Genomic DNA, 56,486 nt, shown 5'->3' with positions numbered 1-56,486 from the left:
ATATATATATATATATATATCCCAGAGAAAATATATTCAGAAAAAAAAGGAAAGTGTAAATGTTGGGTTACCATGATGCTATCTATCTATTAGAAACTCAAATGCATATTTTCGTAGCTCCTTCAGATGGCGGTGAAGTTGAGTATGGCTTCCATATCAGTTACTATGTTCATAGCTATGACAAAATGCCTGACACAGAAAGGTAATCTGGCTCAGAGTTTGAAGGTTCAGACCATTTTATCTGGGATAGCATAGTGGAGGGAAATAATTCCAGGTTGTTGTGAGGCAGGGGCATGATTCAACCTGTGCACATCAGGGAAGATTAAGAATCAGAATGCATAGGAACAGAGCCAGACCCTAAACTTAAGGGTTTCTTCTCTGTCCCCACTGGACCTTCCCAAACAGCTACTAGCTGGTAAGTGTTTACTACATGAGCCAGTAGGGGACATTTTATATCCAATCATAACATCTTCCTTTAGGATCATCTGTCAGGGGGAATTATTAAGAGGCAAGTTTCCTTTTTATAGTTACTTTCAGTTCTGAATAGCTCCTCCCCAACCAGTCTCCATGATGAACTGCTGTCATCTACCAATCATTCTTGCTAACTGCCAGTCGTTCCATGATTATGTTCCACTTCTTGTTTAGGTTGAAGTACCAATGATAAAATCCCCTTTTATTTCTAGTAGACACAATCCCACAGACTATTTCCTGTGTCTCTAGCCTTAAAATTCTTTCTGGCCCCTCTTCTTCAGTGTTCTCTGAAAATTAGGAGCAGGAATTGTATTTTATATCCACTGGTACTGTGTATCTCAAAATCAGTTGATCTCTGCATTGTGACTAGTCCTGACTTTCTGTATTGGTCTTTTTCTGTTGTGAAGAGAAGGTTTTCCAGTAAGGATTGGGAGCTAAGCTTCTCTGTAAGTATTAGAAGAAATGTTTAGAATGAAGTGAGGAATTTTGCTTGTTTATTAATGATGGTGATGGATTCTCCTCTGAGATCTGTGATGTCCCAAGTCCTTTACTTATGTGTACTTGATTGGGTTTCCAGTGTTCATCTGGATTCCATCCTGTGATGTGTTTCTTAACTCCAATCAGATGTTGGTTACCTCTAAGATATGAATACAAGCATTGTACTTTCAGGGATATCTTGGAATCCTGGTTGTTGTTGTTTTGTTAATGGATTGCACAGCTGGGTAGGACTTTTGATTATTTCCTTCCCCTGGGAGCTTCCAAAGTTTCCTGTAGGACTATGAAAGTTAGTATTCAGGAAGCAGGCATTGAGGTCTCATACAGCTCTGGGCCTCCAAGTCTTGTGCCTGAATATATGGAGTTTTCAACATTAAGGGTCTACTTTTGAAGTCTGAGAGGCATCTGAGGGCAAGGAATTGTTTTGGGAGACTCACATATTCTCTCCTGACCAACAACTTTAAGGGGTTTCTTAAGCCTGGTACTCAGATTTATATTAGATTATGGCTCCAGAGGAGAGCATTAAGGAGAGAAAAAAGGGAGGACCCTACAAGACATAAGAATAGGAAAGAGTATCTGGATAGCACTCCATTTGACTAGGAATTCAGGCTAACAATTGACAAGTAGGACCGCATAAAATTAAATGGGTGTTACAGGGCTACAGAAATATCAGTTGAGTGAAGAGAAAGCCCTCAAATCCAGGAAAGTCAAAGGAGACCATGGCAAGCATGGGGAGGAGCACTTGAAAGGGCCTAACTGGACACAAATGAATTGAGGGGAAAAATTGAAAAATTGGAGGGGGCATGGTCATCAGGGAGAGATAGGAATACAGAAGTGGAGGAAGGAAAGAGAGAAAATAACCCTCAAGATGTCTGAAAGAACTAAAGAGAGTCATCATGTTTTTGTTGTTTGTTTGTTTGGATGAGGAAGCTGTTAAGTTTCGACCTGAGCTTCCTTCTGTGAAAGCTGGTTTTCCTAGCCTTCACACAACAAAGATTTGGAAATGACTTGTAAGAGTTAGAAAGAACTCACAATTTCTTCTCGACACTCTGAAATAATATGTTTGTCTGTTCAGAGAAGGGAAAATAGCAGGAGGAGTTTATATTTTGCATCCACAAGAGAAGCCAGCCTGGGGTTGAAAGGAAGGAGCAGAATGCACTGCAGTTAGTGCTAAAGGAGCAGGCAGAGAAAGCTGGGGATATCTCTGTGTGACCTGAACCTGAAGGCTCATCCCAAACAATGGGCACACCACTTTTGGTTAAAGCCATGGTTCAATTCTCTGTCTCATGATGGCTGACCAGAATGCATCCAGCACTGCAGCAGAAACAGGCTGTTCACACATATTTTCTCACTAAATATGGCACACACATTGCAAGTCATAAATCTTCTTAGCTCTGCTGCCCTTGAAATCCAACTCAATTTTTTTTCCCCAAAAGCCAGTGGCTAACTAATGGAAACATCTATTCCTAATATTTCATTCAATACAGAAATAATGTCTAGATAAGCAGGCTGATTGTATGTATAGTAGTTTTAAAGTTGACTTCATATTAATTAATTAGAATATGAATTCTTTATACTAATAAGAAAGAATCTGCTTTATAGTTTATAAGCCTAATAGTGGATGTAGATAATATCCATTGTCATTCTCAAATGTAAATAAAAATAGTAGAAGTAATGCTAAGGATTTGGAAAATAGATACTATTACTGTCAACTGTCCAGAAATTTCAAAAATATTTAGAATTAAACATTTACAAAATATCTTTTGAATGCATTTTTAAAATTTTATTTTTTTCAATATGACAGTGAAAATTTTACATAGCCCATATTGAACTTACATATTCAAATAAGGCTTCACCAATAATAAAGGAGATTAATACATTGCTAGAGTTCGGCATTTGACTTTATGTCAAAAGAGTTAATTTAGCTCTATGAATTACAGAAGACTTTGTATTCTGTTCCCTTTAAAGCTTTACTAAGTGGTTGACATTCATGATTACATCAGACTTTGATACCTCAGTTCACAACTACAGACAACTTTAAAAGTGATTCTGAATACTACAAGTAAAATATTTTTATTGTAGGCAATGATTCAATCTGTATATTCAGAATGCATAATAAGTCATGTGGAAAAGGCATGCACAGTGTGCTTGAATTTCCAGAATCTAGCATTCTTTCTTTTTTAGTATTTTTTCTTTTTAGCAATGATATTGACATATTGGGGTGTTTTTCCAGATTATAAGAATTAGGCCGTCTGAGGGTTACTTGTAGTTTCCAAGTTGAATGGCAGAACGCACATAGACACATCTGAAGGTGTTTGGAAAGATTTCCCAGTACCGGACAGGGTTGCCGTAAAGACTCACGGCCGAGTAGGAAGCCTTTCTAGAGGGGTGTCCAGCTCGGCAGAAGTCATTTTGCCCAACTGCGGAGATGTTGTTGTTATGAAGGTAGACGACCTGCAACATGAAGTAGTGTGGAATGATTATTCTCCATTTGGGGGTTGAGGTTCTTCATATAAGTACTATTTTTAATTTGGGCATTTTAGTATGAAGACATAACAATTCCTCAAGCCAAATTTAATTTTGGGCCTTCATTTCAAAATTTGCTTTTCCTTCCTCCATATGCCCTGTCTCTGTATGTTGAACATCAGGCACTCTAGATGTTCAGGCTAGAGACATGACACTTCCACACCATCCAGTTCTACCACCTTATCTTCAAAGTGCACACATAATGCAGATCCCTTCACGTCTGCTCCCTGAACCCTGCCTAAGCCTCTGGAGCCTCATCGTCAACTATTCACATGGCTGCCAGCTCTTCCTACTTTCTCCTTTGCTTTTCAAAAACCCATTGTATCCTTTTCCATTCCAGAGGAAGTCTGAGACAAAAACAGTAAAAACGGCCATGCCAAAAAGTACATTGTGAAGAAGACAAACTAAAATGATTCCGAGAGAAATTTGGGGGAAGACAACCCTTTCTAAATCTGTGTAGTGGCAGGATGAATATGTAAGTTTATGTTGTCTCAGTCTCCGTCAGAGAAGCTTCTCTGTGCCGTAGATGGCATGAATATAGAGATCCAGAAATATAAATAATGAAATACAGAAAGTCACAAAGGGTCGCAGTGCAGAGAATCACACTATTTGAAGTGCTCTGGCATAAACACTATCTACATAGCACTCCACCCACTCCCAAGAAGGCTCAAGACACATTACAGAAGAGGGGGCGGAAAGATTATAAGAACCAGAGGTCTTGGCAGAATGAGGTAAAACAGGGTTTTCTGGACATCACAGGGTTGTGGCGCTAGTGAGTCACAGCAGCTATGGTTGCCTGCTCAGGATGGAGCCAGGGAAGTCTTCAACATGGAGGAGGGGGTACCTCACATGCTTCAACATAGCTATTAACAACGGATGGAAAGCCAACCTTACTTTTCTGTTTTTAAATTTACCTTACATTTTTTTTTCAGGCAATATATCTTGTTTACATTCTTTTCTCTCCCACAACTTTTAGATTCTAGTTTTCTATAAGGATATATAACCTCACTCCAACCAACAGTGGATGGTTCCCAGTAAATCTTCCTGTAGATATCAGCACAAATTGGACTCTGTGTTTTTCACACACACACACACACACACACACACACACACACACAGGAGAGACAGAGAGACAGAGAGACAGAGACAGAGAGACAGAGACAGAGAGACAGAGAGAGACAGAGAGAAAGACAGAGAGAGAGAGAAAGAGAGAGAGAGAGACAGAGAGAGTCAGAGCCCAAAGAGCATATGATGTTTAAGGGTTTGAGGACTGGGTTGAGACTTGGATACAAGGAAGTTAGAGGGAGGAGGGACAACATACAAATATAATATATTATAATACATTTAGGCAAAATAGTTTGTCTAATTGCATAAAATTCTTTTTTTGTTTTGTTTTTTTGTTTTTGTTTTTTTGGGGTTTTTTGTTTTTTTGTTTTTTTGTTTTTTTTTTTTTTGAGACAGGGTTTCTCTGTATAGCCCTGGCTGTCCTGGAACTCACTTTGTAGACCAGGCTGGCCTTGAACTCAGAAATCTGCCTGCCTCTGCCTCCCGAGTGCTGGGAATAAAATTCTTATAGGATTCAAAGTATATAATAAAAATAAAAATAAGTGTTTATAAGTTTTACAAAATAATCAAAAAAGAAGTAATACATATGAAATCATTAGGATCATGAAGGAAAGATGTAAATAGGATGCAGATTCTAAAAATTAGGGAAACAGAGCGCAGTGTGATTATTTTCGAATAAGTGTTACTATGGAAAAGATTTGCTTAAATAAAACAGACTTCAGAGCTTCACACTTCATTGTCTTCCTCCGTGACTGACAAGATAAAGTGTGTTACCACATGGAGCTTAGAGGCAAAATATATGAAATAAAATTGTATGAAGTGGCATCAAGATGGACAGTTGTTTTCTACTGTGTTTCCTTCTTTAATGTGCCTGGGGTAAAGCAATCCCATGGTCTCTGTAGCGTGTGCTAAGCTGATGAGAAAAAACACAAGTAAAAAAATGGTAAGAGTGGAACCAAAACACAAAACTAAACTCAATGGAAACCTTAACAGTTCAAAAGGATAACTAATTTTGTCAAGTCTTCTAAGTCATTCATTTAGAGAACCAACAGCAACAAATTCTATCCATCCACTAACACTGCTAAGCACTCCCAGTGAAAATAATCATCACACAAGAAAACATGTGAAGTGTTTTGATCACTTTCATGTCAAACGCTAATTAATCTCAGTTAATGTCAAATTTGTTATCAGTTGAACTTGGAAACTATGTCATAACTAAACCACAAAGAAAGGGAGATCCTTTGCTTTTAACATTACTGACAGCAGAACAAAAGATCAGCCTATCTTGTGTCACCAGCAACACATGGATATTATATTATTTTACCTATGAAATGGATCAAAATGTTGTTTCAGGGACACAGTGATTGAACTTAACAGCTATTTAAATGAAAAGAATGTCTTAATAATGTAATGTCACATGCCTTTAAATCCCAGAACTTGGGATGTAGGGGCAGGAGGATCTCTGTGCATTTGAGCTCCAGGAAAGCCAGAACTACAAAGTGAGATTTATCTCAAACAAATGATCAAAACTAAAAAAAATCAAAATAGAAAAAAAAAATCTTAACACACAAACGCACACACACATAAACACACACAAAACATCCCTGAAAATAATTGCGTAAACCCATTTAAAATACTGGGTTTTCATTTTGGTTTTATTTTTTTCTTAAGGGAGTAACTTGAATAAACAATTTTTCAATTTTAGTTTCTCAAAGTAGCACTGAATTCTGTTATTATACATAATTATTTTTGTCACTACTTAATAAGTACGACTTTTATTTGTAGATTTATGGACACAAAGACTATCAATCCAACAGACTACTGGTTCCAGTATTTCTATCTTTATCAAGCTATGTTATTTGATAACTTGAATAAAATTAACTCAGTGCATTGATTTTTCAGCCATGAATCTACTTTTAGCTTACAGTTAAACCTTGTTTATTTTGCATCACTGATCATACCGTCACTGGTCACTGCCTTTTACAACAGCTACTTATTTGTTACACTGATCGATGACCTCGGATCAGGCTAATCAATAAGAAATATCTATTTTAGCGGTGAGTTTTATAAATTATCCAAGGTGTGTTTATTTTAAAAATTAAAAAATTAAACATGTTTTCTGCAAAAGAATGTTTATGTGACAATATTTAAAGTTCCTTTCTATGCAATGGTTTGGGCGTTGTATCCTCCCAAGTTCATGTTTTAAAACTTTCAATAACCTGGGGTGCAGGATGGACCTATGGAAAGTGACCAGTCACAAAAGGGATTGCTGCCCTACAGGAAGGCACTTTTTACCATGTGACATCAAATGGTGATATCAGAAGCTCAGGATTTGGGTGAGGCTCTCACCAGAACCTAGCCATACCGTTACTCTGATCTCAGGCCATGAATGCTTTCCAAGCTCCCAGCTCATAGGATGTTGTTAAAGTAGAGAGAGCCATGAAGTGAATAACTTTCTGTCCAGAGTTCCCTTCCTCCCAGAATCACACTGGGAGGATTCCTTTCCAGATAATCCTCCTAAGAAGGAATTGATTTGCTTTACCTGGATATACTTATGCTGTGCCAGCCCAGCAGGCACCCTGAGGAGTTTGTTGTTGTCCAAGTGGAGTTCCCTCAGATGAGGAACGTTGGCCAGACTGCCATTCTCCATAACAGTGATGCTGTTGAAGCTCAATCCCAGTCTGCAGAGGAGAACAGAAATTGATGTGCACAGTAGTCAGGAATCCCTTCTTGTAGTCAGTACCTAATTGAGCAACTAATAACACATTTATTGGTTTTGCATCAACTGTTGCTGTCAGAGTGTTTCTCTTTCAACCTTTCTGAGACTAAGCAAAACCTTTGCTCCCTGTGTGTGCATGTGAGCACCTGTGTGTGTGCTCATAGGTGTGTGTGTGTGTGTGTGTGTGTGTGTGTGTGTGTGTGTACATGTTGAAGTGCAGGTCTGGTTGAGTGTGCATGGTATGGTAGATATATTGTGTGTGCATATGTTCAGGGGACTGAGTCAACATTGGATACACTCCTTCATGATTTTACACTTTAGGTTTTGAGACGATCTTTACTGAACCCTGAGCCCATTAATTTCTCAAAACTAGCCAGTCAGTAAGCTTTAGGGGTTTTCTTGTCTCTTTCTTCCAGAGTAAGTGCTGCCATGCCTAGGTTTTTACATAGGGAATCTGAATTCAGGCATAACTGCACAGCAATCACTTTGCCAACACAAACATCTCCACCATCCCACATCCCAAAGCCTATTCTTAACTCTCAGTAAATGCTCTACTGTTGCATCCTGAGAAGACGTTGTAAAATATAAAAGGTAGTGTTATGACTTGGCCACTTGGATACCTTTCCTTTGAAATAGCAATTTTCTTGTAGGTTATCCAGTCCTTTCATAGACTCAACATAGAATCTAACATATTAAAAAATAGCCACAAATTGATTTCTACATGTAATAAACATGCAGATTTACTTGGTAAAGGTCACAAAGAAATAAAATTCTCTTTAGTCATTTTGGAACTGAAGCAACTGCCCAATTATCATACACATTATTCATAGAAAATTAAGGAATAACATTCTAAAATATTAATAAACCTGCTTTCTAGAACAAGTAGTGGGATCTGTGTTGTATTAGATAAAACTTCTCCAGTGACCCTTTAATTGCACTCTGGAGCAGCATGGTGTGAGTTTTGCTCTCTCCCACTCAGATATCTGACTCATTTCTCTGTGTTACATAAGTTTAATTTGGTTGAGCTCATGGTTTGTATTTTTAAAATCAAAAGCATAATGAATGGGGATTCTGTGATATTAATGGGATTCCGAGCCAGAAGAAATTGGCTTGAAGGCAAGACTTGTCCATTAAACATTCTAGGGTTAAAATCACCCAAACCAGAGAGATGTTAATCCATAGGGTAGAGAGCAGGAGGCCACAGAGTAGTGAAAGAGATCAAACAGGTACAAAGAGACAGAATGTCTATCAAGCATCTTCACATAAAACAGAGTGGTCTGGAGATTGCAGAGCAGTTTGCCTACCCTTCAGGTAGGTCCAGGCTTGAGTCCTTTAGAATTTAAATATTGGCCTTACATAAGTAAAGCACCTTATATGGGGTCTTGCCTTTATTTTGAAATAATGTTTAAAAGGTGCAGATTTAGGGGCAAAGGTAGAATCACCAGTTATTTTCACTATTGATTATTAATTTGACATTTTGCTGAGAACGCTACATTTTCCCTTCCTCTTAGATGCTCATCTATTATTTATGGCCCTTCCTTTTCTACTTCAGAATTATGTCTCCTATACCCTGTGACATTCCAAGTCCTGTTTTTCAATTTAGCATTGGACTTTTTTTTTTAAATTATAGAACCCCAAATGACTTTTTCGAGATTAATGTTATTTTAAATTATTTATTCATATATTCAATCACCCAGCGTTTTTGAGGTTCTATATGCCTCCATGGATTAAAAGAAACAGTGACAAAACTTGAAAACCATGTCTACTATTGCCAAATACTTCACCTTATAAAGGACATGATGACACGCATGTATGTGCATGCCATTTATGTATGTATAAATGACTATATGGACATGTTTGTTTCTGGATCTCTGTGTATAACAATCATTTGTATTTTACTTCAGAAAAGGAATGAGTGGTATCTGAGTGTGGCCCTGATAATAAACTGAAACTTTGCCACGAAAAATATGTTCTTGTTTTCTTTTCACAGGTTTGGATTTTTTTTTTTAATTTTCAACACCAATATATTTGTTGTGTACAAACCACTGAATAATAAGAAACACAATGGTTTGATGGCTTAATGAAAAGTTTTTTTTTCCTAGATTTGATTATCAAAAAATATATTTGATAAACTCAACTATTTAGTAATTTGACCATACAGATACAGCAATTATACGGAATTTAAAACATATTCATCAAGAATCTGACTTTTTATTACCCTTTCCATAATTTTTTTTAAAGATTTATTTATTTATTTATTTTATATATAACACCACCATTGCTCTCTTTACACACACCAGAAGAGGGCATCAGACCCCATTACAGATGGTTGTGAGCCACCATGTGGTTGCTGGGAATTGAACTCAGGACCTCTGGAAGAGCAGTCAGTGCTCTTAACCGCTGAGCCATCTCTCCAGCCCCCCTTTCCATAATTTATTAGAACTTTAAGCTCCTGTTAACAAGCACATGCCATCGGTATGAGAGTTTGGAATGCCACAATCTATTTACTGCTTTTCATATGCGGCAAACTTCTTTTCTAAAGAAACATATATATTATGAATATTGCCATTCTTTGAACTTTAAAATATTCTCTTCTTATACTCCTGCTATTAATCATCATCATCATAATAACCTGAAAATAAGATCCTGATGGCAGATGTGTGTAACACGTAGTGCAACTCATCTGCCTCCTCTCGCCTGCAGCTAGGGGGAATTATTTAATAATGAAAATTAGGTGGTGTATGATGTAATACTAATGTGAAGATTTTTCTTTCAGAGACTCTGGTTAAATTTTTCTACATGGAACCTTTCTTATTATTTGTGGTACTGGGGGAGCAATTTGTAGCTATAATCACAACTGAATGTTTATATTTTCTCTTCATCATCTCCTGTGTCATTGGGGATTGCACACAGACTCAGGGAATGGTACCTTGTGTATTAACTTGGTTACTGATATTTCTCTAAGATAAAGAGATGTGCTTTGTGTATTCATTCATCGGCCATGTTGACTTTGCATAACGCTACGGCAGAAATATTTCCTCTAAGAATATCCAGCTATATGCTCGTCAAGGACAGAGTATTCCTTGAAGACTACTAAACAAGATCACCTTATTGGCCTACTTTTTCTTACATAATAATCAAGTTTTAAACACTGAGAGATTGAAACCAAGTTAGAAAGCAGACACATGGTGATATACAAAGTAAATATACAGTTAAGCAGGGCCACAGTTTTTTTCTTTCTTTTGTGAGACTGAAGTAAATGTGAAATGACATTTTCCTTTAAGCCATTAAGAGAATATGGGTTAGATAATTTTGTTGCAGCTATTCTCAAAGTAATATTTCAGTGCCCATATAATTCCTGTTTGAATACATTCTCAAACTTGGGTCAAACTGTTTACAGTCTTTCTTAGGTTTCTTTTTTATCACATTGAACTAGAATATATTAAATAGACATCTAAAACATGTTTTAACTGAGCACCTATATAAAAGAATTATAAGCCATACAATATTCACAAAATATTTAAAACGTGACAAATTTTGTTGTCTACAGTAATTATAATAGTTCATTGATTTTATCAAGAATTCATCCGATAAGCTGGAGTTTTACTTAAAAACAACAATAAAGTGTGATAGTTTTTAAAAATTGATAGAGCATTGTGTTTCTAAAGTTGAATAACACCCTTCCCTTGGCATCCTTTGATAGAAAGTGATGGATTTCTTACTTAGACAAATTAATCAGTCCTTTCAGGCTGGGTGCGTCAACCTTGGTGATCTTGTTGCCATCTAGATGCACTTCAGTGAGAGAAGTAGGCAGACCTGGAATAAGCAGAAAAAGATGCTGAAGTGGCCAACAAACATTATAAATACAGATTATACTCCAATGGGTACCCATGCTGTGAATTTCTAAATACCATTTCAAATAATTTTGGTCTTCATCTCTTTTCTTCTTTCTTTTTATAAAAACAATGCACACTTTAAAGTGATGTGATACTTTACTGTTTTTATCTCAGAGAGACATTGATAAGGTTAAGAACCGCCAGCATCATGTGATGGGTTTTTGTGCTTGCAACTGCAGAACCAAAGTCAGACATTGACCTTCATTGCTCTCTCCACCTGTGCCAGTGAGCTCACATTGCTGTTATTATATAAACAAAATCATGATGTAAAATCATGAAAGGAGGAAGCCGACACTGGAACTCTAGTGCAGGGATTATGCACCAGTGTATCAGTTAAGTCCATGTATAAATATACACAGATAATTTATTTACAAGATTAATTCAGAATGAGAACTCAGTGTATCGTGCTGGTGTTGGCCTGTGGACAGGATGCCTTTGTGAGAGCGTTTGATGCCTCTGCACCATGACTGTCCAGCAATAGCTAGAACTAACACTGACCTATTAAATCCAGACTGTTTCCTCCTGAGAGGGGGTCCAGATCTCTATAACCTGACATATGTAGAACACCTGGGCAAATAATTTAAGATTTAAAGGGCCCACTAAACTCTCAACAATACTTGATTAATGATTGTGATTTCTGAAGATTTAGTAATGTAAATAGTAAGCAATATTTGAATTTTTCATTTCTTCTTGCCTTCCAAAGGACCATGTGTATATATGGCTGTTAATAATGCAGAGTTCTAGCCGGGCGTGGTGGCGCACGCCTTTAATCCCAGCACTCGGGAGGCAGAGGCAGGCGGATTTCTGAGTTCGAGGCCAGCCTGGTCTACAAAGTGAGTTCCAGGACAGCCAGGGCTACACAGAGAAACCCTGTCTCGAAAAACCAAAAAAAAAAAAAAAAATAAAATAAAATAATGCAGAGTTCTGCTTTAATGAGCAGCAACAGCTACAAGAAAATAGTGAATTGATACCTACAGATCTAGTATGTGCCTGAAGGGAGGTTTTATTTAATTTATTTATAATTATTTAATAATTATTTAAGACACAGAATTGGGAAATAACAGATAACATTACTATAAAATTTTCACTACATCCACCAAATTATGTTCATAATTTTATTTATTGACATAATTTTTCTATGTTTCTTTTAAAGTTACCATATTTTTCAGGGAAGTTGTGTTTTTGAATAGCTTGTTCTATGAAAATAAATAAACAATAAATAAGCAAATAAGCAAATAAGCAAATAGATAAGTTGCTACTTGCCCTCTTTCTGGTATGTACCCAACATTAATCATGTCACTTTTCTCAATTAGGCTAATTTGTTTCAATGTGTGAAATAATAAAAAAATCAATTTCCTTTCTTGGTAAGGAAACAGACTTAAAGTTATAAATTTGTAAGCTTTAAACAGTGAGTGTACTCATTGAGGGAGGAGAGTATAGAATAGCATTCTCTAAGCCAGAGAGAATTAAATAATTGAATTTTGCTCATGAATAAATATTGGGAAAATACAACAAAGTTTGTAATAAGATGGTTCACCCACTGGCTTCTTCTGACAAAAATAGAAATTTAAAAGTTCTCTTATATAAGTGCAACAAGGATTCATTTAATAAAGCAAATTCAAGATCCGCTAGTCCTTCTCTAACTCAATGAAGTGTTGTTGTTGTTGTTGTTTAAAGCAGTGCTGCTAGAACACCAAGATGCAGTTCTTCTATTACTGTTTCCTGGCTACTAAATGCTTCTCTTATCTGGAACTCAGTTTCCCAAAAGTAAAGGCCTGGAAGAATTTTGACTATGGAAAAGAAAAAAAGTTTGCACTAATTCAGGGAAGTGAACGTTAAATGATCCTCACCATCATTTCCCCATAGTGACATGTAGCCAAGGAATCTGTTCTCTAGTGATGTGGGTTTTGTTTGTTTGTTTGTTTGTCTTACCTTGTCATTTTGGGAACAGAATAAAGAAGATCAGCTTGGTATAGGTATTTTACCTAAATAGTCCAAGCCTTACTTCTATTTATTAATCCACAGAGTAATGCTCAAATATACATGACATTAAAAAATTCCATCTGCAGTTGACTAAACTCATGTATCACAGATGTGAATATTTAATCTAAAGTCAAGGAACACCTATATGACTATGTTAAATCCCTTCCTGGACTGGTTAAACTCAAAACTACCATATTATAATCTCTGCTACACTGGCTTTGGATTTCCATGAGTTACGGGAGAAAATATAACCAGGCTCCTGGTGATGTGCAGGCGTAAGGTTCCCAACCTAGTAAGGACAAATGAAAGAATGACACCTATGCATAAGGAAAAGAACTTCAGTCAAATAGTTGATACTATAAACTCTGATGTACCTTATCAAAATCTCAGCCGCAGCAATTCGCATCTCCAAGTCCCTGCTATTTAGTTCAACTTTCTAAGCCCTGATTTTCTTATAAAACAGGGACAGTACTACTAAATAGGGACACTTAAATCCATAAAGTATATTTGACACATTATCTAGCATTTACGGGTGCTTGAAAAATTGTAGTGGTAAGTTTCATGTGATTAAGAGGAACTCAGTAAAAGCAAGCCGGGTGTGATGATAATTAGTTCCCAGAAGAGAGAGAACAATGAAAAGTAAAAGAAAACAGACACCACATGATGAAATTTGTCATGGTGAGACATTTTGGGGGATTGCAAATTCACTCAAAATTTGTGACTAATGTAAGTCACATGACAGCAGCAAGCTCTGGGAAATTTTCAACTGCTTCACTTCCAAAACTTTAAGATGTTATGAATATATTAGGTATAGCTCACAGTATACATAGATAGTAGATAGCATACATGGACAAACACTTCTCAGTGCATATATGCATAGGCCCCTCTGTATCTGAAGAATTGGTGCCCAAATCTGCTATGTTCAACTTTTTGTATAAATGATATGTTTGCATCAAACCTATGTACATGTATCTTTGTTTTCTAAATTATCTCAAATAATTATACATTTGAAACACACACAAAACCTTTTAAGTATTTTTGATCCAGAGTTAATTGAATATATGGGAATATATATTAATTTTTCCCTTTACTTCATATAAAAAGAGCATTAGTTGCATTTCAAAAATTAGATATTCAGAATAAGTATACATTTTAAGGTATGAATAAATATGTACTTACCTAGCTAGCTATCTTATTCATTAATCTATCATTGGTGCCTATCCCCTGGGCACCAAAAACATCCTCTGTATAAAAAGACTGTAGAGGTGGGAGTTTAAAGAAAGGTTTCTATGGTCTAATTACATTTAAGAGTTAATTTCTAAAAGCATAGTAAAAAAATCACCAATGTTTCATGCAGAGGAGAATTTGTATCTAGTCCCAGTTTTGGAACAAGGCACCTGTGCTTAGGAGGTCCCGGATGGGGGATAGGGAGGAATGTGGAGAGACTTTTGTGAGACTGTACTTTGAGGTAGGAGGAAAGTGACATTCAAGGTATGTTTTTAAAAATGTGGTTTTCATCTTTTATGGTTCACCAGGACAGGTTTCCACTTCCATGGGGCAGTAAAAGCAGGTTTGAAACTGACAAATTTGATCACTCTTAAATGGTCTGGCTCTGTTTGACAGAGAAACAGTATCTCCTACCCACTCACATGTCTCTAGTGTACATTGATTAAGCTTAAAACTTCAATACATTTTCAAATGAGAATAGGAGACATTATTAGTTCCCTACCTCTCTATAACCCACATGCTTTGCTACTTACTTTTGAGACCCTAACCCTAAGAATTTAAGAGTCCTTGAACTCTCAAATTCAAGTGACAACTTGAATCAAAGATTCTGGGGTCTACATTCTTTCTGATCACCAAGCTTAAGGAAGCAGTTAGATCTCCTTATTGAGATGCTGATGAATGGAAAGTTTTGCAGTGACAAGAATTCCCTACAGGATTGGAAAACTAAGGTCCCACTTGGCCCAAATTCAGAAATACTACCAGGAATATTATTTTCCTATTCTTTTTTTAAACATAATACTAATGCACTTTCTCTAACAGTTTTGTTTTTCTTTAGGAAATCACAAAGGCAGAATACAAATAGCCTGAATCTTAAGTTCCATCTTAGAACAGATTTTTGAGTGAGTCTATGTGTGCCTGCAGGGCCCAAGAGTCAACCAGTATCTAGAAACACAATGCCAGGAATTGAGAGTTCACTGGGGATAAGGTTTGCCACATGTGTCCCAATTTAAACCTCCACAATCATTTATTTAGAAACTATCTCAAAGCTATTTGGAGCTTGATTTTTCAAAACATTTTTTGTAGAATTTCCTGTCACCTTGAGGGATCGCAGTTATGTTGGTGTCTGAGATGCGAATGTATGAGAGACTCTTCAGTCCCTGGAAGGCTCCATTTTCAATCCCAGAGTTTTTCAGTGGGTTGCCGCCCAGTTCTACAAAGACAAAAGGGGCAAAGCTGTAAGAGGGAGTGTCCGATGTCTGCCTGCTTCAGTGAGGATTCTAGACAAACATTTTAGCTTCATAACTTCTTGATCGAGAAACCAGATGCTTTCAGAGAAGCATCAAAATACAATGAAGCTTTATCCCTACTGAAACACAGCCTGATGCTATAGGATAGACAATGGGCCCATCACCTCAACACTAGAGAACTTCTGACAGGAAGTTCACCATTCAAGGGCAGATTGAATCTCTTTCTATGCAATGAAGCCATGTATGGATTAGTTAATTAGCTAATCAAACAAATAATAACAAGTATAAAAAAACAAATCAATTTATTTATAAAAAATAAAAATAAACAGTCAAGGCACTATTTATAATTCTTCCAGAAATGCCAAGAAGGTGTTAATAAACAATACTTTATGCTAGAAATTTCTCAGGTAATTTTCAATGTTGCTAGAGAATTTAAAGCTATCATTTTGCAAAACAATTATAAATTTACATTAAATAATATTTCTTTGTCTCTCTGTTTCTCTGTGTTTCTCTCTCTCTCTCTCTCTCTCTCTCTCACACACACACACACACATACACACACACAAACACATACACACAGACAGCACCCAAAACTTTTACTTTTAGAAGGGAAATAATCTACAAATGTGTTGCATTCAGACCACAATAAAACTGCTATAAACAGGTTTTCCCAAATCTTTTATGAAGCACTGTCTATGCTATATCCTGCTCATCTGATCAGATATAGTCAGTCTTCCCTCCATGCTAGATCACAAGGTCAAAGAAGAAATAGTCTCACACAAGCACCTTGTCTCTTCTCTTTGGGCCCTGAGACTGATGGTCACACAGCCCTCTAACACACTGCACTCACTTGGACTCATCCCCTTCCTGCAGTTAAGGATTCCTTGAAATTTCATCATGTCCCCTTGGTCCCGAGCCTCAAGCTAATAATTAAGTCTGTACCTATGACAAGCACATTGTTCAGTCCATTGAAGTCGGATTTCCGCAGCTTGGTGATCTCATTCTCGTGTACACGAAGTTCCTGGAGAGTTCTGGGCATTTTTACAGGCAGTTCCTTTAGTAGGTTCTTAGACAGGTAAAGCCTTTCCAACTTCACTAGAGGTTTGAATGCCTCTGGACTGATCTTGCTGATCTTGTTGTTGACAAGGATCAAGGTCTGTGGAGATTGCAGAAAATAATATCTGAAATCCGAAGGCTTCCACACATATACACATGACATATATGTAGCCAATTTATTCCTTTTGTCAAAGAGGTAGGAAATTTTAGAAAAACAATCAGAAGACCGGAAAATATATAGAAATGTGCTTCTCTTGTGTGGATATGTGTGTACACAACAATATCAACCAACCAGACTACCCAGAGCTCCCAGGGACTAAACCACCAACCAAAGAGTACACATGGAAAGACTGATGTCTCTAGCCACATATGAAGCAGAGGATGGCCTTGTAGGGCATCAATGGGAGGAGAAGCTGTTGGTATCCTGTGAAGGCTCAATGCTCCAGCATAGAGGTGTGTGTGGAGGTGGGAGTAGGTCGGTGTATAGGAGAGCACTCTCATAGAAGCACGGGGAGGGGGATGGGAGGGAGTGTTCTGGAGGAGAAACCAAGAAAGGGCGTAACTTTTGAAATGTCAGTAAATAAAATATCCAATAAGGAACTAAAGAAACATATTTCAAATGTTTAAAAAAAAAAAACTATGTGATGCTAAAGAAATCATTGGATGACACCAGATTCTTAGATACCATCAATGCCAGTGATCTCATCTCCCCATCATCCTGTCTTCCTAAGGCTCAGTGTCAGTGTTTGGCAAAAGGGGGCCCGAGTCTGAGAATTTGAACGTAACTGGAGATAGTGACTGTACAGAGAGGGAGACTCTGCTGTCTTCCCACAATATGTGGCTTCAGGTAGACATGATGCTTTGGCCTCCTTTGTTCTAGTTTTTTTTTTTTCCTGCTGTGCTCTGTGTAGAAAGGGCTTGTCAGATCTATGAAACATTTCTCTTGACTTTCTAGAGCAGTGGTCCTCAACCTACCTCGTGCAGCGATCCTCTAACACAGTTTGTCATGTTGGAGTGACCCCCAACCATAAAAGTCTTTTTGTTGCTACTTAGTAACTCTAATTTTGGTACTGTTATGAATTGTAATGTAAAGATCTGACATGCAGAATATTTGACACATGACCGCTGGGAAGGGGTCATTCAATCCTAGAGGGGTCTTGACCCACAGGTTGAAACCTGAATGGTAAGCATAGTAAAGGAAAGATCCCATAATCAGAAAATGATCCCACTTGTGAGACAGGCTTTGCCAATTTGGAAGATGTGGTGAGTAAGTTTTGAGTACAGTTGAACTATTTGGGGCATTGGCCATGCGACAAAGAAGGCTCTTTTGAGACATTGAAGTTCTGTGGAACCATTTCAAAAAAGTCCATGGTGCAGAGGTCTGTAATGATTTCTGTAATGATGAAAATGTAGTAGTTCTGTGAATTTGGTACTAATGCTCTAAAAACTCAAGATTATTTCTTAGATAATAATGGAGCAAAACCAGCTTACCTTTGGACTCTTGAAGAGAAAACTTTGGACACTTCAGTTTTAATTAACTGTTTTAAACTAGCTGTGTGCCAATAATCATGAATGATTATTGTGTGTATGTGTGTGTGTGTGTGTGTGTGTGTGTGTGTCCAATGATTCAGATTATTTAAAGAAAAAGAAAACTTGATCCAAGACTATCCTTGACAGGCTTACTGAAACGTTAATTTTAAGTTTGTTTCTATAATGACTTGAGTCTTGTGCTTTCAGATATTAATTATTGAAACTGGTTGAGAAACAAAAATCTGATGACAAAATTTAGGAAAGATAATATAAAGATAACTATATATTTTTATTAAGTGTTCATAAAAATGAACTACTTCTGGTAGATAAACTTACAATGTAAAAAAATTAAAAATCATTTTAGAATTGACCTATAGTCAAAGAAATAAAGTCAATTTAGAATAAGCTCTTAGCCAACATCTTCATACATCGAAAGAAATGCAAGCATTTCCACTACAGTGAGAAACAAGACAAAGATATCTACTCTCTCCATACCTGTGAAACATAGAACTTGAAGTCTTAGCTAGAATAACAACAAAATGTAAGATCAAGGGGGTTGAAATAGAAAGGGAAGGACCTTTATGAGCAGAAGATAAGGTTTTAACAATAAAAACATCACCAAGAAACTGCTACACCTGATAAACACTTTCAGTAAAATAGCAGGGCTTACTTAACATTAACTCAAAAAAAAAAAAAGATCAATAGCCTCTCTATGAAGAAATGACAGACATACCAAGAAAGAAATCATGGAAACAGTACCTTTCAAAATATCATATATAGGACATTTGAAAGAAATTGGAGAAGATATCAGAAGATCTCTTATGCTCATGGATTAGTAAGATTTATGCTGTGAAATAGGCCTCCTACCCAAAGCAATCTACAGATTCAAAGCAATCCTCTCTCTTCTCATGAGAATAGTTCCATTTTCATGATCCTTCATAAAACTCACCTCAAAATGTGTCAAACGCCCCAACATAAGATCAGATACCCTGAATATGATAGGAGAATAATTAGAGAATAGGCTTGAAAACAAGACACAAGAAAAAACTTTCTGAATAGGACCCTAATTGGTCCTATCCAGGCATTAAGACTGACAATAATGGTACCTGATGAAACTAAACACTCTCTGAACAACAAAAGACACTATCATGTCAGGAAAATGGAAACCTGCAAAGGGGAAAAAAAAATCTTGTCAATTATACAATAGACAGAGCATCATTAATTAGGACATACAAAGAATTAAAAAAGAAAAAGAAAAAAGAACTGGCCAGGCATGGTAGCGCATGCCTTTAATCCCAGCACTCGGGAGGCAGAGGCAGGCAGATTTCTGAGTTTGAGGCCAGCCTGGTCTACAAAGTAAGTTCTAGGACAGCCAGGGCTATACAGAGAAACCCTGTCTCGAGGAAACAAAAACAAAAACAAAAACAAAAAACAAAAAACAAAAAACAAAAAACAAAAAACAAAAAACAAAAAAACTGAACATGAAAAAAAGCAAGTAACCCAATTATAATGGGGTATGGAGTGGCCATGGTGGTGCATGCTTTTAATTCCAGTACTTATGAGGCAAATACAAGCAGATCTCTAAGGCCAGCCTAGTCTACAGAGTGTGTTCCAGTACAGAAAGAGCTACAGAGAGTAATCTTGTCTCAAATAAACAAACACACAAAAAGTGGGGAACAGAACTAAAGAAAGAGTTCTCAAAAGCTGAAATGCAATGGTTGAGAAGAACTTGAAGAAATGTTCAGCATTCTTAGTCCTCAGGAAAATGCAAATGAAATCTTGAGATTTCATTTTACTCAAAGTCAGAAGGTCCAAGATTAATAAAACAAATGAGATCTCAGGATGGATAAGATGTGGGGGAAGGGGAAAAGTTGACACTTGTTGATGTGAGTGTGAACTACTAAATCCACTATGGAAACTGTTACAATCATCCCTCAAAAAAGCTGGCAACAGACCTACCACTAGATCCAACTATTATCACTTGTAGGCATATACCCAAAGGACTCTCCATTTTACTATGCAGATACTTGCTCAACTGTATTCATTTCTGCTCTATAACAGCCAGCCAGAAATTTGAAAAAGCCAAGCTACCAAGTTCATCTTCCAATAATCAAAGGACCAGATAAGGAAAACATGGTACACTTGCACAAAGGAATATTATTAAGCTGATCAAAAAGATTAAATTATTTGCAGGGAAGTAAATTAGATGGAACTAGAAACAATCACCATGTCTGAGGTAACAAAGATACCAAAAGACATATATGGGCTGGGTTTTTTGTTGTTGTTACGGATGTTATAAGTTAGAATTGAAGACAACAAATATCCCAATAAAAATAGGGTACAGAGATAAATAGAATTCTCAACAAAGGAATCTGGAATGGCTGAGAACCACTTAAAGAAATGTTCAAAGTCTTTACTTATCAAGGAAATGCAAATCAAAATGACTGAGATTCTATCACATACCTGTCAGAATGGCTAAGATAAAAAGCTACCTCAAGACGGGTGTGTTGGTTCACGCCTTTAATCCCAGCACTCAGGAGGCAGAGGCAGGCGGATTTCTGAGTTCGAGGTCAGCCTGGTCTACAAAGTGAGTTTCAGGACAGCCAGGGCTATACAGAGAAACCCTGTCTCAAAATAAAAANAAAAAACAAAACAAAACAAAAAAGCTATCTCAAGACACAGCTATACCACTCCTGGGCATATACCCAAATATACTCCACCATACCAAAAGGACATGTGTTCCAATATGTTTTTAGCAGTTTTATTCATAATATCCAGAAACAGGGGTCATCCCACATATTCCTCAACTGAAGAATGGATACAGAAAATATGGTACCTTTATACAATAGAATAAAATGTATCTATTAAAAATGAGGACAGCATAAAATTTGAAGGTAAATGAAGAGAATTTGAAAATATCCTGGGAGAGGTAACCCAAACCCAAAAGGATATGCATGGTATGTACTCACTGATAAGTGGATATTAGCCAAAAAAAAAAAAAAAAAAAAAAAAGAGTACAGAATACCCATGATACAACCCACAGGCTCTAAGAATTTAAACAAGAAGAAAAACACAAGCAAGGATGCCTCAATCCCACTTAGAAGGGGGAAGAAAATAATCATGGGAGGCAGAGAGAGGGAGGGCTCTGTGTGAGAAAGGGAGAGGGAGGGGAAAAGTGGGAAGGGTCAGGTATGGTGGAGACAGGAGAGGTGGTGAAGACCTTCCTCTCCAGAGGGCCAGGAGAATAAATGGAATTATGCAGCTGCTGGGGGTTGGGGAGAGGAACCTCTAGCAAGTTCTAGAGATCTGGGATGTGGTACTTTTCCAGTACTTCATGTGAAAGTGCCCAACAGTGGGGATATGGAACCTGATGAGACAGTAGTTAGACAGGATCCCCAATGGAGGAATGGGAACATCAGCCCACCTACAAAATTTTGATCCCAAACTGGGTCTGTCTAAAAAGGAATGCAGGGACAAAGATGCAGCAGAGACTGAATGAATGACTGACCAAATGACCAGCCCAACTTGAGACCTATCCCACAGGCAGGCACGAATCCCTGACACTATTAGTGATGCTACCTTGTACTTACAGACAGAGAAGCCTAGCTTAGCTGCACTCTGAGAGGCTCTACCCAGCAGCTGACTGAGACAGATGCAGAAGCCCACTGTCAAATATTAGATGGAGGGCAGGGACCCCTAGAGATGAAGGGGAAGGACTTACGGCCCTGAAGGAGATGGTGACCTCACAGGAAGACCAACAGTGTCAAGTGACCTGGACCCATGGGAGCTCCCAGAGACTGAGCCAACAACTAAAGATCACACAGGAGCTGGTCCGAGGCTAAGGCACATATGTAACAGAGGGCTGCCTTGTCTGGCTTCAGTGAGGGAACATGTACCTAATCCTACAAAGACATGATGTCTGGGGAGCGTGGAGTTATCCTGGGGGGGGGTGCTACCCTCTTATAGGCTAAGGGTAGTGTTGATGGGAAAAGAGACTCAACATGGGGTAACTGTGAGGAGGTCAGAACTTGGGATATACCAGTAAATCAATAATAAAAAAGACTTTTTGTACAGCTGTATGGAAATCTAACATAGTAGAAGCATCCCAAAATGCATACAAGTAAAAAAAATAATTTAAATGGACTCACCATATAATATCGGAGAGAATGTTCCAACTAAATAATTATGTTACCAAGTAAGACTCTCTGTGTCAGGAATTATGTGGAATAATTGGCCTGCATTCACACCAAATATCCATCAGAGAATATTGTCAAGGTCATTGGTCAGCTTCCACAATGGGAAGTCCCTATTCCTGAAGATACCACTTACTATGTCATCAAACATGGAGGAAAAGTACTGGTGCCCAAATAGATGCTTTTCCTCTAATGACTAGCAGGCTATTGGAGGAGAATGCTATCATCAGTGTCACCAATTACAACCCTATGACCTACAACAAAGACCTGCCTAAAAGAGCTATTGATGCAACAGTCATATATATGATATGAGATTAGCCAGTCACATTTTAATTGTATTTAAGGTCCCTTCCATAAGATCGAATCCACACCTGTTACATTAACATCTCCAAGAACATGAGACTAGGGAACCTAGTCATGAACCTAGACAAAAATCTACTACTATTTTTCTGCTAAAATAAAATAGAAATAAATGAGACTTAATAATATATTGTTATACACAAAGACCAAACCACTGTGAAGCCTTATCCAGAGAAACGTCCCTTTGCACTAGATGGTGATTAACAGGGATACCAACAACGGAATAATATGTAGAGACTGAGAGATTTTGAAGCATTCAGCCCTAATTGGGATGTCTTTGGCAACCACAGCCCTCCCCAATACTCAGGGATCTATGTTTTAAAAAGGAGGAAAAATTGCAAGAGTCAGACGCAGTGAGTGACTCCAAGGAACAGCATCTTCTAGACACAGCAGAACTGGTAAACAAATGAACTGAAAGAGACTGTGATGGTACTCACAAGGGGTGCACACATTCAAACGAGACCAAAAAAAAAAAAGAAAAAAACAAACAAAAACAAAAACCATTTCTGAGAAATGGAGTGAAGAAAATCTCCCACTCTGACTAAGAAGCTATTTGCTATTGATACCTACAAAAGAAAGGGAAAATAATTTTTGTCCAATGGAGGGTCACTAGGTATAACAATTATATTCCAGACAGGCTCTATACCCATGAGTGCCTGGCAGCCACCACAAAACAGATTCCCTATCTTTTGTTTTATTTGGATTTTCTATCTTTTGTTTTATTTTGATACTGTTTGTCAGACTGCTTTCTTTCTATTTATGTATTTTATTATCTGATTGGTTTTGATTTTGGAGGAAGAGAGAGAGAGAGAGAGAGAGATCATGAAGTTGGGTGGATAGTGAAATGGGTAGTATCTGGGAGGAGTTGTAGAAGAGTAAAAAAAAAACATAATAATAAACTATCGAATATTTTTAATTGAAAGTTATTTTAAAGAAAAATATCAGTGATGTCTTAAGCCAGAAGAGCACAGAAAGGCAAATTGCCACATTCGTTGATACTAGAGATTGTAGAACCTTAATTTTGACATTGTTCAATGTATGGATTCCAGTTTAAAAGGCCTGGTTTACTCCGTTGAATGTTGAAATATGACTTTTAATACTGTATACATTTTTCCCAAAAGACCTTTATATAGGGCTTCTGCTGTCCCAAGTATTGTTCCAAGAGTCTTATTGGACTCCATCTCACAGCTATGCTCCTGAGTATAGGAGGTCAGCTTCTACACTCAAGTTCTGGCTCTTATGTGCTGTGTGAAATAGAAACCCATCTCTCTCTGCCTGAGTTCCTGTATCTATAGAGCAGGATAATAAAACAACAGCCAGAAGGATTAATTAACTTAAGGCCTCCTGGGATGGAAACCTACACACCTGTAATACTGTGAGTGCCACACAGATAATTTTTTAGTTTTCAGTGGCTGAAAACTTTTGTTGACTTTTATTTTAAAACCCCTTCCTTGCTATGTTTACAATGCCGCAATTTGAAAGTAGCATAAGAAACATGGCTTTATTATTATATAAAAGTTGTCCATACACATGCATCTATATGTACATATGGTCTATGTAAAGCTATTCAAGAAATAACCCACTGAGTTGTAAATGAAGATAAAAATTAGGGCATAAAGGACTTCTCCCTGCTTAGACCTTTCTATTTTAATCCTATCTAAACTTTTGTATCTTTCCTCCCTTGTCATCTCAACACAGTTTTCCTAACCAAAATTATAACGTCTTTTTGCATAATAACAAGGAAAGAAGGAATAGAGAATGAAAGACTGAGAGGTAAATAGCCATTTGGCATCCCTGCATGATCACAGGTTCTAATGAACTCTTCTCTTCTTCCGATGGATACTTTGAAGTAGAAACAGAGGCTCACCAAGATGAGGAATGCTTCACAAAACTTCCAGAAGGAAACTTACTTATAGAGAGAATGCCTGTCATCTGTGGCCGATTTAAGGAGAGCTTTGCAGAAACTGGATGTCTTTCTATGAGGACCTTTCAAACCCAGGCTCAGGACCTTTCAAATTCAGGCTCAGGACCTTTCAAACCCAGGCTCAGATTACCCTTATATGTCTAAAATTGTAACTTTCCTTCCCTAAAACGGGCAGATTTGGAATAAAATGTAGGCAAAGTAAGTTCATATTTTAAGCTGTATCAGTTCATTTAAATGGTACTCGTTCTTTAGTTTCACTTTTCTAAAATTGTTTTAGCAGCGACTTAGAGAGTCAGAGACAAATATTGCTGATTTTGCCATCAACTCTGCCACGAAGCTTTGATGAAAGCCATGAGCCCGGCTGGGTGTGGGACTCACAGGCATCCTAGGAGCAGTGCTGCAGAGCACTCCAAAAAGCACCTGGCTCGGGCTCAGGCCATTTCCTCATTCAGGCAGACTCAATAACTTTCACTCAGTCTTTGTGACATTTTATTCTCATTTTTTTTTACTGCCTTTCCTTTTCTCTTACACAGTGAACCCCCTTTCCATTTTTGCTTTTCAATACGCCACTAATCCTTTGAGTCTTAAAAAAAAAAAAAAACCCAAAANAAAAAAAAAAAANAAAAAAAAAACCCTACCTGTTAATTGAATATACACTGGCATTAGATTTTTCTCTCAACACTCACAACTTACGTATATGTTGTTTATGTTGGGACATACTGACAATTTGACCTTACCTTTTTCATATATACTACTACCTTATCTGACTGATACAGAGTTTTTTTTTAATGGTTGCAATGTTAATTTTAAGTCTTTCACATTATACATTAGTTAGCATCATCCATATAGAATCTATAGATTGAGAAAAACAGTTGATTTCTTGTACAAATCTAGTATACTGTCCATGGATATACATCACGACCATCTTCTCAGCTGTCAAGAAATTTACTACGAAATCTCATTTTGACTATATTAACTTTGTAATGTTTTCAGACCAGCCTATTCCATTTTGCATTTCATTATTGCTTTTATATCTACATTCCCTATTCTACTATGTAACAGCAGGCTGGTACATTTTATAGATGTATTTTATTATATATCTCTGATTTTAATATGCATTTCATCAATGAGCATAATAAATAACATGAATAAGTGCCCTAGGCCTCAGAATTATATTACTATGACATTCATCATTAAAATAAAATGTTTACGAACCATTATGACCACAGTTGGGGCCATATCACTAGAAGTTCTATTTTCTGTAAATTCTCTTTAAATTAGATTTTAATATGGAATACAAATGTGCTTCTCTGAAATTTCTCCCCACCAGAAGAATTGTGTTGTCTCACTGTTGAGAGAAGTGACTGTAGTCATTCTTTCTCATTGTGACTTTCAAATAAGATATGTCACTTTTCATTCAATGTAGGCATTGATATCTCTATTGATTATGTCAACCTACATGACACTCAGTTACTTTCTCCCATGATCATCCATCTCTGAATGTTCTTTAAGGCCATCTCAATGGGCTTTGTCAAGCATCATACTTAGTACTCAGAGAATGGCCCCACAGTAGAGTATAGAGGTTGAGGTTTTCATAGTACAAGGTACTTTAGATGTTGATGCCTGGCTTGCCTATATTAAATGTTCACTGGTATTTTGAAAGGTATCATACTTCTCCCATAGGAATCCAACTGAAAAATAAAAGATATATTTTGTAGAGATTCCAGTGCTCTCTGTAGTCAGACCTGTAGTCATACTTCAAAGGTTTGCCTCAGGAAGCTTGACACAATTTGACTCAGTCATGTCACATTTCCCAAGACAAGGATGTTCTTGCTTTTTTGTTTGGGGTACTTAGTACTCTATGTCTGAGGAAGCTGAACTCTGCCTCAACCCAGTGCCTTGACCACACTCTAAGAAGATTAAGTAATGTAGACGATGAAGTGAGACCTTCTAGTGTTCTGCCCCATAGCTCTCCCACCTCCTGCTACCCTCAGATTTGAGTGCCTCACAATGCCTCATTTTCCAGCTGCTTTATGAACAAGGCCTTTATGAAATGTTCTTATGAAACCCATCTGAAAGTATCTTCCCTTTCCAATGCATTCTTGAATATCATATTGAACATAAGTAGAAGAGACATAAGTTAAACACACACACACACACACATGAATAAAATGGTGGTTATTCCTTATTCTGTTGATACCAAGAGAATTTCCAAGGCCATTCACACCTCTCTTAGAGAATAAATCACAACAAAAGAAACAAAAGCATAAAATAACACTAGAATTAAGTAGTTCTGTGTTTTATTCTATAATCAAAATGCCCTCTATTTGTGACAGTACATGTATTCATTCATGGAAACACTGACAAAGATTAAAGTATAAAGATGTTTTAAGTAAATAGTGACGACACATGGATTATATGTAGAAATATTGGTGATGACGTTTTGTTAGTGGCTACTTAATATGGTGGTCTGCTTATCTGTCGTTGCCAGGAATAGAATCAGATAAGCGCACAGTTATGTACTATTTCATTACCGCAGCCTGTTTTGATCTCACTGTAGGTTTCTTTTGAAAATACCATTAGAGTCTGGTCTTAGAACAAATAATAAGATAAAATGATTCTTACATGCAAGTCCTTCAGGTTCTTGAAGGCCCCTTCTTTGATCTCTGTAATTTTGTTGTTTTGCAGGTCTAGCAAGGTTGTGTCGGGTGGAAAATCCCAGGGCACTTTGTCCAAACCTAGCAAAGGGGAAACAAGAAGGCATAACCTCTGAGAAGAAATCCCCAAAGACGGCATCATAAAACAGTGTTGTTGTTTTTTAATTTTTGATACAATATTTAATTTTGTAGGCTACTCTTCCATCTGCAATTCTTCTGCCTAACCTATTAAATACTTGGATTATAACCATCTCCAACATATAAAAAGTGTGTGTTTACAAGGTGTGATGGTTTGTATATTCTTGGGCCAGGGAGTGGCACCATTTGGAGGTGTGGCCTTGTTGGAATAGGTGTGACCTGGTTGGAGTAGGTGTGTCACTGTGGCTGTGGGCTTAAGTTCCTCACCCTAGTTGCCTGGAAATCAGTCTTCCACTAGTAGCCTTTGGATGATGTCTTAGCCATCAGCTCTGCTCTCGCCATGCCTGCCTGGATATTGCCATGCTCCCACCTTGATGATAATGGACTGAACCTCTGAACCTGTAAGCCAGCCCCAAGTAAATGTTGTTTTTTATAAGACTTGCCTTGGTCATGGTGTCTGTTCACAACAGTAAAACCCTAACCAATACACAAGGGAATTAAGGTGCCAGTTTGTCTGTAATGTATTTTCCCCCAAGATTTACATCAATTGTAGTTGAAACTGTTTGTTTCATCTTTCCCAACCAAGTCAAGAATTTTTTTTCCTTAGCTTAGTTTCCAAACTAAAAATGTTTCTTATGTATTTGTTGGTCCTCACAGTGGAATTTTTTGCTCCTCTTAGGACAAGGCTCTAATTTTTGGCTACATGTTAAGCCTTAACAAATGTTTTGTAAATATTTGCTAGAATTGTAACCTGTACTACCTATATAAATACCCTATAAATACAAGGGCTCCAACCGAAGCTTGCATCAACTTTTATAAATCTAACACTGACATGGATTTCCATGAAAACTTAAAGTCATTTGAACTTGTAAACAGGTTCCTGTCCATACATTGAAAATTGAAGCTTTTGGGAGAGTAATTCTTTTCATTTGAAATAGAGTGCCATGACTATATCAGTTTTAATTGCCATTTTATAACCAAGAGGTCTATGGTTGAATAAATTTTGGTGGCATAAGTTCTGTGAAACTAACTTTATGAAGCCTTAATTTTGGAATGTAGATTTTCGGTACATCAATATAGACATATAACAACCAAGTTATGACCTTGATGGTCAAAAATATGATTCACTACTCATTTAACCAATTATAATACATATTTTCATATTTATTTTAAGGGATGTAGGAGGTAAAATAAAAACTGGATATTTGAGTTCAGAGACACAGTGTTTACAAGTGTGTGCTGTTTCTGCAGTGGGTCTGCTGTTTGATTTCTATCAGCTACAACAAGAGGCCACAACTGCCTGCAAATCCAACTGCAATGACTCCAGTCCTTCTTTGGCTTCATGGGCACTTATATCCACACAATGCAGATTCATATAAATAGGTGTGCATATATACACCCTCTGCTTACACACATAAACACACACACACACACACACACACACTTTTTAAAAAAATTTAACAACTTGGAAATTCTACTCTCACATAGTGTGACAATCCCTCTACTTTCAGATATCATAACAAAAATTTTAAATTTTGAATAGAAACAAGTTTTCCATAACTATAAAGCTTGAAATACTAAAGAGTTCTGACTCCTTGGAAAATACTTTGTTTCATTGACTGGAGGTTGCATATGCAGTCGAAGCAAACAGACTTTACTCACTTGGGAGTATAACTCATGAAAAATACAATTCACTATAGTTTTTCATTAGAACTGCAATCACAACAGAGTATAATAACAACTATGTTGGGAAGATAGCTTTCCAGTTCTGAGCCTTTAATGAGCATGTACTCAGAAACCACATGGCTATCAAATTTCAAATCTCTTCCATTTCTTCCATGATAATTACATACACTTAAAAATCACTTATTTCTAAGAGGTCTTTGTTGTTGTTGTTGTTATTGTTGTTGGTCTTGTCCAGAGACTGCCTCTCCAATTATAGGAGTAGGAAATATTGTTCATAGCAATGACCAGTGTCTTAGTAAAGTTCAGTATCTAATGCAGGTGATACTCAACTGACATCATATGTTCTATAAACACTGAACTCATTACAGGCATGGTTCCCATAGAAATGAAAGATTGACGTGTGTTCAGCACTGGGAAGTAGACTATAGAACAGCTACCTTGTGGGAGGGTGACGGAGGGTACTCCACAACCGTAATCACAGCCATTTTCAAAAATGTCAATTTGCTAATTGCTTGCAATTAGAGGATGTAGCCTTTTGCCAAATCTGTGATAATTAGTGTGATCCAACCACAAAAAGACACGATTTCCTTTCCTTTGGAATGTAGTCCTGTTTCTCATTAGTGCTTGTTTTCTGCTTTCTGTCAGAGATTTAATTTCCTTTTATGCTTACTTTTGTATAATTATGAGATAAAACTCTAAAGGCTGTCTTAACATTTGAACAATGTCAAGATGGTGTGAAAAAAAAAAATCCCATGCACGTAAGGAAAGGACTCTGTCTCTGGAAGGCTCACCCTTTTGTTCATGTTGTCACCCTTGAACTTTATGACAGAAATTGCTTAAGCTAAGTTACATGTGTTATATCTGGAGATGGAGCATAAAAGAAAATTACCCACTGAGACTTGTGACTCTTGCAAATTAGCTCTTGGGGGTCCATTTTAGTGATAAAATTATAATGCTTACATATTTGCTCTGAAGTACTAATGGATTCATACTCATTTGGTGAACCTCATACACTGAAGTTCATCATGACTACTTTGAATTACATAATTATAGTGATTATTTCAATTAAAGTTATGTTATGCTATTCCCTTCCCAACAGTACTATAATAATTTATAAAACCTTGCTGTGAAAGCTCTTGATTGAAGCAGAAATGTAAGGCAGCGTGGTAACTTCCTTTACCTGGTGACTTTTAGGAAGGGTTTAATGGCATAAACAAAATTCTCATTAGGAATAATGAACATGACTAAAAGATAACCCTCTAGGCTTGCAACATAATATTTCATGTGTCAGGTTTATTTATATGCCCCCCGGCAAAACAAACAAACAAACATTGTTCTCACACCAGATTCCTCCCCCTAATTCTGTATATTTTATATCTGTATATTTTATATATTAATTCTGGACATTTTATATCTAGATAAAATGTCCCACTGTAAATTAGCATATTCAAAGATCTAGGTAAATTACAATGGGTAGATTACCCATAATATGAGTTCTTAGAACGTCACAAAGGGAAAGAGCCTTTAATGTCAGCTAAATGAGGTTGCTTAGCAGACTACATTCAAATAAGAAAAGTAGATAAGTTAATCTGAATACTTTTGATGTAAAAATCTCTCTATTTCTCTCTCTCTCTCTCTCTCTCTCTCTCTCTCTCTCTCTCACACACATTCTCTGCTTTTATTTATCTATCTATCTATCTATCTATCTATCTATCTATCTATCAACTATCTATCTATTTACTTTTAAATATAACTCCTTTTAAAAATGACTTGATTTGTGCTGGAAGGCCACGTTATTTTATTAAGCTTTATTTCAACTGTATTTGTAATAGATTTGTTTTCAGCCAGTGTTACATACTGAGTTCTTGTCTAAAAGAAAATGTGTCTCAGAAACAAAGGAGGAGGGTAGGGAGGTAATTTGTAATCTAAGTCAACCCTCTTTTTTTTTTATCCTGACTAAACAAGACCAGAGAAGTAAAACTGCCATAATAGATCCTAGCTAAACTAGACCAATAACCAAGATGGTATGAGTCCTCGCCATTGAAATATCGGCTTTGCTATTCATACATGTGAGCACCACCTCATCCTGAGCACCACCCCATCCTGAGCACCACCCCATCCTGAGCACCACCTCATCCTGAGCACCATCTCATCCTGAACACCCTCATTCCTAGAAATTCACTTTGGTTCATACCATGAATGTTTTGTGAGAAAACACATTCACCCATTGCTCTGACTCTATTACCCTGTAGAGCTCACTCAAGGTTCTTCCTCTACAAATACTCATCAGCCCGACAGGGCCTTGAACCCACACTTCTTAGAAACCACAAGCTGATGGCCTACATTCTCATCTTCGTAGAGTCTTTGCTTGTTCACCTGCAAATGCAGGATAAATAGAGAAGTGGTTTATGTTATTGTTTTGTTTTGCTTTCCATTCTGAAGGTTTTCTGGATGCTTCATGCACAGGTTTCTTTCTGGCACATTAGTAATAAAACATCAAGCTGCCAAATTTTTAACCCAAGCTTCATCCCTGCCTACAGGAAATGCAGGCATGGGAGAGCAGAGATTGAGGGAATGACCAATCAACTTGCCCATCTTGAGGCCCATCCCATGGGCAAGCACCAACCCCTAACACTATTATAATGATACTCTGTTATGCTTGAGGCAGGATCAAGTTGTCCTCTGAGAGGCTCCACCCAGCAGCTGACTTAGACAGATGCAGACACCCACAGTCAAACAGTGGATGGAGCTTGGGGACGTTCATGAAAGAATAGGAGGAAGGATTGCAGGCCCTCAAGGGGACAGGAACTCCACAGGAAGACCAACAAAGTCAACCATCCTGGACTCTTGGAGTTGTCAGATTTTGAACCACCAACCAAAGAACATACACATAGGACCTAGGCCTCTACACTCATATGCAGCAGATGTGCAGCTTGATCTTCATATGGGTCCTAAACAACTGGAAAGTGGCATATACCAAAAGCTTATGCCTACACATGGGATATGTTCTTCTAGCTGGGATGCCTTGTCTGGCCTCAATGAAAGAGGAAGTGCTTAGACTTGAAGTGCCAGAATCAGGGGGATACCTAGAGGCATCCCCACCTGCTCAGAGGAGAAGAGGAAGGGGATGAGGAAATATTGTGGAAGGCTTGAAAGGGAAGGAGCAGTAATTGAGATAAAGTAAAGAAAGAAAAATAAATTAAATTAAAAAATAAAGTTGCCTTGTAATCATGCACTGAAGAATTCATGAGCATGCTCTTGAAATGTTTTTCTGCTATGTTGTGTTATAAAATCTCTCTGCATCCTAGTTTTTTATATTAAGGTTTTCTTTTTCCTCCAATGTATTATGACAAAACTTTCCTCACTTTAGTCCTAAGTTTTCAATTATCAAATGAATCTCCCCATCAAATATGCCATGTCCTTTGTCTTCACCTGTGAAATTTTGCCTCTTCTTTGACTGTGACATATTTTTAAGGCATCTTTAGTCACATGTGTGGCTGAAAAAGATTGTTTGTTCTCTCTGTTTTACATGGCCCTGGGGTCTGGGTTAACAACTTTTTTCCATAGTATATACTTATCTTGGAGAAAGATAAACTATAAGCTGCTAGATGGGAAAACAAATATACATTCATGGAGAGATATTGACCAAAACCTATATACAAATTAATTTTGAATTTGATTAATAGATCTACACTTTCATTTGAAATGAGTCAAGATAATATCATAAAGTTGGGAGCTCAACTTTTTCAAAAAATGACTTGGAAGTAACATGAAGGAAAATTTGTGGAACTACAATTTAAAGAAGACTGAAGGGAATCTTAAAAACTGGAGAGTGGACCCAGTTCACTGCTTACTGCAAGAGTGTAAACATGCAAGACCCTAAATTTAGTCACTGGTGATACTACCATCTTCCTGCAACTGTGCAATATATGTACAACATGGATTGTAATAAATATTAGCTAGGAATGGAATAAACACACCAATATTTATAGAGTAATTGGTAATATACACAATAAGCTGTTGTTATTTTTAGAGTTTACTCATGAATGTTTTATTTCATTTTTATTATTTATTTTATTATATATTTATGTGTTATATGAAATTTCTGGAAATTACCTAAAAGCTATTTTGAGAGAGAGAGAGAGAGTGCACATAATAATTAATGTAGTTCAATGAACTAGTTGAAGTTCTTCAGTAAATTAAAAGTTCATCTTATTAAAAAATTTAAGAATGAATTTATTTGTATGTATGTGACTTTTTGCCTGCATGTTTGTTTTTTTTTTTTTTACCACATGTGTGACTAGTGATGATGGAGTGCCATCCAGTGAATATTGGATCTCTCTTGGATCTGGAGTTACCAATGGTGGTGAAATACCATGTGTAAGTTGAGATAGTTACATAATTCTTATTATTTTAATTTTAATAATAAATTTTTGTCTTTTTCATTATGGTCACAAACTGTAAGTTTCCCTGAAAGCATATCTCAATGATACCTTTTAGAAGATACCCTTTATGAGAAATCAGTAAATCGTATTACAAATTAATTATCTATCACAAGTAGAGCTAGTCTCAATTCCTATTATGATTTGTATCAATATAGAAAATTTAAGCTACATTTTTTTTTGCTGATGATTAAAATCTACATCTCTCTGTTTTTCTCTTCTTTACATTACAATTATTAATAAAGATTTCCCTGGAAACAAAATTTTATTTTGCAGGTATAGCAAACACAATTTTTTTAATGTAAACATCTTAACCTTGAGCTAGTTCTTCTTGTGAGTAATGTCTACTGTTGTGTACATCTTTGTTCCATGAAGTTCAGCATCTTCAGAGAGTTTACCTATAAAGGTCCATGTGTGCATAGAAAGCCTTCATTCAGTTAGCAGATGCTTCCCAACAAAATGATTATACCCAAATCTGCCCTTCACCAACTTAATTCTGCTTAATTAGGACATTAAATACAATTTTTAAAAATTCTATTTAAAAACTCCAGTTTTTTGTAACTCAATAAAATATCAGATATGTTAAGACAATTTTTAGCTTCAGAGTGACTTGAATTAAAAATTAATCAAGCTATGAATTAGAGATGATTGAGTGCCAAGTTCAAACACTTGAGACTCTCTGTTCTCATTCAAAGCACTGAGATGGAAATACCTTAGAGGTACGAATCATTTTGATGACTAAACACTAACAGTTCAAACTAAAGCGAATCCTCAATGCTTATAAAAGGAGGTGATAGATTATGGCAGCAATAAAAGGTCTTTACCTTTTATTTTGATAATAGGTCCTTACTTATCTAGGATGACCTTTGACCTCTGTCTCTGCCTTTTTCATTTCTCTCTACCTCTCTCTGGGTTTCTGTCTCTCTCCTCTCCATCTCTGTCTCTTCCTCAATCTTTCTCAGTTTCTCTCTATGTCTCTCTCTCTCTCTCTCTGTAGCCCAAATGGACCTTGAGCTTGCAACCCTCTTTCGTCAGTCTGCTGAGTACCTACGAATATTGGACTTTGCCTCCACACCTGCCTTTGTCAGCTTCATGAGCCATGTACCTACGAGACAATCATTTTCAAGGAAGATAGAACTCATGTCATTAATTGCCTTGCGGTTCAGATGCTTATCTACAAACTAGTATCCTGAATATAAACGTTACTCTTGTAAGAATGTTTATATGTATTTTAAGTCCTTGTCTAGCAATATAATATACATAGCCACTCATTAAATGAGAAAAGCCCTTTTAAAATATCAAGTTCCATACAGGAGAGGACAAAGCAAGTTTGAATTCAAGGATATTCATCCATATAGACAAAGCTCTTTTAAATTATTTTAAAGGCATTGAGATACTTTTCAAACATCAGTCATTATGTGCTTAGTTTTTAAAAAGTAAACATAAGACAATGATTGTGTGTATTTGACTTTTCAGGGCTCATATGTATTCTAGCAGTGAGATCAAACTTATTACCAAATCACACTCCTTGGTGATCCCTGGCCCCATCAACAATAACTGAGCCAAAAATCTATAAGCAAGAGAAATGATCTTCCTCCAAGATACCAAGCACACAGAACAGAATATCTGATCAAGATCAAGGTTAGACCACATTTGGAAAGGAATGAGCTACATTCATCTGCATACTTCCTGTGAGCGGTTCTTGGCTGTGAATGGTGTTCCATCGCCTATGGGTATGAAGGTACCTCTCTGATACGTACCCAGGAGTAGAACATCTGTATGGTAATGTGCTACTTTTAATATTCTGAGGACTCTCCATATCATTTTCTATGAGGGCTATTTTTATTTTAATTCTTGCCCACAGAGTCCAAGGACTCCCTTTTTTAGACATCCTTCTAAGAATTGGCTACTTTAGTATTCCTGATAAAGTCATTTTTACTGCTGTCCAGTGATATAGTTTCGATAAGCATTTCCCCAATGATGAATGACCTTTGATGTATTTTATTTCATGTGTTAATGGGTCAGTTCTGAGAAATGTGTATTTAGGTCTATTTTTCATTTTGAAAAAATAACTGTTACCATTGATGAATGCCTGTCAAAGAAGGGAGCTTTCAAACATTATCATTTATTTTATGACCTAAAACAAGGAATCTGGCAAGGGATCAAAAAGTTTGCTCTCAGTTATGGTCTCTTATGCATTTGTAACCAAATATTAACAGGATCAAAGGTCATGGAAGTCTAGTCTGGACTGGATCCCCAAAGATTTATTCTTATGAATAGCATTCTGTGCTGCTAAGCTGGAGTTATCTGGAGTACCCAAGATTGCCTTTCTTGGTATAGTCTCAGTCTCTCTCTCTCTCTCTCTCTCTCTCTCTCTCTCTCTCATNTATATATATATATATATATATATATATAGTTAATTTTTTTGTTAGTGGATATTTGGCGTTCATTATTTCTTCTGAAAAAAAATGAAAAAACTCATAGTTGTATAGTCAAAAAAATGTTCTCCCATTGTCTCTCATATCTATTGTTCCATTTTCTGGATGAAAGTTTTGTAATTTAATACAACACTGTGTTCTCGTATGTGTTAACTGATGAATGGTTAGAGAAATTGTGATATATATATATATATGTATATATATATATATATATATATATATATATATACACACACACACAAGAGACCATTGTTCATTAAAACTGTTAAATCCTGTCTTTTGCAACATGAGAGAGCTATGTTAAGTGAATCAATCAAGAAATAGAAAGACAGGTACTGTATGATCTCACTCCTCTGTGGAATATATACAAACTGATCTTACAGAAGTTGAGCACAGAATGGTGCTAACCAGGGGGTAGGTGGAAAGGGTTAATGAGGAAAGTCTGATAACCCAAGGCTACTAAGTTCAGTTAGAGAATGTTGTTCTGAGGTGTATTACACAACCAGGCAACTCTAGATTAGTCCAGTGTAGCAAATGTTTCAGAAAGCTAGAGGAAAGGCTTTGGAAAGATTATCCTCATGGGTAAGTGCTAAATGTCTGAGATGATAGGTATGTCTAACAGATTAAAGCATAACTCGATGTATATGTATCAAAATATTTCATGTTCCATATAATATATGCAATTTATATAAAATTACATATCCGTTAATAGAAAATATAAAAGGAATGAATTGTCCTTTCCTTTTGGTAACAACTGGACTCCTTAATTTGATAAAGACTACATTTGCTGATCAGTTTTCCAAAATAGTTCTTCATCTGATAAAGATAGAATGGAACTATGGGTCTCACACTGACTTCTGGTTTAAATCTCAAACTACATTTTAACAAAACATGCAGAAGTACTTGGCAAATTCATGTGTACTTTCTCAGCCCTCTGTGTTCTAGATAACCAGGAAATGATGCTACACTGGAGATAACTGGAGCCAAACATCCCGGGAATCTTCCAGAAGCTTTCACATCTCCTTATAAACAAATGGCTGAGCTCCAGCTTCTCATTTTTCATTTACTCTCATTAAAAAGATGTTGAAGAATCAATGTGGTTTAACACTGGCACAAATAACCCTTAGAGCAGTGGCTCTCAACCTCTGGGCTCCAACTCCTTTAACAACCTTCTATCTCTAGAAGTATTTACATTGCAATTCATAAGAGTAGCAAAATTACAGTTATAAATTGGCAACAAGAAATCATTTTATCACTGTGGGGTCACCACCACAACATGAGGAACTATATTAAAGGGTCACAGCATTTGGAAGGTTGAGAACCTCAGCCCTAGAGGAAAACACACAGTCAAGCATTTAAATACAAAATTACTTATATTAAATACTATATAGTCAATATTGACAAAAGTTTGAACATTGCATCTGTTTTGTCTCATTAAAACCTCTGAAAATATTAGTTCTAAGGAAACAGATAATAATATATATTCCTACATCTGGAGTGCCACTGATCCATCACAGGGAAGAACACACTTACCAGATCACTGAGCAACCAGAGAAACTGCCTCTAGCCTCCTGAAAGCCTCCATGTATACCCTCACTGAAGTTTTAAAGTGTCAACGTTGAAAACTGAGATAAGTGTTTCTTGGTTGTTGATGCTGAACAGTTTACTTCTATGTTTGTCTGTGCTCCTCTGTATAGCATATTTCCCTGGTTAATATTACTGACCATTTATCTGCAAAATATGCCTAGCATATTGCCCTGAATAACTGCGGGGCTTCTCTGTGAAGCACCTTCTTATGCTGTGGTATTTCTTCTATAAGCAAGACACACAGCAAAAACACTAGTCCTGTGATCATGTTTTCCTTTGCTATAAGAAAATGGACAAGTAAAGAGAAAGAAGGGAAAGCAGCTGCCATGGGAAGCCAATGCATTAACCTTTGGCTCAACTGCTGGGCCTCCAAACTTTCTGAAGATTTATCTTCTAATCATGTGGCTTTTGGAATTCCAGGCCAATTTTTACTTTCAAACAGATAAGCCAGCTCTCTTTAGTGTATTGGGATGAAGTTTCAGAACATGAGATTATATCAGATATTTACATTGTGCTTTAGTTATAAATATTTCTTTTGAATAGTTCTAAATACCATAATCGGCTGCCAAAGCTACATGGGAATCCAGACCAGAGAATGCAGGGAATACTTGTGCATCTTGAAGATAATTTTCTGTTGCACAATCCAACTCATTTTGCTTCTGATAACTATGTATTTTACAAGTTAGCAATGTTTAATCTCTGTTGCCTGGAACCTGTAAAGAGTAAAGGGACTTTCCAAGTTTTCATAGTATCTAACATTTTAGGAAACCAAATCAATAATTTAGAAAAAGCAACGAAAATGAAAATGGGAAAGAATAAACATCCCCCTTGGAAACACAATATAGATGATGTATTGGTAGACATTTTACTCTGCAAAAAGGGGATCTATTCAAGTCATTAAGATATTTTTTTTTAAGTGATTCACTACAAACCTTTGTAGACCTGATTGAAAAGGGTGAGAGGTGGGGCCGTGTAGTATGGAAAGCCTAAAATGTCCTAGCCTCAAAGTTAATTCTTTTTCTCCTTGACTATTTGCCCTACTCCTCTTTAGGGGGTATGTCTCTTACTTCTGGAATTGCAGAGATGAGACCTCAAAGAGCCAAGCACTCAAGAGAATTCAGTTCCATGAAGAAGAGGCATACGTTTGGCCAGACACACTTACCCAGATCAGAACACTGCACCACTCGAAGATGACACTGGCATCGGTAGGGGCACATAGATATCAGGGGATTGTCAGGGTCATAAGGGATTATGCCAGAAGCCTCATCTTCTAGCATGAAGTCAAATAAGCCTCTCTGTTCAAATGGTCCAGCCCAAGAGACTTGTGCCAGAAGGAAGAAGATGAGAGTCGCCTTCATGATTAGCTCATGTATTTTCACGACCTGGGGACCAGGGAAACAAAGAGAAGGGTTTCTGAGAAAGGATGCCACTTAGTTTATGTGTGATTTGATACATAATATCTCATAGCAGAGTGAGAGTACAGAGGAAAAGTATAGAAAATAACATTTGTCATGAAGAAGTCAAGCATTCACCAAAAGGTCTTTTAAAAGAGGTAAAGGTGATTACAGACATAAGTAAACCATTTCCTTGCCAGTAGCAATTCAAACAGTATCAAATAGTGTGTCTCATCTTGGGGTATGGATTAAGATGATATGCCAGATCACTGGCCGGGTGTCCTTGAATAAGAAATCATTGTTGTATTACCATGCTGGCTCAGTGCTGTCATATGACAGTCAAATAAAACTGTGCCTTTGTACTAAGAAATCTCCAACTTCTTCCAGAGACACCTCCTTAAGCCCTATTCATCTCCAAGTCCTCCTGTGTTTCCTTTGGTCTCATCCACCACCCCATAAAATTATTATAAAAGACTCCAACTTGTTCCTGCTCTAAATATTTCTATTATTTCAAATCATCTTCCACCATGTTGCTGCCCAAGCCATCTTATAAAATTTAAGGCTCTGCTGTACAGATCTACTGACACAATTTGTTAACCTCTTCTGACCTGTCAATGATAACCATGGTTCCTGAGTTGGATGAGAAGCCAGACATTATTTGGTATCAATTGGTACTTAAAGATACAATTCTCTGCATTTTCTCTCTCCCACTTCAGCCCAGACATTTTCTTCATTTCTCCATTTTCTTTACTTCAACCCCAACACTTAGACAGCTTTGCCATTTTGATTACCTACCTTCTGAAGAAGTTTAAAGGTTACGTGAGATTCTGGGTCTCCCGCCCCTGTCTCTCCTCACTTCTCCTCTGAGCAGGGTGCTGCTCCTTACCGCTACTGTGATCTGAAGCACGATATTCTGACCTCTTTTAATGAACTTATCACATGTTATAATGGGCTTTTTGTCTTTACCCTGCCCCAACATTAGTGGATGTTCTCCCTTAGGGCGTGCCTTATTATCCCTTGTTCTTCACCCATGCCTTGCACAATATTTTGAACACAAGTGACTCAGCTACCATCAGTTTATTAATAACACAGTGCGTTCTGCTGGCTCCAAGAAACTAAACAACTCTGATGTCTTAAAGCCCAAATTGTATATTCATAGCAAATTTCTAGTTATTTGGATATTAATTAAAGATAACTCAAAATGAACAATCCAAAGAGAGATCAAGCCACCTATTTTTGAATGGACATGGCTTAAGATCCCTCTTCAGCTCTTAGAAGTAATCCTCAACCATTGAAGGCATCACTTTCAGACTCATGATCTCAAGAAAAGCTGCATCTTTGCAAATATGTTGGATTTACTCACTACTATGTTTCCATATAACATACAACAGAATGTATAGCCTTGAAGCTCTTTCCAAATACACTAGGAAATACACATATACTTTGCAAGTTAAAAAAAAACAAACTCCACATTCATTTTTAATTTACATTTAATACTGCAGTATGTCTAAAACAGAACACTCCACACAGAATTGTGATTTCTCAATTGAAAAAAAAAATCATAAAGATTGTGATTCAACCAACTTCCCCAAGTTCAAGGACAAGTGTCCTCTAGTAACCCAATCCCACTCAGCTACTCTTAAAGGGAGGTTATTGTTTAGGGATGTTCATTTGGATTGCAGTAAAGGAGAAGACTGCTTCACATTAAAATACAATGTTTATGGTTTACCACAAGTTTGCTGGCCTTGCATATTTAATGCCTTGTAATTTTAGAAGAAGGAAAGAAATGAAACAAAGTAATCTCAGATTTAATAAGAATAAGGAGCGTTTCTGGAGATGTCTCTTTGTCATCTACCCTCCAAAGCAGACATGCCTGGTGACTTCCCTATCAACCCTAAAAAGGAAATGTTGAACCCAGGCTTTGAGGAACACCATCTTTATTTATATGTGTTTACCTTGTTAAAATAGGACAAATTCTCTGCTCAATCTTCCTTTAGACTAAAGCCTGATATAGCCAGACTGCATACCATTTCAGTAACTTCCTCTCTCTCTCTCTCTCTCTCTCTCTCTCCTGTTTATGTGTGTATATGTGTAAGTGTGCATGCATATATGCATGTTTTTGAACTCTGTTACCCTAAAAAAACATGCTTATAAATTTTGTTCCAGTTCTCCTATGAAATTTCTTTTAAAATATTTTTTTTATACTACTCAAAGATCCAGCCTGTTTAGAGCAATTAACTTAAGAGAAATCTTAAGAGTCACTGGTCCTCAACATTTCTTCAGTGTTTTTTATTTTTTCCCTTTTGTGATAAATGGCAACTAGAATAACAAAAAGCAATTTAAAATCAAACAGATTGTGACTGAAGCAACACTATATCTTGTAGAAACTGTTCCTCTCAAATATTTGTAAAGCCATTCTTCCACTAAAAAGAGTTGTTTTAGTTCAGAAATGTCTCACCAAAAGTAATTTGTCTGGCCCCAAAACAATCTTTCTTTATTTACTTAGCTATTTCATCCAGGTTAACTTTTGTATAAACATGCTTATATCATTGTTAGGTGTTTCAGAGTTAAAACTTAACATGTATGTATGAAGCAAATCTGTAAATCCCTCACTATAAGGTGAATTTAAAACTTCAGTAACAATAGGAATAATTAAAATACAAGCAATAAAAATACATTTGTCTATAAACAAGAGCAACAATAAAACCCATGTTTCTTTTGGAGAGGTCTGCTAAAATAAACAGCTTCAGGAAAAAAAAGCCACAGGCACAGAGATCACTGGGGTCACACACTGGGGCACACATAACCAGTGGTCCTCTGCTTACTCTGCTTTAAGTTAAAATGAGAATCAACCCCCACCCTCACCTCATAGTGAATGCACCTCATAAAGAAAGGTTAATTTGCATTGAAAATATTGACAGAAACATTTATAGCCAAAGAGGTCTGCAGCTGTATTATCTCAGATCTTTAACATAATAAATATTTCCTGTGTTCCTTTTCACCTTTCTGGTAATAATTCCTATTCATTTCTGATGTTGCAGAAGTAGGCATTATATTTCTACAGCCAGAGACTTGTCTTGCTGGTGTTTTAAAGATTGTGAAGTATGCAAGAACACAGCACGAGAAGAAACCCTTAAATACCTAATTTAGGCACAAGCAATATGCTAGTTACGAATGCTTTTCTGCTGACAGTTTATAAAGAGCAAGCATTTCATCAGTACAAACGCAAAACTATCAATATAGACAAGTCATGGTGTTAGGTTACAAGTTTTTAATAAGCATATTTGCAAGAACAGAAGCAAGAGCACAAAACCAATGCATTCAAACAGTTTTGCCTTTTTTTTTTTCGTTTGTTTTATCGAGTACTTCTGTTTTCGAGCAATTCATTTCTAACGTTGTCTAAAGATTACTAAAAGTTTAGCACAACTTCCTTCTCGTTCCTTTTTCTCACCAGATATGTTCTTCTGCCCTCCACTTGACAGAAGCTTTATTAGCCTGTAGCAGAGTTCAGGACAATTATTGAAAGCCATACCTTTTAATCCGGGTATTTGCCACAGGAGCCCTCAAAGCTGCGATGTAATTAACACTAACTATGCAGCCCAGGCAAAAGGGTTTGCAGGTGTGGAAAGAAGGAGGAGGGGGTGGTGCTGCCCTGTGACTGTCACTGGGTTGAAAACCTCCTGCTTCTACTCCATAGCACAGTTAAGAACTAAGGTTTCACTGCGTGAGCGCATCCAGCTGACACCCACATTAGATCATATGGTAATGATACGTCTCTTGTATTGTAGCCAGAAACTTTATCGGCCCCTTCTCCCTCCCCCTCCACATTTGCTTTATCCCTTTGCATCCGCCCAGCATTCCAAACTGCTTTTGTAGTCTAGTGGAGCAACTTGATTTGAAATTTGTCTTTTTTTTTCTAAAAGATTGTAACTGAAGAGTTTGTCTCCCCACCCCCCAACCCCATTCCAGTCTCCACCCTTTCCAGTCTTGTTTGTCAGTAGTATTTATTATCCTTCTGAAATGACTTTTTTTCCCCTTGCTTTGGAGATGTGTGGGTCTGGAAAATGGAATGACATTAATCCTATGGCTTTTTAAAATGTGGTCTGCAGAGAAGACTAATTAGACTTCCATAGAATTACTCGTGGGCTCTGAAGTTCAAGTTCTCTGGAGTTCTCTGTGCATTTTGAATGCATTTCTATGGTGTTCTGGGACCAAGCCAGAATTGAATCTGGAAAATATGTTGTTTATTATTTTCATTACCCACAGCTTCAAAAACTTCCTTACTGTCTAATTCTTTGTTGTTGTTGAATAAAACACATAAAAACCAGACATTGATTACAATAAGATTTAGTTTGTAAGTAAAGAAAAATAATAATAATTTTTATAGATGGGTCCCTTATGTAATAAGGACTTTCTGTGGCTCTTTTTAAATTTCAGTAAATAGGGGGAAAAAAAGGAGAAGAAAGTACAAATTGAGTAACATGTTTATTCAGGCAGTGAGGAAAGTTTTTGGAGATTTTATAATTCCATCTCTGGATGCTGTGGGTTGTTCTGTTTGCCTTCCCAGGTTCTGACTCGCATTTTTCTGCTCAGGCCTCCAGGCTCTGATCAGGTGGGGACTTGAAACCGCTATCTATGAAAAAGGGGGAGATTCCCCTATCCTTCCTTTACCCACCTAAGTGCGTGCTTTGACAGGAAATATTTTTTAGCTTTATGAAGCTGGAAGGAATTAAATTCTTGAGAGGGAATCTGAGGGAGGGGGAGGATGCAGCTAAACTTATTTTGACTTCTTTCCCAAGTCTAACTGCCTGACTTTTAACTCCTGACACCGCACACCCCATTCTTGCAGAGTCGCAGCATGCTGGGTGATCCTGGTGGTTTAGAAGGAGGTGAGTCCAAGTGTTCGTTGACATTGGTGTAAGGAACATGCCCTTTCTTCTGGCACTAATTGACTTTCTCCTCTGAATGTTGCTTGTATTTATAAGTTTCTTCTGACATGCGATAACTCCTTGCTCATTGTCTCACTCCCAGAAAACACACATAGTCCCTCTTAATCGATGATTTGTTTCTTAGCAACACTGAACTTCACTCTAGTGAATCAGGACAAATTGTGGCAGCAGTCATTGCCTAATGTAGAATAAGACAGGCGATGAAAGCAAAGACATAGGAAAGAAAAGTAGAATAAAGTTGGCAAGAGGAAACAAAAGAGGCAAATAAATTAGTTTGAATTTTTACTGGTGGGGCTGTTAGGTTTAAGGTTCATATCTGGGTTCTTCCCTTTGATGACAGGTTTAGGAATTAAAGCAACTCCCCTAACCTCCCCAAGTTTCAGTTTCTGCACCTGTGGAATACATAGAAAATATAACTCAGTGGTTAGCCTTAGATGGAGCTTGAAAGCAGACAATGTCTAGAACAAATTTATTTCAACTTACTTTCAGTATAAGTGCTCCATAACTATTACTTTCCATTATTTTCTGGTGTGTTATGTAGTTTACTATCGAACTAGCCAAGGAGAAGAGTTGCTCCTCCGGTTTTGAAAATATAAAAATTGAGGACCAGTGACCTCTCCCTGCCCATGCAGCTAAGTAAGAACCAAAGCAAAGGGCAGCTCCCTGAGATCCAAATTCTGAATCCAGGTTACATAGCTGTGCTTCATCATAAGGAGAATGAGCACAAACACAGGAAGAGTTACCGTTGAATCTCTAAGATACGATGCCTTCTCGTTTCCAAAACTGCACTCAATTTCAATACTGGGACCCGAGAGACAGCTTAGAAGACAAAGGTACTTACAGCTCCTAGCCTGTCAATCAGCGTTGAATCTCTGGAAGCCAGGTAAAGGAGGAAGTAAAGAGTCAATGCCCCAACCACATATTACACACACTCACACATATCACACATGTGCATGTGCGCGCGCACGTGCGCGCACACACACACACACACACACACATACACACACACATACACAGACACTTTAATCATCATTATAACCACCCAATTTTTAAAAAGTTTTAATAGAGACAAATGCTTTCCCTGTGTAATGCTTTTTTAAATTTAATGACAACTTTTAAGTTTCTTCACATTTATCAAACATCTTATTTATGAACAGCTTTTATATAAGTGTTATATCAAGTATATGGTTCTTTCTTTTTCATATTTTTTTAGGTGCAAAAACATAGAACATCATACAGTCATATACAGTTAAGTAAAAGCAAAGTCAGGACACCATCCATGGGTCTCATGTGTCTGTGCTGTAACATAAAGAGTGATTCAGGGGGGCTGGAGAGATCTCAGTGGTTAAGAGCACTGGCTGCTCTTCCAGAAGTCCTGAGTTCAATTCCCAGCAACTAAATGGTGGCTCACAACCATCTGTAATGGGATCTGATGCCCTCTTCAGATGTGTCTGAAAAAAGCAGCTGTGTACTCACATACATAAAATAATAAATCTTAAAAAAAAAAAAAAAAAAAGAAAAGTGACTCGGAGGCTGGAGACGGTGCTTTGTAGAGATAACTTAAGCTCTCCTACCCCGGTCTGCAATGTGAGGGCTGGATTTTCTGAAACCGTGGGAATTTAGATATGTGAAATATTCTGGTTCAGAGTGAACACCACACAGAGTGAACAGATGTTGCAAAAAGCCACTCACACCGTGATTCCCACCGACAGCCCACCAGCAAGTACAGGTGCAATTGCACTGCTGTCAAAGTCTATTCACTCCTCACGAAAATCATATCCAAGTGAGTTAAGTCACACCCTGAACACTACAGTTCTGACGAGTGCCAGAGCCCAGCAATGCCTCCAGACACCCTTTTATTTTCTAAAAGGTCTGGAAGCTGGTGACTATCTTCGGAAACCTGATGAGACTGTTTTACGTTTAGGTTCTGGTTCTCCAAAATGAAGTCAGGACTTGAGGGGATTTCATCGCTGTAGACCTTAGCAACAAAGACAGAATTCTTTCTCAGCAAAGGATCATGGGTAGAGTGGGATGCAGGAAAGCTGGAGAGAGGTTACAGGCAAACCAAATGTGCACAGGGAATTGTTGCTTTGGCTCTCTTCTTCCTTTGCATCTCCAACCCACAACCTTCGCCTTCGTTACACTTTCACCTTGCACAAGTTTAGCTTCACTCTTCTCTTCCACGGGCATTCAACATTTAAGATGTGGGAAGCCATTGTGCCGCTTCCTGGATGAAGGCAAATAGTAAGACACTAAAAGTCCTGTCTGACCCTTCCCTCAATAGCACATATACACCTGGTCGTTCTTCTGCTGCTGTGGCTCTATGGGCATTGCTTTGACAAGTTTTCTTTAGACATCCAAGTTCAAAAATGAAAACTGCGGACCTCTGTAGCCCAACAACTTTTCAGGACGATCAAAACTCAAAGCACCAACATCATGTTCCAGTTGGAAGAATTTCTTCTTTAGGATTGCAGTTAGGAAAGCCTGGGTCGAATAGAATATTCTACTTTGCTTTACTAACTACACAGCTTTCTTTATGCTTCAAACGTGGTCGTTGGAGATGCCACGATACAATTGTGGAGGTTATAAACCTTCACATGCTGCTTGTTAAGCATCTTTACTTTGATCCATGACACTAAAACAGAGTAGCCCAGGACTGATTTAAACACTGCGTAAGAAAAGGTATAAAGACACAGCCTTTCACTGCAAGGCCTTATGCCATCACTTAATTGTATGACTCCTCGGTGCTTAAGAACATCTCTTTTGTCAGTGTCTGGCAAAATATTTAGTTTTCTTTCTACACTAGTAATCAATCAGTCTGTGCTTAGACAACAAATCACCATTTGTTGAATAGCTGGAGAAATCTAGGCAAGACATATAGGGGAGAAAATGACTAGTAACCTATCCATCAGTCAGTGAGTAAACACTGACTAAGGAACGGCCACAGGAGAAAATAAACAGCAGTTTCAGGCCTGTGAAGGGCACAAGGGATACAGAGAACAACACAAAGGCCATGGCATCAAAGGATTTATGCAGCATAAGAAGAGAAAACTACTTATTTACATAACAGCATCTTAGTAATATCAAACCAGAAAATCTACAGATAAAGCACGGTTCCTGAGGTGAGGGAGAAGTACGATGTGATTAACAATAACTGTCAGGGAGAAGGTGGAGATCATTTTACACTTGGGTAGTTAGATAACTGTTTATGGAGGATCAGGTAATATGCGAATTGAATCCCCAGGGATTAAAAAGAGTACATTTGACCTGCAAGGAAGGAAATAGTTTTATTGAGGCAGACAGAACAGCACTAATAAAACATTAAATGCAGGAAAGCTAAAGATGATATGTAATTGAATGGAAGGTTATTAGATGCTTTTTTAAAAAAGTGGAACTCTTTCAGGATCCCTTGAATGTTCAAACATTGCCATGAGTGTTTAATGCTTACAATGTTAAAGAGATACATGAGTACAGAGCCACACTCCAGAAGAACGCTGAAACTCTCCCATGAAGCCCTTGTCCAAGTCGTCATTCATTTCTTCAGCAAATATTCAATTAGTGATTGACATGCTCCAGCTACTGTAGAGAAGCTAGATGTTTTATCAAAGGCACATGAAGAGCATAATAACACAAGAAAACCATTATCTCTGCAGGCCATATCCACCCAGTTGGTCCAGTGTAGGAAAACTACAATTGCAGGCCCTAGCTTTAGTCTTGGCAATAATACCTTAGCGATATTATAAACATGCCAGACCTGAGGCTGCTTAGTAAAGTTGAATGTTTTCAGAACATATCATTTAAGGCATTGTAGGAAGTTTGTTTAAAAAAAAAAAAAAAGCAATACTTACATCCAACTATTGGATTGAAGTTGGAGACCTCTATTGTTAAATAAAGGGAAGGATGGAAGAAACAGAAGAGGAGAGTCACCCCATAGGAAGACCAGCGGTCTCAAATAACCTGGACTTCTGGGAGCTCCCAGAGATTCAAAATTTTTATGTTACAGTCTGGAGACAAAATTCTTGGTTTCGGGAGACTGTCCTTGTTTTTTGTCTTCATCTATTGGCTCAACTTCTCTCACATTGTGGAGGACTTGTTCTCGAAATTAACTGATTGCAAATGTTAGTCACATTTAAAAAGTACCACTACAGGAGGAAGGTGACCCCATAGGAAGACCAGTTGCCTCAACTAACTCGGACCCTTGAGATGTCTCACACAATGAGCCACCAAACAGGCATCACACAGAGGCCAATCCATGGCCATGGCACATATACAGCAGAGGACTGCCTGGTCTGGCCTTAGTGAGAGAAGACACACCTAATCCTCAAGAGATTTGAGGCCCCAGAGAGGAGGGAGGCCTGGGAGAGTGGAGAAGGAGAGCAAGGGGGAGGAGAAATGGGATGAGGAACTGGGGGAGGGAAGGATGGGAGGGGAGACAACACTTGGATTGTAAATAAATAAAATAATTAAAAAAATAATAATCCCAATGGAAGCTTGTGTTGATCAGTTATAAAGGTAAAGAGCTAATGTGCGAAATGTGTAAGACATCCATTATTCTTCAGGTGTTTTTTTCTCTCCTACCGATTGTGCCATGCAGTTGTTTGCAGAAGAGTGAGTGCTGCGCTTGCGTTGTCTTGAGTGAGAATGTTAAATGGAGAACAATAACAACAAAAAAGAATGACTGTGTTGGCTCAAGTTCTTGATGCATGCAAAAATCCTAGGAAGTTTAACCAATCTATGTGGGTTCAGTTCTTAGGACAGTGAAGGCAAGGTGTCCTTTCAATAGATATGCTGCTTAGGCAGTAGTGGGGCAAGCATTTAGCTTGAGATACAGAATAGAAGGAAAGAAAAAGAAAGGACTAACAGAATCTTCATTCCCTCCACTAAATCCATCTCTGGGAAGGGACTTTATTTGAACGAAGATTTCTCTTACTAATTTGTGGAAATGCAGACATTTCCCAGGTGAAACTGCTTTTGTGACTACAAGTATTAGAATGAGTATTAACTTGAATGGAAAGAGGTAAAAGCTAGATATTACCTGGAAGATAATATCCTGGGCCCCTACCATACCTATTCATAGATGAACTTACCTGTGCTCTGGAAATAAGGCCTAACTCCAAAGGCCTGCTCCTTTGATAGCACTGAAAGAAAACAATTAGTCTTATGTATAGACTAATTTTGAGGCTAAGCATGGAAAATATACAATTGAAGATTCTATAAAATCTGGCCTGTGGACAGCGCTCACAGACAGAGTAGTTGCCTAGCATATGTAAGATAACATGGGTTCAAAGCCCAACCTGATCACTAATTTTTCTTTTAATTTTAGTATGTAATTATGGAAATCAACAAGTGTATCCTGTTTGGACATGCCTTTAACAAATATTTCTCCTCCTCTTCCTCCTCCTCTTCTTCCTCCTCCTCCTTCCCTTCCTCTTCCTCCTCCTTCTCCTCTTCCTTCTTCTTGGAATTATGCCACACAGATCATATACGGGGTGGGGACTCAGATTCTGGGGCCAGGTTTCTTGTGTTTGATTCTCTTCTACCCGTGACCATCTATGGAACTCTAAGCATCTTCTCCATGAATGAAATAAACACTTTCATGTATGCAGAGAAATGAGCCTATGTGTAAAAAGGGTCTAAAGAAGCCTATAAGAGTTGACAACTCTTCAAAGTCATGTAAAGTAACATTTTTTTTATTAGAGCAAGGATTTAAGGAATTGCTGTCTGTTCCTAGCTGGCCTTTCATACCCTCCCCCTGAAAGCTAACATCCTGTTGACTTTGGAGCATTCAGATGCAGGTCATGTCTACAGTGTGTGTTTAATTCAGGGCACCTATTTGGTCTGTAAATATTCTCCATTTACTTTACACTGTAGCCTAGGAAAAGCAAATGCCCTGCTGCCAGAGCAGCTTTCCGAGTTTACAAAGGCAAATGAACGAAAATATTTTATTCTAAAGTCAGTACTGTAAAATAATGATTTTATTTGGAAACTTTCTCTGAAGCCCCTTGAGAGAGCTATCCCTTGGAATCCATTTGTGCTATCAGTGGCAATAATGTACTCTCTGTCATTTGCTTTATCGAGAGGCTTGCTTTAGTAATTTGTGAGATGAAATTTTGATTCCAATGGAGAGTAACATGACAACGGTAAACAATTCCTCCTTTGAATTCAGTACCTGCTTTCTGCATCTTGAATAAATTAGTTTCAGTTACCTGAGCAAATATTACCTCTTGGATCATGTGCTCATTTTTCTGGAAGGCTGTATGAACTTAACATTTATAAAGGCACTAAATCACCAAAATACAAGCTTATTTTATAATTAGGAGCCTGTGGGGACAACAAAAGAAACTTGGAGCATAATCACATTTGGGGTGGCTTTTCAGTGCTAAACCCCTTTGGTGCTTCCTTTATCAAAAGATTGGCTCCTCATGAAACATCTTTCTTCCTGGAGGCCAGTTGCAGTCACTTCTCTAGCATTACTAATGGTCTAAGATAATACAAAATCCGACTAGAAAGAGAGTGCTTAATTCTTCCCACAGGCAAAATCCAAAGAAGTGTCTGCTCTCAAAACATTCTCCAAGTAGGTGACTTGTTAACTGGCTGGAAGATAAGAATGTTATTTGCCACGTAGTGAACAGTGAACGCCTGCTAAGAGAGTTTAGGAAACGATGTTGAGATTCTTTTTTGTTTTTAATTCCATTCTGTGTCATTTCACATCTTTACTGTTACCAGCTAGCGATTAAAATAGGATGGCACCAGAATTATGTCCACGAGCATTTATTGAAGTTATTGAAGATCTGGTGACTTTGAAACTGTGCTTTTCGTTCTATTTTGTTTGAGTTCCTTTTATGGTGGCAAAAGATGCATAGCATAGATATCCTATCTTATGCTTGAAGAAGTTGTGCTAGCAGGATAACGACATTCCCAGCATCATGTATCATCGAGACCCTTTTTCAGGGATCTCTCCTCCTCGGTTGTAAACTGTACCAACACATTTCCTTCCTCTCTGAGACCTTTGAAATCTCCATTCTACTTCTGTTTGGGTAAATTCACCTATTTATGGGCAAATAAGATCCTAGTCAACTTTTGATCTTGGGATAAAACAGGCTTTCGATTTTCTAAGGGAGAAGCTAGATTTTCTTCTCGAAATTAAACAGGAGGAGGATGGAATGAGAAAGGGCTGCTGTAAAAGGAGTTCACGTTCTACTGTTTCTGGAGCAGAGGGCTTCAAAAATATTCCTGGAGTCAGCCAGCAAACACCAAAGGACCGGAAGACCTCGGAGCTTACTGTCCATGTGCCAAAGGTGGAATTTGGAAGTGCTTATCAATCTTTATGGAAATAAATACTAAAACAAATGTAATTCTTTCAAAGTACAGATTTTCTCTAGAAAACAGTCCCTCAGTAAAGCCTTACTGGCATCAAATGTGTGTTTATAAAATGCCTGTCATAGGCCAGCTGCTGTATACAGAGGACATTGCTGATTCTAGTTGCAGGTTGAGTCTCTCTCAGTTCTTTCCATACCAATAACAGAATTTCAGGATCCGTGGATAGCTTCAGAAATATACCTGTCTTGTTTCCACAGATCTGTTAAAGATCAAAAGAATGTGCTTTTACAATTATTCAGAAGAGCTAAACATTACAAAGTAAAAGCTTTAATCTTAGCCTCACTAAAAAAAAAAAAAAATTCTTCACAAATTAGCCATTTTATGAAAACATTACAGACTTATGTCTTCCTGAGAAAATAACATCTGTTAAGGCTTCAAATTTTTTAAATACATTGAAATTGTAAACAGAACCCATAAGTGTTTGATTCTAAATGAAAAGTTAACTTAAGTAGTTTATAAACTTTCTTAGAATAATAGTCAAAGTGCCAGACAAAGTTGCTTTGGGAGAAAACAAATTACTTTTAGTTTCACTGTAAACATTTACTTTTTATTTTTATATTGTGTGCCTGTTTTGTTCAGAACACCAGGTGCCTGCAGATTCCTGCAGAGGGCTTTGGGGCTTCTGTAAATGGATACAGAGCAAGTTTTGATCAGCCCCAGGCAAATACTAGAACCTGAACTCCAGTCCTCACCAAGGACAGAAAGTGCTCTTAACCACTGGCCAGTCTTTATAGCTTCATTAGTTTCATTTTCAAAATCATAAGTTAGATCACCACAAACTTGGTTATGGCTGGTCATCTGAGAATACATTCTCTGTAAAGGTGGACTATTCTCTTTTTTGTTCCTTATGGTATCTTTCCTTTCTACCAGGCACTGGCATGCAGTGAACTGAGTACATTAAATTTTTCTTGCCTATTAGACTGTGTGACCTAAGGTTTTGCAGACCCAAGGCACAGGCATTTGACTGTTCCATGTTTTATCCTTCAAGCCTCTAAATGACAGTATTCACATGCAGCTGCCTGGTTCATTGGCATAGCATCAAGTTTAAGTTTGAGCCAAGCAGAATGTTGCTTCGTGGAGTGTTAATTTTGGACATCTCAGCTCTGGTTTTCCTGTTGCATTCCAGAGTGGAGTCTTCTGCTCAGAACAACCCTTAAATGACCCAGTCAGCTCTGTTGTAAAACTTCTCTGTTTGTTCTTCCTTTCCACCTTTCTATGTCCAACCTGCATCTTCTCTAACACCACTATCATTTTGACAAGAATTCAGTGAGGCTGTAAATAAGATTCAGCAGTTCTGAGAATCCTTGCTTAGTTCCCAGCCCCTACCTCTGGCAGTTCTGATCCATCTGTAACCCCAGCTCAAAGGGAAGAGATGTCTTCAAGACCCCACACTTACCTGCCTATAAATGCACATACCTCCCCATGGACACACGGGCAGTGGTGGTGCATGCCTTTAATCCCAGCACTTGGGAGGCAGAGGCAGGTGGATTTTAGAGTTTGAGGCCAGTCTGGTCTACAGAGTGAGTTCCAGGACAGCCAGAGCTATACAGAGAAATCCTATCTAAAACAAACAAACAAACAAACAAACAAAACAAAACAAATCAGTCTATTTATTACCAGCTGTAGCATGTATCTCTTTCTCTTTACTTAGTATTTTAAATAAAAAGTCTTTTTAAATGTCATTATATTTTAAATATATATTTTCTGCCATGTATTAAAAAGTACATAATTATCATAATTACATCTAACCCACTATTTCTAAGACCAACTTTCAAGATGATACTTAACTCATAAAAATTTTAGGCATGTATACACAGGGAAGATTTTCATCTAAACTAACTTTAATTGTTCGCTTGGCTCACATCAAGCATCATTCTCTACACTTGGGTGGCCATGCAAAACTGCGTTTTCAAATGTCATAAGGAATTCACAGCAATGTCAACTTGAAGGCTAAAGGAACCTTGCATCCCATGCCTATACTATCTCCGTGTCCCTAGATGATTGATCAGATGAGCCCCACAAAGTGAAGTTATTTCAAACACTGTTGAGTGTATCCCACATTAATGCTTCCTTGGAAGACTTCCTCAGTTTATGCAGTTTTCCATTCTGAGAATCAAATCTCCAGTCTCATGTGTTCCTTGATACTTTGGACCCTTAAGTGGATGCAGATTCAGAGATGGAGGGTTCACAGTGAAGCGGGTTCTGGGATAATACTATGTCATAGGAGGTCAACTGAGAAAAGTTCATGAATAATGATTACTATGGAGCAAGGAAAATGGTATCAGAAGGTTCTGCACTCCATTGATGTCACTGAGCCCCCAGATGAAACCAGGAAGCTCTGAAGTTCAGAGATATTTAGGGGTGACTTGAATGTAGAAGAGAAACTTACCCTTGGTGCCCTCTCCACCTGACAATGTGTAAGTCACCCTGAGGAAAGGGTTACTGTCTTGCACAAGGGAACTCTGTTCATCCCAGGGACAAAGTTGTATAATCTTGGAGCTAAGAGTTCTAGCATCCAGAGAACTGTCATGATATTGAAGACAGAATTTGATACTGGCTGGTGACATCCACCAGTAGAGTCCCCTGTGCTGTCAGGTGGAAAACACGGAACCAAGCTGTCACCGATGATATAACATTCACAGAACTTTCTATTGTGAAAGTGTCCTTGTCATTCTTGATCTCTTCAAATCCAAGCTGGGGAGAGGCAAGAGCCAGGTCTTTCAACAGGCTGTCTCTGATATCAGGCATAAAAGCTATACAGATATTCAATGATGGTCTGCATAGTAATCGAATTAAAATAAGCAAACATCTAAAAACTGAAAATTTGCCATGAGTATAAAAGCTTTAGTCAAAGTAGACAGTAATTTCTAGATATGGTGGTATACACATGCAATACCTGCACTTGGGAGGTGGAGGCAGAAGGACGGTGAATCTGAGGTGAATGTGATAGCATGAGCACAAAATGCATGGCACTGAACAGTACTTCATTATGAAGTTGTATTGTCTAGTCAATGGAGGTTCATCCATGATACCACTTGAAAGAGATAGACACTTCTTCTGCAAATCTCCCCTTTAACCACAGCCACATGAATATAGTCTGTCCATAATGATGAACCATTAAAAAATTATTTAAAAAGTTTTGTTGCTGTTTCACAATACACTTTTAAAAATTAAGACTCTTTATCCTGATTAATTATACATATAATCACACATACAGTAATTAAAAGAATTTACAAAAATAAACTCATCATGTCAGCTTTAAAATGCAATTGCAAATAGATAAAATTTAAAAAATACTTCATTTCCTAATTTGAAGCTGAGCCCGTTGGTTTTAGCTGTTTCTTTTTGTATATGTATTTATGCAGTAAATTTTTCACAGTCCCAGTTTTGCTAAATTGTATGGGGTTTGATAAGTTGGATTTTCATTTTCATTTAATTTATATACTTAGACCTTTTTTGAGGTGGCTTCTATGATCTAAATGCTATTTAAAGATATACTGTCTAATTTCAAATATGTAGAATTAGCTATCTTCCTGTTTTATTTCTATTTTAGTTCTGTTGAGATGGAGGACATTTTTGAACGGTGTCTGTGCTTTTAGATTAGTTAAGGCTTTCTTAATGTGCCTGAATGTTGTTAATCTTGCTCAGTAATCCATGTGAGCCTGAGAAGTTGTGTTGTTGTTGGCTATAGACTTCCATGAATGTCAGTTAAATCAAACTGACTGATAGTAATTTGGAGACTAAGTAAAATTTAACGTTTTTCCATATGTTCTGCCAGTGACTAAGAGAGGAACATGAAAACTATCAACTACATAATAGACTGTCTTTTATACTTTCAGTTTGACTTTCATGTACTTCATGATTACTGGTGGTGTTTTCAGGCAGTACAATGCACATTTATGAGAAATTAAAACTGACTCCTTCACCAATATGCAGCATATCATTTTTCCCATAGTGTTCCTGTTCTGAGCTATAATTTTAATGTGTGTGGTGTGTTTTGGTAGAGTTAGGGGCATATGTGTCATGTTTATAGAGGTGAGAAGAAAACTTTTACAAATTTATTTTCTCCTTGTACCATGGTTGTGTGAATAGACCTAGATCATCAAGCTTGTATGAAGATATCTTCACTTAGCCATCTTGCTATCCCAAGTAATCTTAATATACATATTCACATATACATATATGTACACATACACATATATATCATATACATCATATACATAATATACATATACATCATATACATATAAACACACATACATACACAAGACTTCTTGTGGGAAGTATGAATATACTATATCCTTCACTATGTTATATAAAAGCAATATGAATTCTTATTGATTTTGTGCATGTGTGTATACAGATATGTGTACTCATATGGGTAAGATACACATATTCATGGATATAGTTGTACATGCATGTTTGTATGCAGGTGAAAACCAGAGAACAAACTTTATTGTTGTTTTGAGGCACTGTCCATCATTTTGGAGATAAAAATCTCTCACTGGCCCAGAACTCACAAAATCGGCTGTGCTGGCTGGTCTGGGATCACCATGAATCCATGTAAATCAACATGCCTAGTGCTGGGGTTATGGGTGTGCTCGCCTGCATAGACTTGGTATGTGTGTTCTGGGAAAGGAAGTCAAGTTGGCATGGTTGCCAGGCAATACATTCCTTTACAGACAGAACTCTCTTTCTAGCCTTGACATTTTATAATTTTGTTTTTGAAGTTACTTTCTAGGCCTTACTCCTATCACCTCTCCCAATTTTAATCTTTTTTTATATTCTTAATTAGGAATGACTGCTGATGTAGTTAAACTGATATCTAATTGAACACATTGTTATTTTGACTATTTGAATCATGTAAAAAAAAATTTTTTTTTTTACTTTAGCATGTTCTGTGCTTTGGCTTTTTAAAAAATCAATTGTTATTTTATTTACTATATTGTAGTTAAAATATAGTTATATTCTACACCCTTCTTTTCCTTTCTCTAACAATTTCCACATCTCTCCATTCCTTGTCTCTCTTTCAAATTGATGGTATCATTATTGTTATTACTATTATTATATATTCTCTCTCTCTCTCTCTCTCTCTCTCTCTCTCTCTCTCTCTCTCTCTCTCT

The 56,486-nt window shown here is 37.3% G+C and overlaps 1 protein-coding gene across 2 annotated transcripts; it reads right to left on the bottom strand.

Moving 5' to 3' along the window:
• Positions 1–2,723: 2,723 nt before the first annotated feature.
• Dcn (decorin) lies at positions 2,724–42,850 on the bottom strand. Of its 2 annotated transcripts, none has more exons than XM_021173997.1 (8): positions 42,567–42,850; positions 38,803–39,022; positions 27,318–27,430; positions 16,572–16,785; positions 15,479–15,592; positions 10,999–11,092; positions 7,100–7,238; positions 2,724–3,420 (listed from the first exon to the last, which is right to left on the bottom strand). In XM_021173997.1, exons 2-8 carry the CDS (start codon positions 38,996–38,998, stop codon positions 3,226–3,228), a joined length of 1,065 nt encoding a protein of 354 aa, XP_021029656.1. In that variant the 5' UTR covers positions 38,999–39,022; positions 42,567–42,850; the 3' UTR covers positions 2,724–3,225. The 2 variants fall into 2 exon arrangements, with proteins under 2 accessions (XP_021029656.1, XP_021029659.1); XM_021174000.2 differs by lacking the exon at positions 42,567–42,850 and adding an exon at positions 39,830–40,048.
• Between the last annotated feature and the right edge of the window lie 13,636 nt (positions 42,851–56,486).

Source organism: Mus caroli, chromosome 10, assembly GCF_900094665.2.
Source record: "Mus caroli chromosome 10, CAROLI_EIJ_v1.1, whole genome shotgun sequence".
Lineage (NCBI taxonomy): Eukaryota > Metazoa > Chordata > Mammalia > Rodentia > Muridae > Mus > Mus caroli.
Note: the sequence above shows the minus strand (reverse complement) of the source record. Positions and strands in the feature narration are given on the sequence as shown.

What these genes read in the sequence shown, in the direction of transcription:
- Dcn (XM_021173997.1), bottom strand. Translation starts at nt 38,998, where the DNA reads ATGAAGGCGACTCTCATCTTCTTCCTTCTGGCACAAGTCTCTTGGGCT. An exon ending in GGTGCAGTGTTCTGATCTGG is followed by an intron (nt 27,431 to 38,802) that starts GTAAGTGTGTCT and finishes CCCCTTTGCTAG; the next exon opens with GTTTGGACAAAGTGCCCTGG. An exon ending in GAACAATGTGCTTGTCATAG is followed by an intron (nt 15,593 to 16,571) that starts GTACAGACTTAA and finishes TTGTCTTTGTAG; the next exon opens with AACTGGGCGGCAACCCACTG.